This window comes from Phodopus roborovskii, unplaced genomic scaffold (genome assembly GCF_943737965.1).
Source record: "Phodopus roborovskii unplaced genomic scaffold, PHOROB, whole genome shotgun sequence".
In the NCBI taxonomy this organism is placed as follows: domain Eukaryota; kingdom Metazoa; phylum Chordata; class Mammalia; order Rodentia; family Cricetidae; genus Phodopus; species Phodopus roborovskii.
This window is the reverse complement of record NW_026126407.1, coordinates 46,583,987-46,656,075: the sequence shown is the minus strand read 5'-3', so window position 1 is coordinate 46,656,075 and position 72,089 is coordinate 46,583,987. Positions and strand designations below refer to the sequence as shown.

Genomic DNA, 72,089 nt, shown 5'->3' with positions numbered 1-72,089 from the left:
AGATAGAATCTAATAGCATAGCAATTTCATATCCACCATCAGCTATTTTTTTAAATAGATACATAACAAACTTCTTCATGAGTCAGAAAAAAATGGCATTGTTACTAAAAACACTCACTAAAAACAAATTAATTCATTCTAATATAGCTTCATGTTAAGAAACTTCTTATATTCACAACTCTTTATACAATTCCTAAGATTTGTTTTATCACTTTAAATTGTATGTACAGGAATGGGGGGAGCTTGTGTATGTGATTGCAGGCAACCACTTGATCCAGAAAATGGTGTCGGATTCCCTGGAACTAGCGCTAGGGTGGGCATGAGCTGCCCAGCTGGGTGCTGGGACCCAAACTTGCATTCTCTGCTATAGTTGAATATGGCTCTAACTAGTGGGCTACCTCTCCAGCTTGATACACAATTCTATGTTTAAAAAAACTAAGTTTCTGATCTGCTTTTTACTTCCTGAACCATTGGGTTCTGAGTATTGAATTATTTCCTCAGCATTGAAACATCATCCAACGATTATCTGTATGCACTTGATCAGGTCAGCAAACACATGCCACAAATCTCAATTAGTTGTTTTTAAGACAAGGGCATGGTAGGAAGCCTCGAATGTCCTCAAATTTGTGATCCTCCTGCCTCAGTCTCCCAAGTGGTGGGATGTACCACAATGCCCGGCTTACACAATTTATTGAGAGTATTTAGACCTGAAGGTTTCAAGGAAACCAGGACATGGCAGAGAAGGGTGACTGAGACTTCCTTTGTTGAGAAACATCTGGAAAGAACATCAGGAGAAAGAAGAGCAGCCTCCATAGAAGGTACATTCCAGACAGATGTATGTTAGCAAAGACATAAGAACAAAGCTGGGGTGTAGCCAGGCAGAGGTGCTTGTCTGACACATGGGTCCCAGTCCAGCCGTCTGTATAGCAAGCTTGGCTATAAACACTTCACTGAAGTTCAGAACAATGGAAGTTCTAAAGAATGGTTCAGTCCCCAAGGATGTGTGTCTTTCACCTTCAGGGCCTGTGGACAAGCACCCTCGGGTGTGGGTGGAGTTAAAGCTGCTAAGCAGCAAACGGGGGAGAATAGTACCTCACCTCAATGGCCCAGTAGAATCCGCAAGGCCTTAGTTGTGTGACCAAGACAAGCTGCTGGCCTGAGAAAGTAGGTGTGAGACTGTCGTGCTGTACCCACATCCGCCTTCTTGGCTCTGCAGTCCCAGCAATGCTGAATAAGACAGAGGCCTCCCCTATAATCTACCAAATTCTCACAACAGCAAGATATACCATTATGGTCCATTGCAACCCCAACTTGGTTTTCTTATAGTTGGTGGTGCGGGTGGTGGTGGTGGTGATGCTGTTTGGTTTGGATGAGACAAAGTCTCACTATGTAGCCTAGGCTAACTGTGGCAATCCTACTGCCTCAGTCTGTCAGGTGCTAGGGTTACAGACTTGTGCCACCATATCCCCATCATACAGCTAAGGAAACTAAGGCTCTGAGAGATGGGAGAAGTGGTCGCTGGCAGTGGCTGATCTATTTGCTGCCCTGGGAACTTTTGAAAATTCTAGATTTCTAGCATCCTGTCATTTGCGGCAATACGGCTGGAACCAGAGGACATTATGCTAAGTGAAGAAAGTCAGGCCCAGAAAGGCTGATACTGCATGATCTCACTCATGTGTGGAAGCTAAAACAAAGCTGATGTCATAGTAGAAGAATAGAATTGTGGTTAGCAGAGCCTGGGAAGAGGGGTGGAGAGGGTGGTTAAGGCATACAGGGTGCAGGAAGAGGAATCCTACTGTACTGTCTCACAGCGGGGTAACCAGACTTGACGACGACTAATTGAATCTTTCAAAATGCCTACTAGGTTGTCAGTGTCCTCAACACTTTTGTGTTACTATTGTAAATGTTTAAAGTGCTCAATGTGCAGCTACCAGGATCTGAGTAGCCCTACACATCATATGTGTATAACATGCTGTGCTCATAAATATGTACAGTTAAATGCCCATTATTTTTTTTTTTCAAAACTTTAAAAGCAGAGGCTAGGAATATAGTGAGGTACCAGAAAGCTTGGTTAGCACATACCAGTCCCAGCTCTGGAAAAACAGGACAGAAAAAAAAAGGTGAAAAATACAAAACCTGGATTTCTAGAGGTCCATAGCAGACCCCCCTGAATAAAGTCTCTAGGTATCGGGGCTGGAGAGATGGCTCAGAGGTTAAGAGCACTGGCTGCTCTTGCAGAGGACCCAGTTCAATTCCCAGCAACCACATGGTGGCTCACAACCATCTCTAAGTCCATCTTCAGGGGATCTGGCACCCTCTTCTGACCTCCACAGGTACCAGGCATGTACATGGTGCACAGACATGCAAGCAAAAATACATGCACGATGTTTTTTTAATCTCCAGGTATGGAATAGCAGTGTCTGTCGTTTGACTGAGCTCCTGAGAGAACTCTGGCACTCAGGGAGGCTCTGAGACAACACAGGACACTGCACTGAGGAGTGGGCAAAGTCCATCTTCTCCACAGCAGCACCAGGTGATTGGGCCACTGCTCACTAGAGGAGTGAAGTTTTGCTGCCAGTCAAAGGCTGGGCTGGAGGGATAGGTTCCTCTATGGCTCTCAACCTTGGTGGGCTTTAGCGTCTCCCCAGGAAGCTATTGAAAGAAGCTGAAAAGACTTTCTGTGGGGGCCCCTGAGGCAGCTGTCCCGATGCTCTATACTGGTGCTAAGTAAGGCACCAGTGACATTTGACACTGTCCTCCCTAGGACCTACTGTGACACTGTACTTCACAGAGACAGTTCTACTTACCTTGAATATAAACACTAATTTAATCCACGTAAACATATTATTAGAGACACAGTTACAACCTCCACTTCGTAATGAAGGAAACTGAGGCACGGAGAAATAGCAATTCAATTGGGCATCCTCACTGTCTTTGGTGTTGTGACAGCAGAGCTCTTGAGATGCTAATTTACGAGGAAAAAGTAATGGCCCATGTTCCTGGAGGCTACAAAGAGCAGTATTCAGAGTGTGGGCATGTGGCAAACGCTCCATGCTGCCTCCTGGCACGGCGAGACAGAGGATGTGTGCTCCCTCCTTTTCTCATAAAACCACTAATGCTGTCACGGAGGTGACGCCCTCTGACTTCACCTAACCTAATTTCTTTCTGACAATCCCTAGTTTAGGTAGTACTTCGGGGTGGAAATATTACAGGTGCCACCTATGTGGAGGAGGTGTTTTGTGATCTTTGAATGCACATGGGACTACCACACCATGAAGGTCTTCTTGGGAGCTGAGTCTCCCCTCTCCTACTTCCTGCCCACAAGGTAAGCCCCATCACATGCTCCCCACAGCATGCTCAGATGGTGCCAGTCAGCTATGGAAACTTTGAAACCTATGGATGAAATAAAACTTCTCTCTGGAAACAAACAAAAATATTTCTCTCTGTAAATTGACATTTTGTTACAGGAAGAGAAAGCTGACTGACACAAAAACACATACTCAGAGTTCAGCAGCAACAAAGTTGCAAGCATGAGTGGTGAGACCCAAACCTAGGTCTCTGTGTGTATGAGTTCAGCCCTACCCTAGCTCCTTGGAGAAGACCTGAGTCTTCCTGCCCCATGGCCAAACCTCCAGGGCTTCATGTTCTCTTGAGTATGCAAGTGTCCAGAAAGGCGAGTGGCAGCAAACTGTCCACCCATCCCCTTGCCTTTGCATGGGACCTGAAGCCACCACTACTTGAGAGAGGAAACACAGCCTGGAGAGCAGGTTTTTCACATTCTGGCAGCATCTCTCACCATACACTCAAGCTCAGGGCTCACCCTGTTAGCAGGGGCACGGGTGAGCCTGCCCTGAGGGCCTGAGAGCAGGCCCTGCTCTTTGTTGCCTGTTGCATTGGGTAAGCTAGCCAGAGCAGTCAGTGCTGGAGAACTCACCAGTGTGGTGACGACAAGGGAGAGCTGGCAGGCTGCCCACCCCAACGGCCGGCCACCTCATCTATGAACTGTTGGAGCACGTGAAGGAGTTAGACCTGCCGATCCAAAGCTGCAGAATCTCCATTCACAAAGCAACTGCACGATGACCAAGAGAAGCCCCAGTGAGGGTCCAGTATCAATAGTGTAACAGAAGCCAGAGGCCTCGAACCAGACCAGTGACTCATTGCAATGAACACTTACAAGTAAAGATGGATGGACTGAGCCTCAGTACAGCTTCTATGCCTGAGATTTTGTTTTGTTTTATGTGGAGGTTGGGGGTATTTTGTTTTGCTTGTTTGGGAGTTTTTGTTTGTTTGTTTTGTTTTATTTTCTTTTTGGTTTTTCTTTTAAATTTTATTTTATTGGGGGTGGGCGACAGGGAGATTGCAGGGCAGAGGGCAGATGCAAAGGGATGGGGAGATGAGTGGGATCAGGAGTATGTGATCTGAAACCCACAAAGAGTCAATAGAAAAGTCTTTAAAGAAAACATTTCCAAGATTGTGGAGCTTAACAGGCGTCTCTCAGAAGCCGAGGAACCCGGTCTGCGGCTCTAGCACCCACATGAAAAAGCCAGGTGTACTCCTGGCGGAAAGAGCCCAGGAGCTGGCTGGCCAGTAGTTTTGCTTGGTGAGCTCCATGTTCAGAGATGCTCTCAAAAGAAATAAGACAGCGGTTGGTTAAGAGACACCTGGCATACCTCTTGCCTATATGTGCACACACACAAATCATTTTAAAACTTCCTGGATAAATGGGCTTTGGGAATTGAGGGGCGGGGAAGGGGCATACCCAAAAAGGATGTGTAGGGCAGTGCCCATTCTGTGTTAACATGTGTGGATTCATTCTTAAAACTGGAAACACACACACACTCAAGCCTGCCAGGCTGGCTTTCCTCCTCCCCAAGGACCCTCAGTACATTTGCATTGTATTTGAAATAAGCACAGGAAATAAGAGTAATTTTTTAAAGAGCACTGGTCTATAAGAAATTAAGATGTCTGTAATTCCAAAGGTATTTCTGTGCCTAAGCCTATGTTTATGGAGGTTGCTAAGGAACTGTGTGCTGCAAATTCAGAATATTCCCAACTCCAGCTTACAAGGTAGAAAGCACCAGAGAGTGGGCAACATGGCTGCCAAACACACTGACGCCTGCAGCTGTGGTGAGAGTTCCATGGGCAATGCCTAGTGGGGCACACACAGTGAAGACTTGTCCTTGGGCACAAAGTGCACAGGGACAAACAAGTGCAAAAGGATGAAGGCCCAAGGCAACCAAGAGTCTCTAGAGAATGGCAAACTCAGAAGGAAATTAATAGTCACCAATGTTTACATGATGCTAGGTCCCAAATCCCACTCTATTGTTAGTTAATTCTCATGGCATGCCAATCTGCCATCGCCTACTTTTTAACAGTCAAAGGAATTGAGCCTCAAAGAGTTAAGTGACTCAGGGCTGAAGAGATGGCCCAGTACTCTTCCATGGGACCCACTTTCTATTTCCAGGACCCACATGATATCTTGCAACCATTCCTAACTTTTTTCTGACATCCCTGGGCACAGGCACTCACGTAGTTCCCAGACATACATGAAAGCAAAACATCCACACACATAAACTAATTTTAAAAAGAAGTGACTTGCTGTGGATCCCACTGCTGTCTGAGTTGGCCTGTGAGCCCAGACAGCTCATCTCCAGTGACTTCAAGAAGAAGCTGGCACTGCCCAAGAGAGCCATTCAAGAGCTTCAGGCCAGTGGTGAAATACGAGGAAAAGCTATTTTTGTTGTCAAAGCAAAAGGAAGACAGAAGAGAGCTCTCTTCTCAAAGCCAAATGCCAAGCAGAGATGGGAGAGGTCTGTAGTGAGGCAGGTCTGTAGTGGGAGAGGGAAGGAGCAGGGTGGATCACTAACTGGATGTTAATGTGTATATGTGTCTGCTAGAAGAAAGAACATGCAGTATGTGTGTCCGCGTGTGTGTGCATGTGAGTATATGCATGATTGCTTGTTTGTGAGTATTCACGTGGGGGGGGGCAGGAGTGAGCACGGGTGTTCGAGCATGGTAGGCAGCCCTGCCCATAAGAAACATGACTATCCCAACCATGCCCAAACACTCCTGTGTTTTCTCATCAGCAGCCCAGCTTTGTTGCCAACAGAATTCCTCATTGGAAATAAACAGCCCCCGGGGGCAAATGTCCCCTCCTCTGTCTCCCTCTCCTCTGTCTCCCTATGCACCCACAGGGCCCCACAGACAGAAGGGCTCAGTCCAACTTGTTGACCAACTGACAGCAAGCTGGGCTGTGGCTCCTGCAATCGCCAGAGGCACAGTTAGTGGCCACTCTCAACTAAGCAGACAACTCGCCTTTCACACATTGCTAGGAGACTTAAAAGGAGAAGAGAGCTTGTTTATTCCCACTCTGCAAATGCTCAGGGTGTGCATGGTCCCTCGTGGGTCTGCCAGTAGCAAAGGCAGACCAGCATGGCCTGCCGTGATGGCACCAAGCAGAGCCACAACTCCAGTTCTCCTGTCAATTTAACCCAATACATGCTCCTTTCTTCACACAACTAACACGCAGGGCTGGGATGCACTTGCCTAGAATGTGTGGCGCTCAGAATTCTTTTTTATTAGTTTATCTATCTATCTATCTATCTATCTATCTATCATCTATCTATCTATCTATCATCTATTTATTTTGTTTGTTTGTTTGTTTTTAAGACAGGGTTTCTATGTGTAGCTCTGACTGTTCTGGAACTCGGTCTCTAGACCAGGCCTGCCTCCTGGGATTAAAGGTGTTTGCCACCACCACCCCACAAAGCCCTAGATTCTCTTACCAACACTGAGGGAGGGAGGGAAGAAGAAAGGGAGGAAAAGGGAGGGAGAGAGGGAAGAAGGGAGGGAGGGATGTTGACATATTGCACATATTTATGAAGTATCACGTGATATTTTGATTCCTGTAAAGTGTGACATCCAATTGGAGTTATTGCCACTCTGTCTCCCCAAACGTGTTGTGTTTTTGTAATGGAAATATTCAAAATTCTTTCTTTTTAAGGATATGTAAGTTATTGTTAACTCCAGTTGCCCTACCATGCTATGGAACACTGCAACATAATTCCTCCAAACTGTAATTTTGTTCCCATTAAACAGGCTCTCTCTCTCTTCCTTCCCCTCAACCCTTCCCAGCCTCTGAAAACCACAGTTCCACACCTTGCTTCTGAAATGAACATTCAGCTCCTACCTATGAGTAGGAAGATGTCTTCATGTTCACTGCAACACTGTTGAAAGGAGCCAAGACATGGACTCAACTTAAGCATCTATCAACACATGGTTGCATGAAGAAAACACAGAGATGTTGAAATATTGCCCAGCCATTAAAATTAATGGGATCATCTTGTCATTTCTGGCAATACAGATGAGCCTGAAGGATGCATGTTAAATGAAACAAGCCAGGCACAAGAAGACAACCGACGCATTCTTGGGCTGGCCTGATGCTGCTGCTGCTGCAGCAGCTATGATGATAGCCAAATCTCAAGTCTGTCCTTCAAATGGTTCCATTTATAACCCTCTTTTAGAGATTTACTTGAAACAAAGTACCCAAAAGTGAACCCCATCAGAACTTCTTAGCAAGCAGGGATCATCCTGTCTAGTCCTACCAACCTCGGAGACATTGCAAACCGAAAGAACTCGGAACAAAAATCCCGTGCTTCCTAGGGTAGCTCTGGGAGAGACCGTCTCAGTGGGAGAGATGAGTTAGCCTGGAAACCAGTTCAAAGGATGGGCCCAAAGCTCCCTCTCCCCAGCAAGCATGGCTGCATAGCTGCTGCACCCCGTCCTGGGGGATCCTTGTCATTTTGTGAAAGCCAGAAAGCCCTAAGGTCATTTCTAAGGCAATGGGACAAGGTACAAGAAACAGCAAGTCATGGGAGTGTTTGTGTTGTGGTAGACCAGGAATAGCCCTACATCAGTGGTAGACCAGGAACAGCCAGGCCCAAGGAAAGACTGTCCCACTCAACTGTCACTGAGGACTGACATCATCTCTTCACAGACACATCACCGGTATCTGCTCTGGACCAGGCACGGGGCCATTATTTCCTCAAGTAAGCAGAGACAACAGCAGCTACAGCAGTGAATACTGACTCCCTCTGACCATCTAACACCACCCTTTTAAGGAAAGTTGTGTCCTCAGCCTCCTACCTCACCTGTCCTACCACAACCCATGTGTCCCCACTTTTCCATTCCAGAGACGAAGAACAGAATCCCAGGGGAGTTGGTCCAAGAGATAGAAGGACTAGCCAGGCTTTCCAGGAGCAGCCCTCACCACGGGTGGAACCGTCTCTCACACAAGGTCCACCCTAAGCAAGTGTTTGAGACAGGGAACATTTTCTGGAGTCTGGTGCTCCTCAAACTGTGTACAGTAGAAGCATCCATCCAAGTGGGATGGCACAACAGAATGGAGTAGAAGCTCTTCCCACTGGTGAAATAGGCATGATTTACTGACCTCCACCCTCAACCATGCACATCCGTAGCCCCAAACTCTTCCTGAGGCCTAGTTGCCAAACAACAAAGTTTTTGAGAACCAGGAGTACTGAGCTAGTGAGGCGAGGTTTTGGCTTGGAGGGGGTCCTGTGTGGGATGGAGCTAGCCCAAATCACACTGGAATTCCAAAAGGATACTCAGGGGGACAGTCCAGAGATATGATTTGAACAATACCGGACCCAAAAAGCCCAGGCACCCACTCATAAGAGTTGATTTCAGAGATACATCCCTATTCAGATGGAGTTTTGTGATGCAGACAGGGGGTTCTGGCGATGTAAACTGACTTCCATCTAGCTGCACACCTTGAAGCTATTTAAAGTAGTAAATCTTATGTTTTACATATGCCAGTGTAAGAAAGAAAAAAAAATTTCCTCACCAACCAGCGCTCTTGTTTAACTGGGAAAACTCTCCCTTGGTTCCAAATGCCATGGAGAACCAAGAGTGATATTTACTGTGTCAAATCCTTGTACTCATGAGATCCTCATGGTACATGATTGGTCCTGTTATAACAGCCACTATTACAGCCAGCATGTGAAGAGTCGGACATTGAAGCAGGCAGTCTGGCTTTGGAGCCACACACACTCTGCATGGCAGTGAGCGTCTCCGCCTAGTTAGATGCTGAACATATAAACACAGCAGAAGAGGTCCTCCACTGACCAGTTCACCCCACTGTTGGATTGTTTCTCTCTGCAGAGAGAGAAATCCAGACAGCTGACTGGATCCATCCTCTATCTGCATCCAGATGTTTGACATCACATAAACAAGATATTGCGCCCATTGAGCAGGAGCCGCTCAGGAATTAAAACTCTGTCACAGTAGACATGCTGTCTCTGCCCATAGCTGTCATTTTGTGAATTACATCCTGCTTGCTTAACTTACCAGATAACTTGGCTTTTCAGGGCCTCCCAGCGATTGTCATGGGTAGCCTGTGTATGTTGGAGTGATGGTGAACCATTCTTACCAGCTCTCACTCTCTCAAATCCCATGGATGTTTTTTATCACAAATAACAAAAACCACGAATATTTTAACTTCAACTCTAGGATTAAAGTAAATACATAATTTTGGCAAATTACTCAGAATTATGGGCTAGCAGCATCTGGTTCAGATATTCTCAAGTAAGTTATTGGCACGGTCACTGCCACATTTTTAATTTTAACCAAAATGTTCTCAGAAACATGTGTTTTCTGTCCCGTTTGCATGTAATCGGTTGGAGACGGGGTCGGAGTTTAAACAGGGGGTTCAGCGGTCAGCTACGATCCCTGGGTAGTGCCCACTGCCTGCAGGAGCTGTGCCTTGCCAGGGCCAGCAGCCTTGGCCTTCATTCCTGTCCAGTGTGAGAGGCATGCAGGTATTGCATGCCAATCTTCATGCTTTCTCTCTCAATGCCAGAATCCCATCCTTGCCGGTGGTGCCCTTCCTTCTGCTCCAAACCCTTCCATCACTCCTCTGAAGGCTCGAGGTGCCGCCTTACCAGGTCCCAATTACTTTTATAAATACTTGTTTTAAAAATATCATGGTGGCTTCCTGCTGCTTCGAATTCTGCCAGTTATGCAGGATTTTAGACTCATAAATCTTTCGAACGGCTCATATTTTATCAACAAAGTGTGCTTTTGTGTGTGTGTGGACCCTAATTATGACTGCTCACTGAGGACATTTTTGTCAATTATTTGACCTTTCCATTTTTAAAAAAGACAAAATAAAAAGAATTTTCTTGCCATTTCAAAGTCCTTTGCAAAGCCATGTCTGTGTTCATTTTCCACCTTGTGTTCATTAATTGTCAGCAGGACGGCAAGGGTGGTGTTCCACCACGGAAAGGAAAAAGCACCAACATTGTCAATCCCAGAACGCCCAGCAGAGGTTAGGTGCCCAGCCTTCAGAAGAAAATTCCAGGAAGGCCTTGGCTTTTCTTACAAATAAGCACAAAGCAGAAACTTCTGAAGTGAATTTTCACTGTGGTCAACAGACTGTTCGGGAACACTGGGACTTAGCGTCACGGACCTCCGGTTGGCACTGCCACACACTGTCTACTGAGCTGGGTGGGTTTTCACAGGCTCATCTGAAATAATTGGAGACAGTCATATGCTAGCCCCTCTAGAAGCCCCAGAACAATGATGGGCAAAAGAGCGAGATGCAGTTCACAGCATGGCAGCCCTCAAGCAGCTGCCCATCAAACGAACCTCAGAAAGTTCAGGAGCATTCGTCAGCCCTGGTCCATTCCCACAGATGCCTGAGACTGAATAAACAGTAGAAATATCTTCTTAAGTTCTAGAGGTTAGCAGCAGGTCTGAGACCTATTGCCAAGACGGCACCTGAGGATGTGTCCTCATGTATCACAGACAGTGAGAAGCAAAAGGAAGAGTCACTGTTTTCCCATGGCTGAAAAGACAAAGAAAGGGAGTGAACTCTTTCCCTTCATGCTTTTGTTAGTTTGATACATTTAATTGTGTGTACATGTGTAACCATGTGTGCCACACAGCGTGTGTGGCAAGCAAGCACCTGAGAAGTGTGTGTTTGATTTTCCAGAGCAGAGATAGAGACAGAGACATAGAGAGAGACACACAGAGAGTCTTATCAGGAACTTCCAGCAAAGGTGGATGCTGCCATCTTGAAACAGGGTGTGCCCCTCCCCAGAGACCTCAGCTTTACTCTTAAGGCTTGTGGTTGGCCCAACAGGGCCTCCCCCATCGCTGAGGGTCACAGACTTTGCTGATAGTCAATTGATCCCAGATGTTAACCACAGCTGTAAAATACCTTCACAGAAACATCTAGATCCATGTGTGACAAAAGAGCTGAGCAAACAACCTAGGCCACTTAATCCATAAAATTGACTAACATAGGAGGTATCCAACAGGCGGCAAGAAAGAACAGAACAGGGAGACAGGCTGCCCAGGAGAACCGTGTGTCACGGGGACTGCTGAAGGTGAAGTAGAAACAAGGCCATGAGGAGGAAGGGTTGTGTGAAAGCAGGCATGGGGGAGCAAGCTTGCAAGAGGACTCTGGCTCCCTCCCAAGGGTTTGTGGCCTAGTCACCCCTCTGAAAGTTGTTAATTATTTCCCATCAGATAGGCAGTACCACAGTCTGGCACTCAAGATGGCTTGGAAAGAACAGCCGTGGGAGGAAGCAGCTGCAGGAAAGCCGGGAGCCCAGAGGGCAAGGAAAGGATGAGAGGAGAGAGGCACAGCTGGGGAGGGCCTGGGTCAGCTCAGTGCAGACAGCAGAACGTGTAGAAGCAAGGGACAGCTTGAGAGCAGGACAAAGAGACTGCTAAAACCATGGGAGACCCACCCAAAGGCTCTGGACAGACAAGGAAGAACTTGGGAGCAGCAATGGCAAGCCACTGAGGCCTGTTAACTGACAGTTTCCACAGATGACTGACCAGATCAAAGGCAAAAAGTAACCAGGGGGCTGGGAATGACCCCCAGGATAAAAGGAGCCTCCTCCTGGAGGCTGCGCCTCATTCAAGGGAACCTGAGAGGATTCAGCCAAGGGCCTGGGGAGTGCCAGAGGCAGAGGTATACGGAGAGGAGGGGTGATCCTGAAGCCAATGTATGTGGAAGTCCTGAACACCAGTAAGATGGGGACATCACACATGTAGCTGAGGAGTTATTGTTGGAGATGAAGATGGCAGTGAGTTAGGAGGGAAGATAAGATCTATGGTTGTAGAGTTTAAGGTCAATGGGCAGAACCTTGCTACTTCAGGGGTAGAGGGGGCGGTTCATGAGGGCTTTGGGGTATCCATCCAAGGCAGTAAAGTTATCATACAAATGAGTTAGTTCACTTCCATGCCCTGTATCACACTGTTGACATCAGGATCCACTGACCACCAGTGGACCGTTAGAGAAAACAGGGCACAGATACACAAAGAGCAGACAGACACATTGGGCCATAAACACTGGAACCCCATCTCTGGAGACAACATGGATGGGATAAATGGCACCAAATGGCAAGTACCAGGTGCCCTCACTTCACACCCCCTCCAGGTCCTTCATCAGCTACAACTCTCTGCGGAGATGTCCCTGATCAGAGCAACTTCTCTGTGGACTCGGGCACTGAGAGGTCAGTTCAGGCAGCATTGGGCTGAGCTGACTGAGGCCTCTGAGAAACAATGTGGTAGCCAGACAAGATGATATTCCAGAAGTTCACCTTGGTTCACTGGTTGGAACCCGAGAGGTTCCATCATGAGGAAAGGCAATGAATGCAGTTCTCATGGGCCCAGGCAGAGGAGAGGGTGGGGATGGAGGGTAACACAGCATTTCTCAGGCCTCTGGGCCTACCATGCGATAAGAGTTCTTCTGCTCTCTCCTCTCTCTCTCTCTCTCTCTCTCTCTCTCTCTCTCTCTCTCTCTCTTCTTCCTTCCCTCCCTCTCCAAGCCCCTTCATGTCTCCCTTCCTCCATAATGCCATCCTCCACACTTCGATATGGCCAGGCTGGCCCCTACTAGAGCCAAACAGATGCCAGCACTACTTTAAGCCAAATATACTTTTTCCTTTAAAAAATACCCTGCCTTTCGTATTTTAATGCAGTAAATAAAATAAACTAAAGCAGTGTTTCATGTCAAGATGGCTGGCTGCTTTCTATAAAATGTTCTGTGCTATGATACAGTAGACTGGGAATTTTAAGGTGTATTAATGATCCGCTGTTAAAAGAGTTTCTGTTCAGCCTAGTCCCGCCAATCTTCAGTCCCAAATAAATACACAGAGGCTTATATTAATTATAAACTGTGTGGCCTGTGGCTCAGGCTTCTTATTGGCTAGCTCTCTCTTAATTATTAATCCATTTCTATTAATTTGTGATTTTGGCTTATCGAAGAATACCCAGCATCCTATCTTCCAGATCACTATATGGCGTCTGCCTGTCTGCTTTTCTCTGTGTCCTCTCCCAGAATTCTCCTTGTCTGATAGCCCCTCACATACTTCCTTCCTAGTTACTGGCCAATCAGTGTTTTATTCATCAACCAATAAGAGAGACATATATACAAAAGAACATCCCCATCAATCCACTGTGTCATTTTCTTTCCTTTAAAAAAAATTTATTATATTATTATTAAATTAATATGTTTAAAATATATTTATAGTAATAGTAATATAATGTTGGTGTTAATATAATATTGATTTTAGTATAATATTGATTATTTGAGAATTTCATATGATGTATTTTGGTCATATTTACCTCTTACTTCTCCCTCTAAGTCCCCTCCCCTCAGATCCACCCCCTCCTCCCTAATCCCCAAATCTACCTACCCAACTTTGTGACTTTTTTTTAAATAATGCATCGACTCAAATTTGTGCAGCCCATGGATTCATGGGTATGAGGCACTAGAATGTAGCCAGCCTACCAGTGACCACACCCTAAAAGATAACTGGCTCTCCTCCTGGAAGCCACTTAGGAGTGGGGGCTCCATGCTAGACTGTCAGCCAACTGATCTCATGGAGGATACTCTGAGGCCATGAGTACAGTCTCCTGCCTTGTCCAGAAGTCTGTCACTCCAGTCCCCCGGCCCCTGGATCTTACAGTCTTCACCACCTCGGTGAAAGAGGATGAAGGTGCCCCACCTGGGACTGAACCACTCCACACACTTACTCTCTGCACTTTGGCAGGTTGTGGGTTTCTGCACCACCATTCACCACACAAAGAAACTCCTGGGTCTGAGGGCTGTACTAACCTATGGGTACAGAGATCCAAATTTAAGGGGCAGTTTGGTACTCTGTCCTTTTAGCAAAATTATAGTAACAGGGTTCATGGCTGGGGCCTGTGAACTTCCCAGCCAAGGGCCCTTGGCCATATTTACACTATCTATGGGAATGGGTCTTAAATCCAATCAGAAAGTATTTTTGTGCTACCATTGGACCATGGGCATTCATCTTGCCACATCAAATCAATCATTTACTGTATTGCATGATTCACAGATGGATAAGATCATTGAGAAACACCCATCCCTGACCCCCAGCAGCCTACAAAGCACCCTCCAGTGAAGGAAGCAGAAGAGGCCCTGAGCATATGTGTATTTTGACATGGGCATGTGGAGAAACCAAGGCCAATCCACCCACAGGACAGTGGCAAAGCTGTAACTGATATGGTCCAGGTGAGAGAGAATGGCAGAGCTGTACTTTAGAAGTCCACATGAGTGTGTTTGTGAGTGACTGATCAGTGTGTGCAAAGTAGTACCTCCTCCTCCTGGGTTATAGCCTGCAACTGCTCATCTGCAGAGACCTCCTAACAGGACTACCCAACCCCTCTCCCAGTGCTGGATCTAATAAGCACGCTGAGGTTCCAGGTTGTGGCTTTAGCAGAACCCCACCTGAGCCAGGATTTGGAGACCCAAAATACACAGATCTTGGCCTATGGCACCCAAACAGGAAAAGCAGCCAGCAATGGGGACCTTCCTGGTTAGCACAACTTGGATACCCAAACTATGCGGTGTCTTCAGCAATAGGTTCTTGCCATTTAAGTTCTGATGGGCAACCAAGAGCACTGGCAACATTCTGCAGTGTTTGGGAGCGGGGACAAGTCCTAGGACACCTCTGGCCAACAATTAGAGGGTGGTACCTCACACCCAGCACTGATATTTTTATTTGGCAAACCTATGGCTTTCAGAGAGAGTGTTATTACCTGTGTTGGGGAATGCCAATTAAACCCTTTAAATTTGTGTGTGTGTGTGTGTGTGTGTGTGTGTGTGTGTGTGTGTGTGTGTGTGAAGATATAAAAGAACAGGTTTCCATATGGCTTTTACAAACACCCTAGTATCAGTTATCTCTCCGCCATCCTCACTTCTGCTCTACTCTCCCATCCCTGTCTCCATTAAGCCCCCTCCCCTTGTTCCCCCTTTCCCTTTCATTTCACCAGGAAACATTTGAGGGAAGGGAAATGAAAGATCATTTGATCTCTTAATCTTTTGAAACCCTGCCTGATAATTAAGCTAAACCCAAAGAACTAAGAGGAATGGCGGGAAGGATGCTGTGGTGGTCTGGGTGAGAATGGCACCCATAGGTTCATATGTTTGAATACATGGTCCCTAGTTGGTGAAAATGTTTGGGGAGGATTAAGAGGTGTGACCTTGTTAGAGGAGGTGTGTCGCTGGGGGCACTGAGTGAGATTTCAAAAGACTCACGGCATCCCAGTACTCTCTCTGCCTCCTGCTTGCAGATCCAGATGTCCAGATGTGAGCTCTCAGCTGTCCCTGCCGCCATGGCTTTACTCCACCATTGAGGACTCTAACCCTCTGAAACTGTAAGACAAATCAAACACTACCATTAGTAAGGTTCCTTGGTCTTGGTGTCTTGTCGCAGCAACAGAGAAGTAACTAAGACAGGTGGATTTTACATTAGTAATTCTCAGAGACCCTGTATACTTGCACTTTGCTTTCTAACCCTAAAATCTTTCATCACATGTTAGAGTCATCCACAGCTATCTAAGCTGTGCTTGGATAGCACAAAGACTCTCTGCTCCCTCCATCTCTGCTGAGCCCATGGGATTCGCTGTGACCAGGTCTGCTCAACTCTCAGCGACTCAAAGCTACTTCCACAATTCGCTCCTCATCCCATCAGCCTCTCTTACCCACCTCTGGCCCTCAGGCCTGGCCCCTCCCAGGTCCTTCTGTCTGCCTCCCCTCTGCAGATGCTCAAAAGAGGACCAACTTGTGAAAAGACCTCAAGGAGGGACCAGTAGAGCTCAAGGACCAAACTTTAGACTCTCTTACGCCCTCTGGTAGGTACCCTACACTGTCTCCTCACCCCAATCTAAGGTGAGTGGCAGTAAGGAAAGTTGCCCAAGATGCAGCAGTGTGTCAGAGATGGCTAGTCTCCTAAACACATCCTCACAGGGTAGGAATCCAATTCCCCTAATGTGGGATGCATTTTATTGGAGCCCCAAGGATGATTCAGGGGGCAATGACACATGCTTTCTATTTAAGAGTTCAGGGTTTAATTTCACGATCACCTTCTATTTATGGAAAAAGATGCTAGATTCCATGTGCGGTCACAGTGTAAAGTTTCCTGCTAGAATATACTTTCTAAGTGAAAAATTGGAGCCAATTTAAGGGAAAGTAAGAAGTAAGTAGCTGTCTTGGCGGGATGTGAGCATGCAAAAACCACAAAGGTGGTAATTCTTGACTAAAAGCTGGCCTCCCGTGATAGAGCCATCCTGTAGACCCACCTTTGTGTTTAATCTGTGAGATCAGATTAAACTCATAAACCTATTAGACTCAACAGACGCCTGTTAGCCAATAGCCTGCAGAGCCTAGCCATCCCAAAGTGAGCCTGGGAGACTTCCACTCTAGGGGCACTAGCAGAGATGGAGCAAACAATGTGTAAGGACGAAGCTATGGGAGCCGGTAGGGGTGGGGGTGCCTCGGGAAGGGAAACTGGGGTTTTGGATGAGTGGGGAAGCACCCTGAAACAGGCCTTCAGCTCTGACCTAGTTTCCTGCATCAAGAGAGGTGGCTTCAATGTCCTGGGGGCCTTCTTATGTCAGGGAAAGCCATCAGGGGACTGAACTTATCCAGGTGTGAGGGCCTTGTGAGTGAAGGCCAGTAAGCCATTGCCTGCAGCTCAAGATGACACCCTCTGGAGCACACTGCTGGGGGCTAGGAATCACTACGGTCCTTGATGATCGGCCCACTGGCCAAGGATCACTCTCTAGGCAGCTCCATCTGCTCCCTGCCTCCATGTGATCACTGAACTAGCCCTTTCCTCATGGGCAGAGGGTGCCTTCTCCCCAGAGACTGACCATCAACCTCAACTTGGGGTGGGGGCGGGGGGCGAAATCAAGCCCAACACACAGAACTGCCTTGTTTTGCTCCAGATCTCGAGAGTGGACACTTCACAAAGGCTTTTGGTGTCCTACTCACCATGAGACTTGTCTTCAGGAATTGCTGTCCCCACAGTACCTACAAGGTCCCAGGTAGACAACACAGCACATAGCCCTGCCCTTTGCTACAGGCTATAAAGAGATCTGAGCTGATCAGATCAGATCTGAGCTGGGGGGGAGGAACTGTCAGGAACCTGAGCTGAAGCTGAGAGTCCAGTTCAGGAGTCCAGTCTCCTTACTGTGAGCGGCTCGTAGCTCATGTCCATGCTGCATGCCGTGGAGTGGTTCATCTCCAGTCTCCACACAGTGGAGGGGTTACTTCTAGAGTTGCCGGGGAGGGGGGAGGCGATCATCTGCTGTTGTAGTTTTCTCTCACTGCTACTGAACACCTGACTAAACACTGTTAATGGGGAAAGGCTTATTTAGACCTGTGGCCTCAGAAACTTTAGTTGATTGATGGGGTAGGGAAGGTGTCCACAGTGGGATCTTGAAGCTGAAGCCAGTTCACTTAGTGCAGACAGGAAGGAGGTGCAGGTGTAGCCTTTGAGGGTGCTGCTGCTGTGTGACTGGCTGCTCTAGGCCATTAGGGCTTCTGTAGAAATGACTGGTCCAGAGAGTCCTCCTCTGACTACTCAGCCTAAGCCTAGGCCTTAGTCACTTGATTGCTGTTAGAGACCAGCTACCCACCCATCTGATTGCCCCATTGTGGCTGCCAACAGCCAGTACACCTGGCACATCAAAGAGCCCAACAGATATTTGTTGGGTTAGTGATGGCGACAGAGGACCCAGGCGTGTAAAGAGCCAAGCTGCTGCAGAGGGAAGGGGAGAAGGGAGGAGATACCAGCAGGGGTGCTGCCCTTATGGCCTGGGTTTAGCCCTTTCCCAGTCAGGAAGTCACTACCCCAGGAAACATAAGGCAAAGAAGAGCTTGGCAAGTGACTCCCAGTCTGCTGAAGACAATCACACTCGAAAATATACATGGGCAGATTTTGCGCACCGTACTTATGGAAACATTATTCAAGAACATTATGAACACACAAAAATAAATCTTTAAAAATACCTTTTGGACAACATACACATACAAATGAAGGATTTCTCCTTCTACTATGGCAGCCCACGGAGGCATTTTTAAAGAAATGAATGTGACAAGCTTACAGCACGTAATGAACCTGCAGGTAGGAACACACGCATCCTTGTGGTCCATACAGCTCCTGACCCAGGGAAACACACCCAACCTTCCCATGTAGGTAGAGCCACCAGACCCACAGTGAGGGGAGTCAGCAATCCACCTTTCAAGGGTACAGGACAGTGCCCAAGACAGCTTAGTCGCCCATCAGAGGATGGCCACAACCACCACTCCTGCCTTCATCAAGGGAGAAACAATAGCAATTCATGGCCAGCCAGTTCCGAAACATAAAACAAGAGGCTCTGACAATTGTCTCACACAACCCACAACATCCCTGTGAGCAAACTAAGGCCTAGAGAGGCTAAGCAGCCTGGCCATTGTCACCCAGGTGACAGTTTCAGACTTGGACAAGGAGAGAGCAACCAAAACTGGGCATCTAGGTCATCACAGAGCAGTTCCAGGCAGCACTGAGGTTCGGGCAGTAGGAACCGTGAGATGAGAATGGACTGGGCAGGCATTCTGGAATTGGAAATGAGACGGCAATGAGCTTGAGAATAGCAAAGATGAGTGATCCTTGCCTCTGCTGGGGCAAGCACAGTGAGAGCACTCTGAGACGGGGAGACAGGGCAGCCACATAAGAGGAGGAGGGCAGGGAGCACCTGGTGAAAGAGAAGCCTCCTTCCGTCTGGACCACTCCTGCCCTCCTGCGCAGAAGCTGCTTCTGCATCTCCCACCTGCCACCTGCCTACACAAGGAACTTTGTTTTGGCATCTCCATCACCTCCACCTGCTGTCTTCACGGTACTACATTCTCTAGGTGTCCTGAAAGGGAACCATGCTCGGCCCTCGCTGCTTAAGACTTTTAGTTGGAACATTGAGTGCTGGTAAAAGCCAAAGGCAGAAAAGGATCCACTGGCGAGGGGGGAGGCCTTCGGGGAGGGAGTGGAGCACATGGGACATGAAAGTGGAAGGGGACAATCCTGGGAGCGGGCAGGTAGGATAGGGAAAGGGAGAAGGAGGTATAACCAAAACTAAGGGTATGTGAAAAAGCCATATAGAAACCTACTATTATATGCATTCATTAAAAGCTGTATAATCAGAGAGAGAGAGACACACACACAGAGAGAGAGAGAGCAGGAAATTGAATGGAGGTACCCTCCCTGGATAGATAATGCTTCTCTCAGAAGCCATGGGTCATTAAATGAAAATTCCAGTACAAAGTGGGGGATACCTCCCTATAAGCTATTAGCCAGAGAGCTCTGAGAAGCTCCCAAAGCAATTCGGCCTATTGCTGTTGCTCTAGGTTACCACTAGAACTTGATCCTATTGCTGAAAATACCACATATTTTGCTCATAGGACACAGAGAAATCAGGCTGGAAATGAACTGGAAGCTTCCTCCCTACCAGCTAGCCTTTAGGTGCCATTGGGGAGGAATGTCATTAACAGTCTTACCCAGGTGTGAGTCTTGCAAATTACAATAATGTGCCCTTTTGTACAATAGTGGCATGACTGTTATGGGGGTAACCAACACTTTTATGCTTACACTTGAGGCCAAGTACTCTCCACAGCAGAAAACTTATGTCTGGTTCTGTAACCTGGTCAAGAACCCCTGATTAAAGGCCTCTGCTAACATTTTTTTACCAAATGGACATGTTGTCAAATTATCTTCTGGATAATCATGCATCTATCCATAGATCACTGTTGTGCCCAGCCTCCATAAGAAACGCTTCTTACTAATGTAGGCAACAATCCATGCAGAAACCCATAACTGACCAAGGTGCTGAGAGTAAACGTCAGTGGAGTGTTCCAGCCTATGTCAGCCTCTCCAAAGCTCACAAAACATCATGAAAGAGGAAGCAAATATAATGGAAAAGCCAAAGTCTAAGGAGATATACAGAAAAAAGACGTCTCCTAAAGATGGCACAGCTGTTGTACTCATGAACTCACTGCAGCTGTGTTTATCTGCACAAGATCTATTCAAGCTTAGGCACCTCAACAGTTCACCATGGAGGGAGGGCCTATGAGACCTCCTCTCTGCCTCTGTCTCTCTCTCTCTCTCTCTCTCTCTCTCTCTCTCTCTCTCTCTCTCTCATTTTCTTTGGATATTGTGCCCTTGTACTTGTAGATAAACCCACCGGTGCTCAGGCAATGAACTCTAGTTAAACTAAGTGGGCCACACACAAAAAGACAGAAAAATAGGAGGGGGTGCTGTAAAACAACAGGGGTCCATCAGGAGAGGGATGAGAGAGGTGAATGGAGAGTGAAAATGAACTCATTTTATAAATGTCTGAAGCTGGAAAACAACTAAGAAGTTTAACATAGAAAAGAAGAGGCCTCCAATTGGACTGCCTTTGCTCTTTTGAAATGATAACCTTCCAAGTTTTTTTTTTTTATGATCTACTCAGAATTAGACAACTCACTAATTTTCTACCTGTCACCTTCCCTTAGTAACTGAACTTTCTATCCAGTCGTGAACTACTAATAATGTGGGTGAACCATGTGGGTGACATCAGCAGGCCCAGATAGGGCCTGTGACATCTAGTGACAATGTAAACGCTCTCAGTGATGTCTGCAGGTCTATGAAAAGGTACATTTCTCAGGACATGTCCCTGTCCCAAATGGATGTGTGGCTATGCCTGCAGATGAATGCAGACCCAACTGGAGTCCTTGCCTTCTCAAATACCAGCCTTCCCAGCCATACAAAACCACCCAGTTTTCCAACTTACCTGTTCTCTTGCTCCTCTGGGCCCCATCATCTAGATTTTTCTCTCTCATTTCCAGATTATAACTGCCTCCCAAACATCTTTCAAGATTCACTTCCTGTTTTTTGTGAATATAAAAACTGAAAATTTTCACCTTTGACATCTCTTAAGAGTCCCTCTACCATCCTCTTCACTCCTCTCCATCAAATGTCCTACCATGTGTGCTATAAAATGACTGCCCACACAATAAACTATGAGGGCAACAACTGTGTCCCTGCCTTCCTGTTGTGCAGGACGCACCACCAGGTTGAACACACAGATATGTGTGAGTTTGTTACATGAATTAATAAATGCCAGAGTCAATAAGGTTCTAACATCTTCAAAATGAAGATTTTTGAGTACTCCAAAATTACTTGCAAAAATTCTATATGGACTGGCTCGACGGTAGAGCCCTTGCCTAGCATTAGCATTAGCAAGCACAGAGCCTTGGGTTCCATCCCAGGTCCACAAATAAATAAATAAATAAATAAATAAATGTAATTCTTAAGCCAATAAACACCTTTAACATAAAGCTCCTCTGTCACCTGTGCATGGTCCTGAGCTGTTGGTCCCCACTGGAATCTGAACAACTCTGAGGAGAATAAGCAGAAGACCATGTGAAACGTCTCCTGCTGGAGTGGCCACTGCCCTGGTGACTGTCAGAGAAAGCTGGACATAGACAAAAGAGGCAGTCAATGGCATGTGTGGATCAGGAAATTCTATATTCAAAGCTGTATCCATGGAAAGCAAAGGAAGGATACCCCATAAACACTACCATTTGGACTGCAGTTAAATAAATAAATGCATGTCCAAGAGAAAATAAGCAGTGCTCACTAGAACACTGCAAAGATGGTAACTGCTGTGTTATACCTTCCTGAGAGCAGAAGAAGTGTTCAGCATGGCACAGCCGTAGAGCTTGCTTTCTTCCTTCTTTGCATCATCCTTCTAGATGATTCTATCATCCTCCCATGGCTTCCCACTTCAGAGATTTACCATAATTAACAATAATTAATGAAAATAATTAAATACCTCCTAGAATAATAAAATGTCAAAGACATAAAAAAATTAAGTTCAAGATCTCATGATTTATGCATAGAGCCATAGATTTGTCAAGGGTCCTACTGAGTAACTTTAAGACAGAATGGATTGTACTCTGTCTTTTTTTAATGTTGTCTTTGGAAGACTTCTAAAAATCATGAAATAGCATTCCTTGCAAATAGAACTGCTGTGAGATAGATAGACAGACAGACAGACAGACAAACAGACAGACAGACAGACAGACAGACAGACAGACAGACAGAGGAGAAAACCCTCCAAGGTTCCTGGGGTACATTAAGGGATTTCATCATTTACCAAAGACTTCCAAGGGCAGGTTCATTTGGAAAACAAGCCCCACAAAACTCTTCTGAAACCCAGCATTTCTCAGCCAAAGTCCCAAAGCCAGACAGAAGGAGTGCCACCTCATTCCAGCACCATGGTGTCCCTTCTGGCCTCAGCTGTGGAAGCCAGGTAGCCCCTTGCTTCGGATATTTTTTCACAGAGTTTGTCTCAGCACACAGAAGGGAAAAAAAGCAATGTCCCAAAGAAAACAGTGAGAGCTTCTGGGTACCGTTCATGCTTTGGGATGAAGCCCTAACACAGCCCAGTCCACAGACAGACACTTGATGTTCACTGTCTTCTCATGTTATTCCAGTAAATGGATCCACTGAGGGATACAGTGTTTTATTCTCTGAGACTTTAAAAAATTCCTTTGTATCATTTATATTTCTGGCCAATCCATGAATGATTTGATTACTGATTGATGAGAAACGTCCAGCTCACAACCGTGCCGTGTTCCAGCGCTCTGGAAGCTGGTTAGGGAATTCAGCATCTATTTCCCCACAGTGTTGCCCAGACTAGCCATGAACTCTTGGGCTCAAGCCATCCTCCTGTCTCAGTCGCCCAAGAAGCTGAGGATAAAGGCATGCAGTACCATGCCCAGCTAAAACAATATTGTAAGTGGTCGGTTTCCAGGCCAGACCCAAAAGCATTCTTCACTGGGATGCTGAAGACCTGGGCTTTTACAGGAAAAGGGAGCAGAAAACATTTTGAAGATGTATTCATAAACTAAACCAAATGTGAAAGATTTAGTCCCCTTTAATTCAGAAGCCTGGTTGACAAAGCAACCAATAAAAGAGGATCAAGACTTTTAAGGGGAGACTTCTGTTTATGAGAATTTGAGGAACCTGACACAGCAGTTTGTCACTTTGTTCAGTTTTACCGCTAGCCATTTTCTTTCCATTTTTCTTCCTACAAGTATGAAACAAGCAGGGTACACAAAAGAAGGCAGTAAAGGATAGGGGAAAGGTGGAAAATAAAAATGTTTGAAAGAGATGTCCTTCCTTGAGGGTATGGAGTTAAATCATAGCCCTGTAGAATTGGCTAAGCCAGGGTGAGCTGGTGAGGAAAATGTGAAGAATGGAGGAGACAATGGGACACCCAGTGTTAAGAGGCCCTTGGCCAGGTGGAAGAACTGAGTCCACTATTTGGTCAGACAGTGCCCTTTCTGACCATAAGGTGGTGCCATAAGCCCAGCCAGTCTGCCCCAATAGGCTGGGGCATGTAGAGGGCGGAGCTCCCCAGTGTAAGTCATATTCCCCACTCAGCCTTTGGACCCTTCAGGAAGTCTGTACTAGAGACCTGTGTCACCTTGTAATCACTGCCTCAGTGAGCTAGGATGACCCCATCCTCCAGGGCCCCACCTGCTCACATGGGAGAAAAGTTGCCTTTTGTCTGCTGGACACCACAACCCACATGGAGAGTTCAGCCCATCCCTTTGCACTCCCTTCATCTTGTTCCAAATGCCAGTACCCATCCCAGAGCTTTCTCTGAGTCCTAAAAAGAAACCAAAGAGTGCCCTGCATAGCATCTATAGATACCTGCAGGATGACAGCACATTTTGGCAGCATGGCCCAGCCTTAGCGCATGACTAGCTATCTAGTCAACCTGGTCTCCCTCTTTAGCATCAGACTGGACAACTTCATTCCCGACACAAAACTCAGGATGTCCCCTCTTCTTGTGTTTTGCCTCCACAGAAACATCCTTCCCCTTGCCTCTGTTTGGCAATACTCTCCTCTAGCTTAAACCCAAACACTTCTCTCTCCAAAACCTTTACCCTTGCACCAGATTGAGGATGACTGGTCTCATGTCACAAGTCTGGATGTCACAGACAGAACAGATCTGTCTCAGCAGCTGCATGCCCCCAAACTATCCACAGACACTGTTAACACAGGTCAGCACTGGCTGGCCCTCCTTGTTCCTCCAAGTCCTTGTTCCTATTTAGGGTGGACATTAGGTTTAGAGAAACATCATAGTTCCAACCTTGGTGTGCAGTGCAGTGCCTGTGCTCAATCCATGCTAGCTTTAGAAGTGTTATCCACTGTCCCCAGCCCATGCCATTCATCTGCCAAACCCAACCTGAGGGACTGATGAGTTAAAGGGATCTGCAGGGAAAGAGGGATGGAAACAAAGGCACCAGGGTGTGCCACACCCTTCTCCAACCTCATTCTGCCCTGGTCCTACAGCCCAGAGGATTGCCCAGGAAACCGCCCAGTGAGTCTGCAGCCCTGATATGAGATAGAGTGGAAGAGCACCCTTATCTGGGTGCTTCTTTCTGCCTCTGTCACGTGGTTAAGACCAACCTTCACAAAGGGCTGCTATGTGTGTTTACAGCACCACACACCTAGCCACTGTGTAAGCAAAATTGGCTCAGATGGGAACTGTGAAATTCCTTTGAAAGTTGGAGTAAAAGCCTCAAGATGATTTTTTTAAACCATGCAGCTTCTCTGAGGGCAGGTGCAGGGCCTCACGAAACAGGACATGGTGGGTTTCTGTCCCTTGAGTCTCCAGATCCTGATTCTCTGGTAGGTGCCACTTCTGTTCTCAGAAGAGGCCACAGAGGTCTGCTCACCTCTAAAGTTACATAAGGCTGAGGGCCGCTTGACTCTCACAGGAAATTTTCGACATGAAAAGGGGGGGGGGACCAAAATGTTGTTTGATTTGTTTTTAAGAATGTATGGGGGAGAGGGGGTTGTAAACTAATAAAGGAAGATAAATTAACTATTTAAACAAGCAAGGTAGTCAATGAGGATAGTCCATCATTATACCCACTGTTCACCACCTTCCTCAAAAGATGAATAAGGAAATCACTGCTGTTAGAGTCATGGACACGAATGGCCAATTTCCTCCGGCCATCAAAGACTAAGACATTCAAAGCCACCATTTCCTCGGGGGCTCAAATGATGGAAAGGTTCTATGGACAGAACCTCCAAGCGGTCCTGCCCCTGGAAAGCCCATCCCAAAGACACCTTCCCACATCCTCCTTTGCTTCCTCCAGTCTGAAGCATCGGTCACCCTGACCCCCAGCCTCGGTCAGCCACCTCCTCGCTGGAAGGCAGCTGGCTGGCTCCCAGGAAAGCTGAGCGACAGCAGAAAAGGCAACCTGCACGCCCATCTCTGCAACCCCTCCCTCAGGCGTGTCACACACGTAGGCACAGAAGAGGCAAAGAGTGCGCCTCGCTGCGGAGGCCCAGGGTTGCAGTCGCCGCGGGCGGTGGGTGATGAAACTTTCCAGGCACATTACTGCAGAGTGCGCGGGCGAGCGGGCAGTCGGGCAAGGACGTGGGTTGAGAGCTGGTACCCAGGCTCACCTGTTCTCCAAGACTAGGGTGGGGAATGCGGGGGAGGGGCAAGTAGCGCCAATACCGTACCAGGGCCAGGTGGCGCTAGGTGGCAGCGCTTGTCTCTCCACCCTCCCCCAACCAAGCAAGCCCCCCGAACTAAGTCGTCGGGTTAACGAGGCCAAGAGCAGCAGTTCCTGTCCAGGGCCAGCGCGAGGAAGACGTGAGCGTGCACACGTACACACTCAGCAGGGGGAGAGGCGCTCCCAGCGGCGCCCAACTTTCTCCCTGCCTCCTCCAGCAGGGGAGATAGCTGAGGGCGATCTGATTTCCAGGGTGCTTAAGGAGGGGGTCCAAAAGAAGGAGAAGAGATGGAGAAAACATCCCGGAACTTTGGGGGTTTTGCCTTTATTTTTGCATCAGATGACTGAGGAGTAAAGGAAATCCTTAGTTGGGCGAGTGGCACTTAGGAAAAATGGAAGCGGGTGTTTGGAGATGCCTAAAGTTGCCTGTTAAGCTCCGGCCTCCGGAGCACGCGATGCTCCGCAGCCGTCTGACCCAAGGCTGCCTGGGCCTCCTAGCGACCCGCCAGGAAATGATGCAAGTCTGGATTGTCACCTGGATCTCTGAAGCCCAGACAGGAATCCGTCTGGGTTGGGGGAGGGGCGAAACAAGACGCCCCAGGTGTTGCAGGACCCACCAAATCCGGGCAGAAAAAAGTGAGAGGTGGACTGTCGGGCCAAGTGCTTCAGGGTTTTGGCGCCCGTCTTCAAGTGCCTGTTTTGTAAATGCCAAGAGTCACGACGCTTAGGAATTCCCATCAGAGCTCAATTTGCTCGCACTATCTCTGCCCAGGTAGCTGTTCCAAACTATCCAGGCCTCGGGGCTGACAATGTCACTGAGTTCCTAAGAGGAAACTTTCCCAGCCGGAAGAGAGCCCTAAGAGGACGCTATCTCAGTAAAGACCGACCCTCCCCGCCCTACCCCACCCCCTTTTTTTCGTTTTTAGTTGCAACTGGAGCTGGCATCGCTTTGATTTTTTTTTCCCCTCAGTCGGATCGGCCATTGCCCCGGAGCACCCGCACACGCGCACGCGTCTCGGGCCGCGCTCACACACACGCACGTAAAAGCGTGGCCGCGGCCAGGTCGGCAACTTTGTGGGGCGCTCTCCGCGGCTCTCCGCTTCCTCCCGTACTAGTTGGCGCAGGCCCCGCCTCCCGGCTGTGTTGTCAAACGGGCCGGGGTCTCGGATTGGTCCAGCCTCCGGGACAACACCTGCTCGACTCCTTCATTCAAGTGACACCAGAGCTTCCAGGGATATTTGAGGCACCATCCCTGCCATCGCCGGGCACTCGCGGCACTGCTAACGGCCTGGTCACATGCTCTCCGGAGAGCTACGGCAGGGCGCTGGGTAACCTCTATCCGAGCCGCGGCGAGGAGGAGGGAAGGGGCGAGCAAGGAGGAAGAGTGGGAGGAGGGGGAAGCGGCGGAGGAGGAAGAAGAGGAGGAGGGGCGCACAAAGAATCCAGGTCTCTCGGAGGGAGGGTGATACCCAGAACCATGTGTGCGGAGCGGCTGGGCCAGTTCGTGACCCTGGCTTTGGTGTTTGCCACCTTGGACCCGGCGCGGGGGACCGACGCCACGAACCCTCCGGAAGGTCCCCAAGACAGGGGCTCCCAGCAAAAAGGCCGCCTGTCCTTGCAGAACACAGGTAAACGCGTGCGTCCTGCAGCCGGGAGCTGCCGGGGAAACGTCGGTGCACGCCCGCAGCGCTCCCGGTGTGTTTAGCCCCCATCCGGCGACCCGAGCTCACCCCGGGCCGCGCAAACTCTTGGTGGCTTGGGACGTGCAGAGGGAAAAACGAGGAGAAGCGAGGTCTGGGCTGGGCTCCGAGCGCCCGGAATCCGCACGTGCTAGCAGGGTGATGAAATAGCTGAGGCAGGACTTGTTGCTACTCTCCCCCGGGGCTGAGGGGAAACGAGGCAGCGCTTGCCGCTGCCAGCTCCAGCCAGAGTCCCGGGCCCTGCGCAAGGCGCACTTCGTCCAGGCTAGCCCATGCGAGGCACCGAGGGTCCTTAGAACTGGACTCGCCCTGCGCCCAGAGAAATTCTCTATCAAGCTGGCCAGCCTGGCATGGACTGTCTCCCCTTCCTTTAAAGATTGCTGGACATCCCAGAACTTTTCTGGCCAGTTAAATGGCATCAAGAAGTTTTCCTTTGGGGGAGGAGGTAACCAAAACATACCTCTGTGGTGCTGCAGCGGTCCCTTGCTCCTAGCCAGGTCAGCAAGGGAAGAAATGTTAAAACTACCCAAATCGTGCGCCGGCCCTGCTCACCGGCAAGCTGCAGCGCAGAGCCTGGCTTGCGGCACACGGGGCTGGCCTTCTTCCCAGCTCCCGGGAGAGAAAGAAACGTGTCTGCCGCTCGGCTCCATGCTCACGCCCCCACCCCCGCTATTCCTCGGGGCCGTGAGAACGATGCGGCCGTCGCTTGCGTGCGCTCCTAGCCTGAGCCGAAATGCACAAATGCGGGTCAGGGCCGCCCAAGTGAATGATCGCTGTCCTGCGGGAGGCCTCACGTGAAGTCAATTCAGTCTCTCACCCGCCCTGCCCCCTCTTAGGTTTAGGTGCCCCACCATAAATACACACCCCTCACTCTCCCTTGATTTCATCTAATACAGATTTTTCGACTCGAGCCCCGTCCTTCATCCAAAATACACTTTCCTGGTGTAATTTTGCGGTTGGTTTAAATCGTAGAACTAACTGAGTGAGCTGAAGAGGGCATGAGACTGCACTTCTGCAGCCTGACAGCTCCCAGTCTGTCCTTTCAGGCTGATGAATTAGGACATCTTGGAAGAAGTAGCAGGCTCTGAGGCCTCAGAGATTCTAGGGGTTAAGTGGTATCTCACACCAGATCCCTAATTAAAAGGAACCTCCAAAGGGGATGGTGGCTGGTGGCAAGGCCAGTCCCCCACCTGCTTTCATTCTGAGGCTGTTGCCAGCTACAGCCTCCCTGGCCTTGGCATTTTTTAATGCAGGTGGTTTGGAGGCACGGCTTTAATAGGAATTTTGTTTTGATTTTTAGGTGTTGAATCATAAAGCTGAACTGAAGTTGCCTTTTGGATGCTTTCGTCTGGGGTCAGGAAAGAAATGGCCAGATCTTAAAGGCAGTGGCTTGTGCAGCCCCAAGTAGAGAAAGCCATTTAATTAATGAAATTTGGTCTTTTTAAAAATCTTACTGTGGGTTTCAAAAGCTGAAATATTTTCTGTTCTTAAACTGAGTACTCCCACATATACTGTCATAAAGTGGAAAAGAAAGGGGGAGAGAAAATCCTCAGACTAACTTCTGACTGATATTTGTTATTTTGGGGCTAATTTTACAAAAATTTATAAATACCAGCTCTTTTCGTAAATAGTAGTAAATAATGACATTTTATTTCCCTGACTCCTTAGATTCTGAAATTAGCACAACTTTTTCCTCTTTAACTTTTCTCTAACCCTTAACTAATTGTCTGCTAATTTTTTTTTTTTTTCATTTTAGCAGAGATCCAGCACTGTTTGGTCAACGCTGGGGACGTGGGGTGTGGTGTGTTTGAATGTTTTGAGAACAACTCTTGTGAAATCCGGGGCTTACATGGGATTTGCATGACTTTTCTGCACAACGCTGGAAAATTTGATGCCCAGGTAAAACATATAGCATGGAGAATATTCTGGGTTGGTGTAGCATGGTTGAAATCTTGACTGGAGGACTTGCTCACACATTTCCTGAAGTGTTCTTTGAGGCCGTTTGATGCTTACAGGTATAGAAAAGGGCACCAATGTCTGCTTTGTGCCAGTGCTTGGCTTTCTGAACTTGCCATTAGGTCAAATCCTATGCAGGTTAAACACCATGTCCAAACAACTAGAACCCGGTCCCCAAAACTGTATTAGGAAGAGAAGGCTGAAGTAGCAGGGTTCCTAGCTGTAGGTAGCAAAAGCTCTTCTAGTATATATGTGGGCAGGCAGCCTAGATAATTCACAGCCTCCAGACAGCATGGAAGAGGCTCATCTCCCTGCCTGACTGAATCTCACTTGTCTTATTCAAAACTGAATCCACCTCAGATTTCCCAAGGTAAAGTTGATTTGCTGCTTAGGACAAAAAAAACTGTAAGCAAGCTGATGGTTCTGGCACAGAGGGACCAAGTATGTGTTTAGATGGCATGAGGCATTAGGCTCCTCTTGGTTTCCTGCCCCGGCTCTCAGCCCTGTTGAAACACCCTGTTGTTAATATCTCATAAACTTCCTCTACCATTCCATTGGGGCATGGTGACTAAGTTTGGAGGAGGCCAACAGTTGAGGTGTGATTTAGACATGTCATCAGTCACCATCCTGACATCCTGTGGATAGCCTCACAAAGCAAAGCCTGGGAACTAGAAAGGGATGTGACGGGGCGGCAGCCTAAATTGCAGAGGATATGAGGTAGCAGAAGGGGAAACAGAAATGGGAGGAAAGAGGGAGAACTTTGAACTCCTTGCTGCTCCTTAGAAAAGCACCCCTCCACCTCAGAACCAACTAGAGCTAGGACACACAATAGGAAATCCGGAAGAGGGGAGTGTATTGAGGGCCTTCCCACAGGATGTCAGAGAAGACTTAAAAAAAAAAAAAAAAAAAAAAGATTGCCACAGCCCTCACATAAATCCATCTTGCTTGTTTTCTCAACCAATAGGAGTATGTTCTCAAGTTAGAGGCATCCCTTTCAAGTCACTTCTTGGTGTATGACTATTTAATAAAGTGCCAAGCCCTGCTCACCACCCCATCTGGCTCCAGCTAGAAAATCAAAGAAAAGGGCACCACAGGGTAGGCATGTGTGCCACATGGGTTTGCAATCATCAGACACTATTTGGAGGCATTTCTAAAGAGAAAACCAAAACAAACAAATATACTGGCTAGCTTCCCACTTCCTACCTAAATTGGTTCACTTTCTCAACTCAGTGATTTCCAGACCTGCCACAGAACAAAAACAGGTTATCTTCAGACAGCTTATTTCCACAGCAATTGAAGGGAGATTCCTGAGTAGATAGATACCTGGGTATCTACCCAACACTGCCTCCAGGCCAGGGAAGTTGATAAGAGTAAAATCAGGAGCTTGCCCCCACATCCTGACAGCTGTCTCCTTTCTGGCCTTGGCACAATTGCCTGAGGTTGCCAGGAAGGAGAGCTGGGGCCACATGTATGCCTGCCTGGCTGTGTCACCCCTCTTAAGACAGAAGGGAAGATGCTATTGGATGCTCCTGTCCCACTCACATGTTACCAAGCTGGATGCCGGGTGGGCCTTTTAGAGACCATAATCCTAACAGTCTAAAAGCAAAGAATGTTCCTCCTGGAGGCATGAGCTGGAGCACTGGAACTAAATGGGAGGCTCCAAGAGCACCACTTGCCAGGGATGGAGAGCAAACAAGAAGTGTGCCCTTGTTGGTACTGGCAAAGGAGTCATAGCCCAATCCCCTGGTGTTCCAGGGAATTTGCTACCAGGCAGTCACCACCTAGCTACCTGGAGGATGCCCCAGTTCCAGGGAAACTAGAAGAACAACTGGGGAAGAGAGAGGCAGATCTGTTGGTGTACAGAGCTCACATCCCACTTGGGCTTGATGACAGGGATGCCGTGTTACTCTGGGATGTAGCCTCCTGCCTGGAACCACATCAATCCAAGTGGAACCTTGGTCCTCTGAGATCAAACACTCCTGCGCAAGCCTAAGGCTGCATGCCATCCTGGCTAGTGACAAAATCTTGTCTCTTCTGCACCCTCCCTTTTGTGTCCTCCATCCTCAGGGGAAGTCATTCATCAAGGATGCCCTGAGATGCAAGGCCCATGCCCTGCGGCACAGATTTGGCTGCATAAGCAGGAAGTGTCCAGCAATAAAGGAGATGGTTTTCCAGTTGCAGAGGGAATGCTACCTGAAGCACGATCTGTGCTCAGCAGCACAGGAGAACATCGCCGTGATCGTGGAGATGATAAATTTCAAGGACCTCCTGTTGCACGAGTGAGTAGCACCCCTATCCCCAGGAGAATGGGAGGGTCACCTGGCAAGGGTGGGGCCCTGGGGGCCAGGAATGTGTTTGAGGATACTACCTCTGGAGGTGAACTCCCTTCAAGTGGATACATTTGCAGTGTACCTCAGCAAACTAGAAAGCCCCTGAAATCCATCAGATTCCCACAAACAGAAACAAACCGTTATTTTTACTAAGTTCAAAATAGCTACCATCAGAAGCACTCCATCCTCCCCATGGCCAAGACCTATCGGGTTGCTGCATGATTGGAGTAGCTCATGGGTGTTGGTACAGCAGCTGGCACATACTAACATTTACCTGCCTATAGGTACTAGGTACTATACCCAGTATGTTACATGAAATGTTCACCCAGTCCTCACATCAACCTTTGTATCTCCAAATCCTCATCACAGAAGAGAAAATGGAGCCCTGCTGAGGTGAAGGACTCACAGTTAGGGAGAAGCAGAGGTAGGGGCTGGGGTCCAGGCAATGTGGCTACGGTGCCTTTGCTCTCGAAGGCTCCAATATAATCAGCAGCTTTTTCAGCTTTCAGAGCTCCCTGTTTCCTTCTCTATCCACAGAAAACATAAAACGAACATCAGAAACTTTAGTAGGCTAAATATGCTTGCTAAAATGAACTCAAAGAGTCATGATCCAATGATAGAACCAAACCATCCATTCCTTGCCACTTACCCCAGTTGTAACATCCTGGACTTGCAGAGCGGTAAACCACATGGATGCACTGTTGTTTCTAACATGCATTGTGGTCCACAGGCCCCAAAGACAGAGATCTAGAATGAAAAGGAAGCCACCAGTTCGGCAGACCAGTGCTAACCACTGCCCCCTTTATAGCCATCTCCATCTTCCATGGTGACCCCCTTGGGCCAAATCAGCACAACTTTAGGGACTTTCATCCCTCAGTTCATTGCACAACCTTCTCCCAGTTGTATCACCAAGCATGCCACCTTCGCCGCACTAATAATGCCTAGATTCTGAAACAGCCATCTCCTCTCTCTGCCCATTCAGTTTAAGGTCTTTGGCAGCTTGCAGCACCTTGATACAATGTAAAATTATTCCTGGTGAAATTCTGAAACCAGCTCTTTCCAAAAGCAAAATAATGTTGCTTGGGTTTTGGACCATACTAATACTTCACAACATATTTTTATTCTTCCAAATATTTACAAAGGAATAATAGCATTGACAATAGTAATTGTCTTTTATTTCTCTCTGGTGTGCCAAGACGTTGGCCATGGGCTATCCATGGACTACTACATTTTTCTTTCCCAACCAACTAACTACAAGATTAAAATTAGCATCTCCATTTCATAGAGAAGGCTGGTGAAGCTGAGAGAACTTAAATTTCTTCTTTGTGAGATTTGATTCCTGCTTTGCAGCCTACACATCCATGAATGAGGGAGTCTCAGTTAAATTGTGGAGTATTTGCACACGACTTAGCATCCTCTCATCTACTCTGGATGACTTAGAATACCTAGAAACAATGCAACAGCAGTGTAAGTGGTTGTAAGTCTACAGTGCTTAGGAAATAACATGAAAAACATCTGCTTCAGCACAGAGGCAGGTTGCTTCCAAAACACTTGTCTTGAATCCACAGGCACAGAGCTGTATATAACTGAAACTTCATGTGAGGAATAGGCCAGTGGTCAGAATGCCAACTACCCTGCTCCTTCCTGGCCTGTTCTTGCTAGACCTGCTAAGGCTTTTCCACTGTGAGAATCGTTTCCTTCAAGGTGCTCTTGAAAGAGGCCCATGTTCACTGCCAAAGCTCCTCTGTCTCAGTGGTATATGTAAGATGACTTCTTGGTCTTGAGGATGGGGGCCTGCTAGAGGCCTATGGCATATTCATGGAGTATGTAGACTGTGAGTATCTTCTGAAGAAAGGTCTTTGGTAAAACTGAAGCCTTTCAAGTTTGGGGAACACATACCCCTATCCTAGAATTTAGGAAGGGTTAGAGCACTGTGGTATCTAGTGTCTCTTCCACAGAGATATGGCCTCCAGGCCAGGGACTCTTCTTTTGCAGGTCCCCCACACCATTTAGAGTAAGCAACAGCAGCCAACACTGACCTGCTCTGCAAAAGCAGGTGGCCCACCCTGTGCAGAGGTGTGGGTGTCTTAACAGTGCCAGGAGACCACATGCAGGGCCTCCTCCTGCTGCTAAGCCGTGACTTCTGGGCAGTGAGTTTGTGCCAAACTCCAGCTCCTTGAAAAACCTCCATTTCTCGTCTCCACACAGCGATGCAATGCCCCAGTTTCGACTTCAAGCTGAATTGCCTGAACTTTTCCAAATTTTCAAGCAGCTTAACTGATTAAAGGGTCCTTTCAGTCCTGAAATGCCAAGAAAGCCATCTCAGAGTATGTGGCAACAGTCACAAACAGGAGAGTGTGAGCCAGATTTGCCTTTCGCTTTAAGGAGGAGGAAGTCACTGCAGAATCCAAACCACCCCATTCCTCTACAATGCTTGTGCCAGGAGCAGGGATGGCAGCAATGTCCAATCTGCTGCAAGCTGCCCCTCTCGCTGCTGCCTGTCTACCCCACTCTCCTTATCATCTGCCTCCCCCTAGCTGTGGCAGCCTCCCTTGGCCTCTGCACACCCTGTCACTAGGGTGCTGGCAGCCACCAAGGATTTGGAGCCTCAAGCACATCCCCCTCCCTCAGCCTTGCTGACACTCAGTTGAGTGCTGGGTTTTGTCATCAAACAGGCTCAGCCTGCAGCCTAAGAAGGCACCATGCCAACCCAAAGCACGGCTTAGATTAATTTACTTGGCCACACACGCCCTCCCCACAGGACTCTCAGGCTTCGGGCCTGAGAGAGAAGACAGAGCCAGCTGAGAAGAGGGGGACTAGACCTGCCTCAGGAGGTCTGTGTGCACCTTACAGGTCCAGGGTTCAATGGCAGACACACCATGATGGCAAAGACCTCAATGACAGCTGGGTATTCCTGGGAGACTCTTTCAAAGACAGAGACTTAAAGGAAGGAGTCAATTCAGAATACCGGATAGTGACCAAACAGCTTGCTCCCTCTTTGCAGATGGGCTCAGTGGACTTGAGCTTCCTAAGACAGTGTTTGTTTTCAGGAGGTGGGGTGGGGCATGGACCACTCTCCGCATCCCTTTCTGTGTCACGTCCTCCTCCAAGTGCTTGAGAGACAGTGCCACCCTGTCCTTGCCATTGATGCCAAGGAAATCGAGTAGGCCTCAAAACACAGCTCTAGAACATTCCTTCTGGTCAGCTGTTCTCAGCCCAAGCCTTCCTTGCCTAGGATTTCTCAAAGGGGACTTTCCTTCTCCCTGGTTCTTACATCTCGAAGCAGGACAGTTGCAATTTGAGGAGTAACTAGCAAAGATAGCACTGACTGTGACACACATCTTAAAACATATGCTGCTTTTTCTACAGAGCAATAGTTGCCGACTTGTAGAAAAATATTACACGGGCCCTAGGGTAGTCATCCCAAGTCTTGGGTCAAGCCTTGGGGATAAGAGATCCCTTGCTCCTTATAAATGGCTGCACATCCCACAATGATTTCCTGGGGTGGGGTGCTGTATGTCATGGGCAGATTTGTTCAGGACATAGTTCTAGTTAGCTACACAAAATCACATGAAGCATCCCACGTCCTCCTCAGTGACTAGGCCCTGAGACCTCAATGATGGGTACATGCTTTACAAGGTAGGCCCATAAATATAAAGGGTGGGCACATTTCCTCTGTTCCCTTGAGCAAAGTCCTCCAGAAATTTGGCTAAAGAGCAATTCAAGGTAGCAGTGCAATATACAGTTCTGAGTCCAGAACAGACTGTTGGTTTCACAGAGAGCTGCTCTCATTCCTGATATGGGGACCCTGACAGCCCACCCTCACTCCAAGGCAAGGGAGGTCCTGGCTGAAAAGGCAATGAACAACACTCCCAACTCCCTGTTAACCTGCAAAGGGAAAACTACTGGGAGATGACACCACAGGGGAAATGGTCCTCCCCGGCTCATCTCAGGCCATTCCAGATTCCCCCAGACGGAGAGAGACACACATGCCCAACAGCTTTCCAAAAAGCCCTTCACTGTAAGCCGAAGTGAGGGGCACACAGACGGGGAAAGTGACCTCAGCAGACTTCTTGATGACACCTGTGAAGGGCAAGCATGGGGACACCTGACAGCTGCTCAGGAACTCCTTAGCCCAACACTTTCTGGATTCTTCACTGAAAACACACACACCAGTTTAATATTGAAGGCCCTTCACCATTACCAAGGTCACCTCCACTCCAGCCAAAACTCAGCAGCTCCTGTAGTCTAGATGCACCCTGGCCACCCTTGCTTCCTCCCTATTCACACAGCTGCTCCTCCTGAAATGCCTCCCTTAATGTCCTAGCCATCAGCTTTCTTCCTGTATATCCACACACCATCATTGGCCCTTTTTTTCCTGGGCTCTATACCTATTTGAGGAGCAAGAACCTGCCTTAATACTCCGTGCCTGCCATGGTACCTAGTCCGCAAAGATCACCTACTGAACCCAAGTTAAGCACTCTCTCTCTCTCTCTCTCTCTCTCTCTCTCTCTCTCTCTGCCTAATCACAATGCCCCAGGGCTGTTAGGACATACTCCAATCTTAGTCTTTCTCCCTCTGCTCGAATCTCTAGGCCCTATGTGGACCTCGTGAATCTGCTGCTGACCTGCGGAGAAGAGGTAAAGGAGGCCGTCACCCGCAGCATCCAGGCTCAGTGTGAGCAGAACTGGGGAGGCCTGTGCTCCATCTTGAGTTTCTGCACCTCCAACATACAGAGACCTCCCACTGCAGTCCCTGAGCGTCAGCCCCTGGCAGATAGGGCCCAACTCTCCAGGTCTCACCACCGGGACACAGGCCACCACCTATCAGAAGCCATCAGAGGTGCCAAGGGTGATCGAGTGAGCAAAAGCCACCCAAGTGCCCATGCCCGAAGTGGAGCAGGTGGCCAGAGCGCCCAGGGACCTTCTGGAAGCAGCGAGTGGGAAGATGAACAGTCTGAGTATTCCGATATCCGGAGGTGAAATGAACACCTGGCCATGAAGTCTTTCCTCCCAGCCGTCCATTTTCTTATCTATGGACATTCCAAAACATTTAACATTAAAGAGGGGGATGTCACACGCAGGATGTGTGCGAATTGTGGACTTCATGCAGGTGTATGAACAGGTGAGATTGTGACTCCAGAGCAGCAAGGTCTCAGGTGCCTGGTGGGTTAGCGCCTACTTAAGCTTATTCAAGGCAGTGTTGCCCTGGGTCCGCCTTGTAGCCTTGTCCCTTTCAGTCTGTGTGAGCTAGTGGGTGACTAAGGTGTGTTCTGTTGTGGGGGGGAGGTCAGACAGGGAGGGAAAGGGCCACACATGGGTGCTAGGTCCTACCCTACAGTTTCCAGTGCTGTCTTCAGGGGACAGGGCAGCTGGGTTTCAGGGCAGGAGTGAAGAGTGTAGCTATTAAGGCGAAGGAAGAACAGAGAGCATGCAGGGCTTAGCTACATTCAGTGCCAAACCGGAGTTTAGTGTCGCGTGGGACCTTGTGTTTCAGAGCTGCTGGAAGAGACATGGGGTAGTGCATTTTCTGTGTGCCATTTCTGAGCCATTGTTCTGTCTGGGGGACACTGAAGGAGTGGTCCTGTCTGTTTTGACCACTGCTTCAAATCTCAATTTTACTTTTTTTTTTTTTTTAATCCATTGACATCTATATGCCTGTCATCTAAATAGATGGCTTTCAGACCAAACAACTGGGTCATCAAAACCAGCTCAAAGGAGGGAGAAACCCAACTGCAGCCCATCTCTGGAGGGTAAAATTTTGTAGGGTAGCACTAAACCCCACGTGGGCTTCTACCCTCTGGAACAGACGGATACCTAGAGGAGAAAACACACTCCAGGAGCCTTTCCCTAGACTTTTGCTATCTCAGCTTGACCTCGGGCAAGTCCTGGGAACCTGTACATTGAATACATGTGGCCAAGTTGGAAACCAGTCTCTGCATGCCAGGAGGGAGAAGAGGAAAAGGGCATCGAGACCGCTAAGGAAGTTGCCTTTGGGGAATGTCACCCTCTGCATACTTGGGCAGAGAGCTATCTCTGAGAGACAGGGCTTTCCACAGCCAAAGTGGAAATTTAGCAACAAGGAAAGAAGTAGGTGGACAAAAGGAAGGCCAAAGGGGAGAGAAGGGACTTGTGACGGCGCAGCACTAAGATGTTCTGTGGTTGTCATAGTTACTACTTTTCCAGCCAGTACACACAGGAGCCAGTGCTGCAGAGTATGGGGTATCCTGGACTTGGTCTCTAGAGCAAGGCTCAGCCAACTTTTTCTGTGACAGGCCAAATAGTAATTAGAGAGTTTCAGTTCGGCAAGCCACACGGTTTCTGTTGCCGCTAGCCAGCTCTGCCATGGCAGCACAAAAGCATCCTCTACTGCCCAAATGGGAGGGCTTGGCTCTGTTCCACTAAGATTTTCTTCAACGGGCACCCAGCAGGACTTGGCTCACAGGCCATACATAGCATGCTCCCTGTACTAGGGAACGAGATGCAAAGCATGTATTCTGCCTTACCCAGCTACTCTAGTTCTCCCTGGAAGGCCTCTGAGGCCAAAGACAGCCACATTTCTCTAAACACTTCTCCACACTCGACTGGTGTGTCCCTATGCCCAGGATCCAATCTCAGTCTCATAGGCTATGCTTGAAAAAAGAAATGATTTGGGGAGGGGTGGGTCCATTATATGCTGAAAAACCTCCAGAAAGATGTGGGGCACAGAGGGGCTGTGCTTTTAATCCAGTTCTGCGGGAAGGAAGGAGGCCCAGCATGCCAGGCTCTGCCAAGGGAAATGAGTGTGGATTGTGGCGCTCTCGTGCCCTGTGCCTGTGTGGCACCTTTGACTGTCCTCTGCTTATGTCACTCAGACTTTCTCCTTCATACCTGGCTTAGCTGCTCCTTTGTCACCAGTTTCTGGGCTGGGTTCATCAGTGTCTGTGTTCACCTACTGATGTCCCATTTGTTGTTCCTGCTGTAAATATTTGTCATTTGTATTTATTATCTCAGTGTCTAACCCCAAAAGGCATAAACTCAATTCATTCAAGCCCACCAACTGATCTCTGTTGTGTATTTCCATGACTTTGCCATCCCTTCCCCCTCCAAAAATTAAAAAAAAAAAAAAAAAAAAAAAAAAAAAAAAAAAGGCATTTCAGGGTCCCTTGTGATTGGAAACATGAAATAGATTTATCTCTCAAGTCCTTTTGCTCAAAATTGTCCAAATTCTTGTGTGCCTCATGAAGGCATTTACACAATGTAAATGTAAGCAAGGCAGCTGTTGAAAACAGTCCCTCCTCAGGCTTCATGCTTCATTCACATTTACTAGGGTGCCTTCCTGTGAGGAAGGATGTGGGTCTCCAAATAAAGTTGCAGTGTTTATTTTGAGCTTCGAATCTTAACGAGATGATCTGAACACCTCTCCTTTGTATCAATAAATAGCCTTGTTATTCTAAAATGAGAGGGCCAAAGACAGCAAAACGCTGATAGCCCAAAACTGAATGACCAGGAGACACCAGCCTAGAACTGCATGCTGTCGGTAGCCTTGCACACGAGCTAAAACTCTGAGCCTGGCAAATGGCATCTCGGAAACAACATGGAGACGATGCTCCTGGAAGGAAAGTGTCACCTGGGCCTCCTAAGTCAGTGTCTGCTTCTGTTACGGAGTTAGGCAATAGGGCCTGGACACTGTCACACTGTGTTGTTTTCCTTCGAGTGTTAATAAAGGCTTAAATAAATGGCTTGCACTTGAGCAGTGTTATTTCTGGGGCACTTGGATGTGAGCTATAAAGACAACTGTGGACAGGAGGGCTGTTGACATTGCTTATCCTTCATACTTGTGGGAGGGAAGCCAGCCTCACCCCACCTCTTCAGGACTTCCTCATCCCAGGAATTCTGGCCAAGGCCCCACCAGAGCCACCAAGACAGAGGAAAAGGAATTCTCTGCCACCAGCCTAGAAATACCACCACTCTGCTGTCACCTTTCAATCTCACCCTTTCTTTTCGACTGGGGCTGCAGCCCCTACCATTGGCTTAATCACTCCATGGCTTGGAAGGGACTGTGTTGCTCACCCCCTTCACAACACTTGGACACCACTGCAAAGCAATACTGGAGCTGCTCCTCAGTGCAGCATGCAGCTTTCAGGTATCCCGGGGGGGGGGGGGGGATGTCGAGCAAGCATTACCTCATCCTGAGTCCCACTGTCTCAAGTACGGTGCCCATTTTGCAGGCAAAGAAGCCCAGGTAGGCCAGCGAATCACCTCACTATTGAAAGTTCTCTGTTGTCCTTGTGTGCCCTGTGATGTAGAGTGGGGGGTACTTCCATAGGTATACACACAAATAGCAAACAAACAAATGTAAATGCTTTAACTTGAAGAAGAGGAAGAAGAATCCCAGGTATAGATAACCAAGTGGTTAGAGAGCAGGAGCCTGAACTCCAAACCAGATGGGACCTCCTAGGCCCCTGCCCTGCAGGAGGCCTGGGGAAAGAATAAATTAACCCTTGTATGTATAGCACCTACCTTGGCAGAATTTCACTGCAAAGCAGGGGGGAAAAAATGGATGCTCTCACCTTTGCTTCCTACAGAGAATGAAGGGCTGGTTGACACAGACAGACATGAGCAGGAGGGTGCAACTGTGTCATGTATCCTCATGTGGATGACTTCCTAAATGCCCCCACAACCCACAGCCCACTGAGAAAAGCACCCAAGGAGCAGCTGGCTGGTATGAACACACCATCAAACTCACTCCAAAGCCAGTCCTATGTGCTGACCCATGCTCCCCTCGACTGCTTGCCACAGTCACCCTCAGCATGGCAGTCGGCAAGTCTTGAGGGACAGTTTTGTGCCCTTGTTCCTGCTGGTGCTTAGCTGATGTCATTTCCAAATGCAATTTACACATAAAGAAACTGAGGCTCAACCACATTGTACTATGTCCCATCTCAGGACAAGGCCACCTAGGTCCTAGGTAACATGCAGACCATGTGACTCCATCTGACACTGTCTCTCATCCCAGGTATGAGCACATGGCTTTAATGCACACACATGAATTCCGACAGACAGCTGCCTCCCTAAACCCCATAGCTGGATTATTAAGCTTGGGGAGAAAGAAAGCAGCGATGCCTCAAATATGCCTGGGTCTAAACAAAGTTCCCCAAGGGATATGGAGACACACCCCAAAATCTGGAGAGAGAAATCTGAATTTGTGCTGAAGTCAACAAAAAAGAAAGTCCCCTGCTGAGGAGGGGACAAGCCTTGGCCAGAGAACAGCTTTTATGTGAATTATTTTTTTGTGAGTGAAGAAGAGAGAAGCAACTTTGGACTGGAGTCCCATGTTACTGCCTGCATAAGCAGTTTAGTTTTATCACTCCTCAAAAGGAAAAAAAAAATTCTCTCCCCAAAGAGAAGCCACAAAGCCAACTTGAATTAATGCCTGAAATGGATGCCAACACCATGTACCCTGTCACTTGACAGGACCCAGACTCCATGGCTCCTTCGGGTCTGCATATAGCCATCATTGAACGTCAGATGTGCCTGGGTGAGCTACAACTTGGGAGAAACAAGAAATGCTCTTTTGAGGAAGTATCAGAGGATGGCAGCTTCCCAAGGGTTGTTAGAAGAATTGTCAGTCAGTCCTGTTTCCCAACATGTAGGGTACAGAAAGTTTTATCGTTCTGAAATTAAGGAGGGGAAGGGGCATGCAAAGAAGAAGAGTGATGCTGACGGGCACTGGGACCACCCGCTTGCCCTCCTGGGTACCAGTGACTGCAGGAAGGGCTGAGGGGCAGACAGAAGAAGTCCCTAGAATTCTTGCTCATGCCTCAGCAGTAGATACCAGGCAGCTATTCTAATCAGTTTATCGTTCTGTGGGTCAGAAACATGAAAGGAGTTCATCTAGATGATTGGACTCATCCCTGGCATTGCCTGAGGTGATGAATGACTAGAGGCTCCACCCCCAAGATCCCAGTGACCTCTATAAGATGGTGCCTCAATGCTCCCATCCCATCCCTGCCTCTGCACCTCATCCTCCAGGGCCTCTCAGAACATGGCTGCCTCTGGGTAATTTTCCTCTTCCACAGTAACTGTCTACTCCCAAGACAGGTTAGTAGATTTTACAACATTTTCTTCAAATCCAAACCACGGTACTATAATAACCACAGGACCTAAATGCCATCAAGGCAGAATCTTTTTCATATCATTAATTTTTCAGTTATTTGTATGAAAGAATGAATTATAGAGCTTTTCTAGAACTGCCAAAATTTCCAATCAAGAAAGTTCCAGCTCCTAACACAATGCTGTGATACTTTCTGGAGGTCTTACTTTGCTGAGGTAGCTTTTTACAGATATGGTAGAAGGGATAGAGAGAGACATGGTTCCTTGGGGAAAGGTACCTGTGTTTAATCCCCAGAACTCTCACAGCAGAGGAAGAGACTTAACTCTTACAAGCTGTCCTTTGGGACAGTGGTAGCACATGCCTTTAATCCCAACACTCAGGAAGCATGTGAATCTCTGTGAGTTCTAGGCCAGCATGATCTATAGGACAGGCTCCAAAGCCACAGAGAAACCCTGTCTCAAAAAACAAAACAACAAACAAGTTGTCCTTTAACTTCCACACCCATTCATATGTGCACACCCATGAAATAAATAAGCATGTAACTAAACAAATTAAATTACTAGGAGTAATTACTTCAGAGTCAGGAGACATAAACAAGGGTACCAGTCCAGTCACACACTCAATCAGAACCTCTGAACAAACCATAGAAAAATAAATAAGAGCTTGAGCTGGGAGGTGCGGGCACATGCCTTTAGTCCCAGCACTCAGGAGGCAGAGGCAGACAGATCTCTGAGTTCGAGACCAGCTTGCTCTACAAGAGCTAGTTCCAGGACAGGCTCCAAAGCCACAGAGAAACCCTGTCAAATAAATAAATAAATAAATAAATAAATAAATAAATAAATAAGAGCTTGAACAAATGAGGACTGACTAGGAGGCTGGCCCTGACAAATCAGTTGAACTTTCTGGATCTGTTTCCTCAATTACTCCCATCTGCCTATTTCCCAAACAAGGCAATGTGAATAAAACATCCACCGCTATGAAAAGTCACAGTACACAGGAAATGCTTTGAACACAGTGGAAATCCACAGAAGGGTACATCTCATTTCTCTGGGCCATCTTGGAAGGCTGAGGCCCAAAGCTCAGAACACCCACCCTGCCTTTTAGTCTGTTCTACTGTCCCTTCTCAAAGGTGGACTACAAAGTCATTGAGAGACAGAGGAAAGGGGCGGTGGTCCATAGTGGAAAGTTACTGAAAGTGGGCATGAAGGGTTGAAGACTTACTAAGTGTGGGCCCTGAGTGTATCTCAGTCCCACACTATGGCAGCATGCAGGCTCTGAGTAGTGGGCATTCATAGGCCAACTAAAGAGATTTTGTGGCAGCTCAATAGGGCAGCATGAGACCTTGCTGGGAGTGAAGTCTTCTCTCCAGGCCCTCCTGGGAAACATCAGGGCAGGGTCCTCCCAGCATAGCGAGCTCACAACCCTTCTCTATGAGATGAGAAAGCTGAGACCAGAGAAGACTAGAGGAAAGGGATTAGGGTCAGAACCCACTCTGCCCTCTGCCAGGGTTCCAAAGAGTTTGACATTTGGAAAAGATCTGGCCCAGAGGAGCCAAGGATTTGGGGCAGGGCTCCTTCCTGCTCCGGGAGTGTGGGGAGGAGGAGGAGGAAGAAGAAAGTGACTCAGCTGAAGAGAAATGTATTTTTAAAAAGCGAGCCGATGAAGGCACAATGGCACAAAATGTAACCCAGGACGTGGTCCAAATACTTCCTCAGAGAAAGCAGATGAATTTCCAAAGAGCCAGAGAACTTGCTCCGGTTTCTAAACCAAGAATAACACCAGGAAATGGAGACAGCCTTCTGGACTGGGCAGGCCCCCAGCCCCCGGAAGCCTCCTCAGCCACGGCCCCCAAAGGGCTGGTGTCCACTTCAGATGGAAAGGACACAGGACACACTGCCCAATATGAAAACAGCTGAGCCCCCAACAACTGTGGCAATAAGCAGGACATGGCCAAATCTCTCCTCCTCACAGGACAAAGACAGCAATTGACCCCCTGAAGATAATGTAACTGTCAGGGGAGCTGGGAAGAAAAGGATAGCTCTGTCCCCTTCCAAGAGCCAAGGTCAGGTGACCTGGAGTATCAATGAAGAGTAAGAGAAAGCCCGGATTAAACACCTCAGCATCCCCTTTAGCCGGTCAGTGCTAGATTCATGCTCCATTCCTGTCTCATCCTGAGTGGAACCCCATGGAAACTCACACATCCAGAGCACAGTGCAGAGAAGGGCACAGGATAGTTCGCTAAAGTCTAGCTTCCTTGAAGGATGAGGTGTCTTCATCTGCCTATGGCAAAGCATCCTATTGTGACAGAAGATGAGGATGTGCAGGAACCTCCTGGTCCCTAGACTCTGAGTCATCAAAGTGTCTCAAAAAAAGAGAGAGAGAGAGAGAGAGAGAGAGAGAGAGAGAGACCATTTTGATGACCACTTTGGGTTTTTTTTTTGTTTGTTTGTTTGTTTGTTTTTCTAATTAGACTACAAAGTAGAGGTAATCCTGTGGTATTGCCGTGTCTGTGACTCCTTCATAGTTGTCAGATTCAGGCAGGGCTTTACCTCATGGTGGCAGCAGCTTTGAAGCAGTGGAGCTGGCCACCCTCGAGGCCCCTTCCTGCCAATCTTGAATGTCCTCAGCTTCCATTACCAGCCACTGCTCTTCACACAGCCACCCTTAGGGAGAGGCAAAAACTACCTCCACACTTCCACTCCCAGGCCCAGGGCCCCCAAAGCTGTAAGATTAGAAGCCCCTGAGTGTATTACTCACTGTTCTCATGCCTGCAACAAAAACATAACAAAACAGCTTAGAGATGAAGGGGTAGCTTAGGCTCACAGTTTGAGGGGGTTCAGTCCATCATGTTAGGAAAGTCATGGCCGGAAGAGCATGGGATGGCTGGTCACATTGCATCCTAATGAAGGAAAGAGAGAATGGCAGTGACTGGTGCTTTCTTCTTTACAGTGTTATTCAGCCCAGGACCCAAGCCAAAGGAAACACAAGATGAGTCTTCCTCTTCTGTTAAGCCACTTTAGAAATGTCCTCGTAGACACACCCAGAAGTGGTTCTGTGTCTCCTGGGTGATTCCAATGAACCTAGGAAACAAAGACTTGACCATGTATAGGATTTCTTGGGAGACAGCTGAGAAGGGTCTCCTGAAGAAGAGATGCAGGCAGGTGAGCCTCAAGCACAGGGTCACCTTTCACTTGTAAAGAGAAAGTGAGAAAGAGGGAGGGCCAGCCACAACCATGGCCCAGCTCTCAAGCCCCAGCCATGAGGATGGGAAACCCTAGAGCGGAAGGTGCCCACCAGAGGAGCCTGCCTACTCAGCCATTTCTAGGGGTAGCCCTGGAGGCATGAGGTGCAGTCTAGACATCCCAACTCTCCATTCTCCATTGTCAAAATGTTCATTTAGCTCAAGTTGGAGTCTGAAAGCCTCAACAGATGGCACAGGCTTGTCTGCCTCACCTCATAGCCAGTGGCATTCCTTGGGAGCCCATAGGAGGAAAGGGGTGAGAAGGAATGCTAAAGAGACTGGCAATAACATCCTCCCACTAAGCCCCACCTCTTAAAGGTACCACTACATCTTAATAGTGCCATTCTAGGAACCAAACTGCCCAACTCCTCAGGGGAAAGACACATACATATAAAACATAGCAGACCCCAAAGATGGGGCAGCTGAGGGTTTGTCAGCTGACTTCCTTCCTCCCAGTATGAGCATCTGAGGGCACACACCCATAGCTACCCAACAGCTAACACTTGCTTGGTAAAAATATCTCAACAGAGCACTGCACTTAGTCTTTTCTGATTTTCTTTTAATTGTTGCAACAGTGTTTCCCTATACATCCCTGGATCTTAGTTTTCATTCTATTGCTGTGAAGAGATCCAATGACCAAGGCAAGGTATAAAAGGGAGCATTTAAGTGAGGGCTTCCCTATGTTTCAGAGTTAGTCCATGATCGTCAGGACAGGGAGCATGGCAGGCAGGCAGCCAAGGTACTGCAACAGTAGCTGGGCTCTTACATCTTATCCTCAAGTTAGAGGCAGAGAAAGCAAGACACTGGGCCTGATGTGGGCTTCTGAAACCTCAAAGCCCACCCCACAGTGACACACCTCTTCCAATTTGGCCACACCTCCTAATCCTTCCCACACAGTTCCACTAACTGGGCCGTTCTCATTCACACCACTGTATCCCAGCTGGTGAAACTGCAAACTTGTACTGTCACATCAGAATATGTTCAGTTTTGTAATGGGTTCTACCCATGAGCTGCTTTTTACAAGAGCCTTCTTCATAGGGCTGGTGTAAAAAATAATAAGAGAATAAATGTGGTAATTTGCAAACTGTGATGCTGGTCATAGAGGCCTACAGAAAGGCAGCTCACAGGCTAACTGCCAAAAGGTGTGTTATGTTTGACTAGCATGCTGGGTTTGTTGCTGTTTGAAGTCTTTTGGGAAGCAGTGGTTTCTTTTAAGATATGATCCCACTCTATAACCTAAGAAAGCCTGAACACTATGTAACCCAGGATAGCTTCAAACTCATGATAACACTCCTGCTTCATGTTCTTGGGGGCTAAGATTACAGGCATGAGATACCATGCCCAGTTTACTAGTTGATTTGCTGTTGTTGTGGTTGTTGTTGAGACAGGGTTTCTCTGTGTAGCCCGCTGTCCAGGAACTCACTCTGTCATCCAGGCTGGCTTCAAAATCAAATATTTCCCTGCCTCTGTCTCCCAAGTGCTAGTATTAAAGGTGTACACCATCACCTGGCTACAAGTTGATTTTTATTTTTAATGCCACGTTGGTTACTGAATGTATAAGCTGTTAAAATCTGGATTTCCCACTTCTCTTCAAAAATAAAAACAGTCACCTGTGCTCTCTATTGCCACACTCTGTGTGTTTTTTTTGGGGGGGGGGGCATCCCTCCAGCCCAGCTCTTATAGGTCTCCTGTCTGCATCAATGGATACACCCAAGTCATTCACAACCATGCCATTTCTTCACTGATGCAGTGAGATATCTTAGAAAACCTAACAAAGGCTCCAAGTGATTCAGCTATGAGGGATAAAAATGTGAAACCTCCACAGAAGTTGAAAGACACAGAGCTGGGGAGAGGGCTCAGTGGGTAAAGTGCTGGTGGGTAAGTTTGAGGACCAGCACCCATGTAAACACTGGGAAGGCATGGCCCACCTATGGTCACAGCCCTCAGGAGGTGGAGACGGGAGAGCCCCCAAGCAAATTGGCTAGCTAGACTAGCTGAACCAGCAAGCTCTGTGTTAAGTGAGAGACCCTGCCTCAATCTGTATGATGAAGAACAATTGAGGAAGACACTCAATATGAACAATGCCCTCCACATACACAGACAGACAGATAGACAGACACACATAAATACATGAACACACAGGTGAGCATACCCCACCACACACATGCGCATACTGGCATATACTACACACATTTAAAGAAGAAGGAGGAGGAGGAGGAGAAGAAAATAGCTGATAATCAACTCATAGATAGGAAAGGTATATAGTTTGACCCACAGTTTTAGAAGCTTCAAGGCCTTTTCTGGGAACTTTATGGCCATGGCAGATGGCATATGGAAGAACAGTGGTGGGTAGCATGTAGCCAATAAGCAAAAGAGAAAAAGACTAGGGCCCCACAATTCCTCCTACCATCTCTACCATCTCCCAGGAGTACCACCCTAGAGAGCAAGGGAAGACATGACCTCTCAGGGTCATGTGACATCCAGACTCTGTGAAATAGCACTGAGCTTTGGGATAGGCCTTCAGGGGGCCCAAGCCAGGCAATGGAAAATCCCCACACTTGGGGAATTCTGAAACTCCTACAGATTAAGTGAAAATGGAAATGCTTCCAAAAAGGAAAGAACATCACATAGGTGGGATGAAGGCCAGTGTGGTATCTGATTTTCAGTAGAAATTTTGGGAGCCAGAAGACATTGTAAGTGAAAGTCAATTTAAACACAGTCAGTTCCCAGATCCCCATCAGACAGGGTGGGTCTCAGGCATGTAGATTTTCACGGGGACTTCGGAGCAAGCTCCTGGCATCTGCCAGGCTCCATCAAAATGAGGAGTAAGCCAAAGAGAGGTGTCATCAGATCCTAGAGGATGTCATCAGATCCTGGAAGGAGAACTTTAGCTAGGAGACAGGGAGGGATCCAGGCAGCTCCACTGGGAACCAGAGATGGGGAAAATGACAGGTGATCAGTTCTGCCACAGTGTCTGGGTATAGGACAGTAGGAGCAAATTAGTTCTAGAAAACTAAGAATGGGGCTGGAAAGATGCATCAGTCAGTAAAAATCACTTGCTATTCTTGCACAGGACCTGGGTTCAGTTCAGTTCCTAGCTCCCAATGGTGGCTCACAGCTATCAGGAACTCCAGTTTTAGGAGATTTGATGCCCTCTTCTGGCCTTCTGTAGGCCACATGATACACACACACACACACACACACACACACATATTTGTATGTATATGCATACATACATACAAAACACTCATACACATAAGATAATAATAATTTTTAAAAATTTTTTTAAAAGAGAAAACTTAAACCAAAAATGAGCAAAGGACTTGAACAGGCATTTCAGGAAAGACATCCCAAGGCCAATGGGCACCTGAAGAGACCTCAAATCCCCAGGCACTAGGAAAAGACCAAGACCACAATGATAGCTACTGCTACAGATCAGAGAAATCCAGGAATGACATTCCAAATGCTGACAAGTCAATGACACTGCTAGAAATCTACACTGTGACATCTGAGTACAGCTACACTGAAAAATTTCAAACTGTTTCCTATACAATTAAACACGCTCCTCTGAAGGCCCTCTAACCCCAGCCCCATGTTCCCATCAGAGTGGCACATATGCACCAAAATGCTGACACCACCACAGTGTTCACAGAAGCTTTATGAAAAGCCAGGACCAGCTGAAATATCTATAAATAAGGAACAGAGAAGCTGGATGTGGTATGCCTATCCAAGGAGTACTACTCAGCCGTGAAAAAGGGAGGAACACTGATAGACACAGCAGCACAGATGACTCAGTGAGTGTGAGTGTGAGTGTGAGAAGCCAGTGGGAAGGGGTGAGAGGCAGGAAAGTTCAATCACATCAGGGTCAGAAGCAGGAAACAGAAGTCAAAAGAGTGGTTATCTCTCCCGGGACAAGGACACAAGGGAACTTTCTGCAATGACATAGATGTCTTATATCCTAGTCTTAAAACTTTCATGTTTGGATATAGGTAGTTATCCTGTAAAGCTTGGAAGAAAAGAAAATTAGACAAGTCCTAGATAATACATTATAACTTCATAAAAATGTAAAGAGTCTCGGGTCCTCTGCATGTGGGTGACAGTTGTGGAGCTTGGTCTGTTTGTGGGGTTCCTAGCAGTGGGATCAGGACCTGTCCCTGGCGCTTGAGCTGGTTTTTGGCTGCAGGGAGAGGAGCTTGGTCCTGCCTCAACTTGATGTGTCATGCTTTGTTGCCGCCCATGGAAGGTCTGCCCCTTTCTGAATGGAGGAGGAGTGAATGGGGGGAGGGGAAGTTAAGAGGAGAGGTTGAGGGAGGGAAAGGGAGGAGAGGAGGGAGGGAAAACTGTGGACTGTGGTCTGTATACAAATAAATGAGAACATTTAATTTTAAAAGATAAAAGCGTAAAGAGTCATCAGGCATGGTGGTGCACGCCTTTAATCCCAGTGCTCAGGAGGTGGAAGCAGGTAGGCTTCTGTAGTTTTCAGGTATTCTGGTCTATATAGTGGGTTCTGGAACAACCGGGAATACATAATGAGAACAAACAGAGGTCAAGGATTATATTCCAAAAGAGAGTGTAGGGGTGAGAGAGATGGCCTAATCATCTAAGGGCTTACTGTGCAAGCATGAAAACTGAGTTAGATCCCCAGCACCCATGTTAAAGCCAATTGCATCAACGCAGCACCCCTAATCCTGGCATTGGGAGGTGAAGACAGTCTGCTGATCAACATGCTACAGGTTCCATGAAAGATCTTGTCCCCCAAAATAACATGGAAGCAATAGAGAACAACACTCTGACCTCTGAATGACCTCTGAATGTGCATGCCGGCTTTGCCCCAGTGCATAAACATGAACATACATGTGCATGCACATATACAACATGAGCCCAGCTTGGATGTGGACAGTGATATGGTGATAGCATTAGACCTGTGTCTATTACTTTGCATAAAACCTAACTCCAAATGCATCAAAGATCTAAACATGAAACACTGAAACTTCTAGAAGGAAACATAGCAGTACCCTACAGGATGCATACCTTAGTTAGTGGTGACAGTTTCTGTGATGAAACACCATGACCGAAACACCTTAGGGGAGGAAAGGGTGTGGCTTATGATTCCCCAGCCCTGTTCATCATCACAAGCAGTTAGGAGAGGAACTCAAACAGGGCAGGAACCTGGAGGCAGGAGCTGATGCAGAGACCATGGAGGATTCTGCTTACTGACTTGTTCACCATGGCTTGCTCAGCCTGCTTTCTTATAGAACCCAGAACCACCAGCTCAGGTAGCCCCATCCACAATGGCCTGGGCCCTCCCTCATTGACCACTAATTAAGAAAATGCTCCACAGGCTTGCCTACAGCCCTATCTTACAGAGGAATTACCTCAATTGAGGCTCCCTTCTCTATAATGACTCTAGCTATGTCAAGTCGGCATGAACTAGCCAGTACAATGTAGGTATAGGAAGAGACTTTCTGAAAAGGACTTCACTCACCCAAGAATTAAGGCCAATAATTAACAACTGGGACTTCATAAAGCCAAAAAGTTTCTACACAGCTAATAAATAAATAAATATTTAAAAAATAATAAAAAAGCTATCAGTCCAGTGAAGAGGAAGCCTGCAGACTGGGGAAGAATCTTTGCCAGCTACATCTGTCAGAGGACTAATATTCAGACTATATAAAGAACTCAAAAAACAATAAAAAAAATTTTTAATGACCCATTCAATGACCCATTTGGCCAGGGAGAGCTGCAACTGAGGGCCATGTCTGGGTTTGTGGCCCTATGGCAGCTAGGGTCTCTGTTGATATCCAAGACTCCTGCTACCATCGAAGGCCTTGCAGACACCTGAGGTCTGGGATCATGTTGGTGTCTGAGGGCCACATTACTGCTGGGGCCTTTGCTGATCTGAGAGGAGGCCTGCACTGCCACCTGGGGCAATAGTGACATCTAGACTCAGCTGCTGCCAAGGACCATGTCTGGATCCATGGACCTACTGCAGCTGGAGTCTGTGCTGAAGTTCATATTGTCACCAAAGGCCACACAGAAGCCCAGGACTGAGGCTGCCTCTTGAGGCCTTGGTGGTGCCTACAGGCCTTGCTGCCACCAGAAACATCCAGATCAGAGTGGCCTGTGCTTCCATCCAGAGCCAGGGTGTCATCCAGGCCCAAGCTGCTGCTAAGGACTATGTCTGGGTCCACGGTCCCGCTGCAGCTGAGATCTGTGTTGATGTCTGTTTACTTGGTTGCTTTGTTTTGGTTTGGTTTGATTTTTTAAATTTTCTTTTGTAGGGGGGTGATGCAGCGGTAAGGGGAAGATATGGGGAGACTGGAAAGTGAGCAGAATGTGGGTGTATGATATGAAACTCCCAAAGAATCAATAAAGAAGTTAAATTTTCAAAAAAACATTGGCCAGGGGTCTGAACAGAGAGTTCTCAAAAGAAAAAATAAATATGGCCAAGAAATATCTCACAAATGCTAATTGTCCCTAGAAATTAGGAAAATACAAATCAAACAACTTTGAGAATTCATCTTACACAAGTCAGCATGACAAAGATCAACAAAACAACCTACAACAAATGCTGGAGGGGATTCGGGGGCCGGGGGGGGGGGGGAAGGGAACCCTCACTCATTGGTCGAACACTCTAGAATCAGTGTAGAGAATTCTCAAATAGCTAAAGATAAATATATCATGTAGCCCAGCTATCCAAATTCTCTGAAATCCCAAGGGACTCATCATCCTACTCCACAGACACTTGCACAGCCATGTTCATTGCTGCTCTGTCCACAGTAACCAGGAAACTGAAACATCATAAATGCCCTTCAACCGAGGAATGGATAGTGAAGGTGTGCACACATGTACACTATGGAATACCATTCAGCTGTAAAGAGAAATGAAAGTGTGCTGTTTGTAGGTAAATGGATGGAATTAGGAAGGATCATATTGAGTGAGTTAATCCAGACCCAGAAAGACGATGTTCTCTCTCATCTGAGAAACCAGGAAAGTAAAAGGGAGGAAGAGGAATCAATAGAGAGCAGAATAGCAAGGGACAGGTGATCTGAAAGGGAAATGGGAAAAACAGGGGGAGGAGATAAATAATAATAATTATTATTATTATTATTATTATTAGGGAGGGGAGGAGATAAATACAGCAGGAGGGGAGCAAAGGGTAAAATAACAGTGAATGTGTCTTAAAAAGTCATGAGGACTCACACTACGAACTACCTAAAAAGGAAAGAAACCCTGTAATATGTATATAAATATGCATATATAGTATAATGGAAAACAGCCCATCTGGGTTGACAATGCACCCTGCAAGAACCATGGACCACTTAATAAAAACCCCAACACCAGACATGAGAAGACCTTTCTTGAGTTATTTGTCAGCATTGTCTATGAGACTCCCAAACACTATAGCCTATTGATTGCAATTGCCCTTGGTTACTCTAGAGAGGTTGCTGAAGACACCACACACTTCAGATACAGGACCCAGAGGCCCCGAGCTGGAACTGATCTGAATGCCCCTCCTGAGGACAAGTTCACAGTATCTGAGGAGGGAGACAACCGACAGCCCTACCCAGCTGTGACACCTAGGAACCGCATCAACAACCAGCACAGCATGATAACCCTAAAGGTGCAGTAGTGGCAAACATGTCTTGGTGGAAAACAACAGTTCTCTAACTGGGCTTAAGACCAGCTCAACAAGAGAGAGATCGTGCCTGGTACTGAAAACCCAGCCAATTGCCCACAGATAGTGATGCCAAGGGTCTTGGAGGATAACCTACAATGAATCACCACTTCACTAAATCATCATAATCCCTAACTATGTTCTAAATATTTATCCTTATAATAACATATCAGTGTAGCATTTAGCCCTCATCAAGGAACTTCTTTTTGTAACAAAAGAAGATCATTGCAAGGGAACCATAATCCATCATAAGGCAGTTATGAAACCCAGTCCCAGTTGATCCATCTATGAATCAATGAAATTCTTGCACCTAAGGCTCAGGGATCATTACAGAAGGATGTTGGTGGTGGGGACCAGAAAGGTTATAAGAGCTGGGACTGGAGAAATGGCTCAGCAATTAAGAGTTCAATTCCTAGCAACCACATTTGTAGTGGGATTTGATGCCTTCTTCTGGCATAAGGGTATACATGAAGATAGAGTACTTATAAATAAAATAAATCCTTTATAATAAGATTATGTGGGATTGTGTCTCCTAGATGTGTCAGGAGCTACACCCATGAAGTCTCACCAACGAGGCTGCCTAAACATGACCTGAACAAGAACACCAACAGGCACGCTAATGTGGAAGGGGAAAAGTGCATGAGACCTCAACCCTAGACAAAGAGCTACAGGCAACTAAGGAATGCTGGGTGTGGAAGAATAGTCTTTCCCAGGGAAGATCCCCCCCTGTAGGTTATTCAATACCGAACAGCCAGCCCTAAAAATATATACATACAAGTAACATTATATGAACTGAGAAGATTGTGTATGTGTGTGTAAATATATACCTATGCACATTCATATTATACGTGGATATGTGTATAACGTATATATATATATATATATATATATATATATATATATATATATATACACACACACATACATAAAGCAATTAAAGGGGAAAAAGGCCATGAACTTGAAAGTCAGGGGTGGGATACATGGGAAAGTCTGAAGAGAGGAAAAGGAAGGGGCAAATAATGTAGTTATAATCTCAGAAAATATAAAACAATTATTAAAAACTTAAATTATTCATGATGAAATTGGGAAACCCCATGGAGAAGCACACTATAGAAGGGGAGAGTGAGTGTGCGTGCGCGGTGGGGATGGTAGATAAAAAGGGAACTCAGCCCCAAGGCTCTACAGGAGGAAAACAAAAGAGTGTTTCAAATCAAGTAAGCCAGTAAGGGAGAGAGAGACAGCAGCTGTGCCTCGCAGCACCTGGAGGTCAGTGACCTGACCCAGCTGGGGAAGCACGTCTGTCTCCGAGAGCCGGACTGATGAGCGCAGGTGCAGGGTATGATGTCGCTCCTCATAATTTATGTGTCTAGAGTTAGGCTTGGCAAAAAGAAACTAAAGCCCGAACCAAAATCCCTTCCTTAAAACAGAAACGTATTTCTTTCTTGAGTAAGCATCTGGCATCACCACGCTGCCTCAAGAGTTCTCCAAGGCAGGCTGGCAGGCTCCTGGCTCCTCCCATACCACGGCTTTATACATCAATAGTGCTGCTCAGGCTCCAGCCATCAAACCCACACACCAGCCAAAGACAAAGGAAGAGGCAAGGAAGAGGAGAGAGGATGCTCATGAGTTGTCACGTATGGAGTTTCTCCAGAGCTACTTCAACCCTACTTCAGTCTCACAGGACAGAGCCCAGGTCACTGCCAGGCAGCATCTCAGACAGCCACAGGCAAGCCATGGAGGATGTGGGGCTCTGTGATGCTAAGATTCATGTTTAATGTTGTTAATTACGCATTGATTTGCTAAAAACTTAAAATACGGACTAAAAGTAAGCAGCTTGAGTGGCCATAAAGTTAAGGGCAATTCTTCAGGTGATGTTAATCAGAAGCACAAATCTGGGCAGGAGGGAGAAACAGAGGCCGTCTGGACACCTCGGCCTCTGGCCCCACGATGCAGGACAGGGCCCAGAGTGCTGAGGCAAGATTGAGCAGCTGACAGGAAAGCAGATGTCTTCGGCCATCTCTCACCTCAAGATAACAGTCCTGCAGACAGCTGAGCCCCAGACCAGAAGTCTGTGTGAGATGGTCACCTTGAGATCAGTGTTTGAAAACTTTGACAGCAAGACCTCCCAAATGCCTATTAGTCTAGCCTGGAACACATGCTCTCTGCTGCCCCCTGGAGGAAATGATATTCCGACTGGGCTGGTCCAGCCACAACCTACACGCCACACCCACATGATTCTGAGAGTGGGAGATCTCCCCAGATGAAGATCCAGACATAGCTGCCCTGGAAGAAAAGAGAGAGGACCACTAGGACCACTTGGCCACAGACATCTGGAGGACCGAGGGCAGGAAACAGCTTCATACCAGAATCTGGACCTAGGCTCCAGGGCAGGCACAAGTCCCCTCCCTCTTTACTGTGAAGGTCACCTGGCCTTTGGAAGATGAGGGGATGTGTCTGTCCAAGGGAGACTCAAAGGTGCTTCATCCACACTGCAGCCTCTGACGGCCAGAGAGGAGCACACAAACACATGCACATTCAATGTTCCAGCAAAGCCCCACCCCATTACCCATTACTCACCTTCTGAACTAAAGACTTTGGTCAGCCTCACTGGCTCCCCCACACCCACTGATCCAGGCCTGGGGACACAGATCCACTGTGTTGCCCCTTACTGGAAGGAAGAGAGGCAGGAGGGATTAGGTGTCAAGGACTGCATAGTGCACAGTGACGAGATCAGCCTTCAGTTCCCTGAGGCTCACATTGCTGCAGAGCAAATGGCGATGAAAGTACAAGTGGTCACATCCCTGACAGCAAGTGCTGCATCCCATGATATGCTGGCCGAAGTCCAGGCAGCCCTTTTGTAGAGAACGTCCTAGACTCTCAAAAATACCTTAAGGAAGAGAAGGGAAGTCTTCAGTTATCAAGCCTGGACCTAGAACAGAGCAGAGGGCTAGAGAACTGGAGCCAAACATGTCTGCAGTCCCAGAACTCCAGAAGCTGATGCAAGGACTTAGCAGGCCAGAAGTCAATCTGGGCTATATAGCAACACCTGGTGTCAGAAGCCAAAAGGAAGAGAGAGAGGGAAGGAGGCAGGAGAGTAAGAGAGATGAAGGCTGAGCCTTTGGCTGTTAGCCTGGCAACCACAGAGCATCTCCCAGAGGTGAGCAGAAACCAGACATGACACAGTGTCCCAAACACTGGCATCTGGCATCCTATATTATACCAGGGACCCCAAAGTAAAGGAGGAATCCCAAAACTCAACATCTACCAGTCCAAGTTTTGCATCAAGATCCAAACACAAGGACAGAAGAAAACCTACAAAGTTTGGGGGGGACAGTCATATATATGATGTAGTCAGAAGAGGCATGAGAAGGTTCTAGCCATTATCTAGAACTCAAAAGCTGTGTATAGGTGTGTATATAAATGTATATACATAGATTCGAAAATTAAAAGAAAAAAGGCCAAAAATTAAATTTATCCATCAGCCTTGAGATAATACAACAAAATTAAGGGCCAATGCCCATTTGGGAGGCCTGTGTGTACATGGTACTTTGAAAGAAATGAGCTAATAAAAATCATTTCAATGGAACTACAGCAAGTTCTAGCAATTATATGAAATGACATTGGTTGCCAGTGGCACCCATCCAGTCTAAACTGGTTTGTGCCAAGAAGGGGAAACTCCTGGCTCGTTCCACTGAGAAGGTTGCAGATGCCAGCTTCAGATATAGTTGGACTGGGTCTCAGACAGTACCATGAAGACTCAGTTGCCTCCTTTCTGTGGTGGGGCAGCGTGTTCCTCTATGCCAGCCTATTCCAGGATGCCACGTGGTGTCCCAGAGACTGACTGCAGGCGCACGGCCTCCTTTCTGCTGGCATTCACAGGGGAAAGAGATTTTCCTCCCAAGGCTCTCATTGACCTCATTTGTGTCACAGTCACTGTGGCCAGGACTAGGCAGACCCATGAGGGGTGTCTGATAGAAGGGTCTGGAACTCAGAAGACCTCAACTGGAAACAGCACCAGAGCCCTTGTAGGAGATGGAGTTGGGGTGATCCAGTTCCTCCTGACTGGCTGTGGGCTTGGGGCAAGCCATCACCCTCAGGGAACCTCAGTTTACCATTTGTAATTGGAAATACCACTGGCTCCGGAGGCTCCTGTGGCAAAGCAAGGTTCTGGCACAGGGCACCTGTGCAAGCATGGGCCATTCCTTCTCCATTCAGTCAGGCCTCTTGGTTTCCTTTCCTGCTTGCACCTATGGGGGGCAGCGGCCCCTCCCTTATCTTTTGCTTTGTTCCCCATTTTCAGTTCTTGGCAGTCAACCACCACCTGAAATAGTAAATGGAAGATTCCAGAAATAAGCAATTCCTAAGTCTTAAATTGTACACATTCCAGGTGGCATGATCAAAGCTCACACCACGCCCCAGGCCTGAAGCCTGCCATCTCCCAGCGTGCCATAACTACATACCCACCCACTCAAGAGTCTCTCTGCTATTGACGGCCCTGGTGCCATGGTGTGCAAAGTCAAGTAAAGCCTATTTCAGTTCAGAACGGCCCAAAGAGCTGGAGCTGCTGGCAATAGAATGTGGCAAAGGGAAGCCACTGAGTACTTCCCTTAAGCTAAGAAGGGTAATCTGTATCTTAGGATCTACCTGTGAGGGAAATGTGCTTGCTGGGGGTTGGGAATATAGTCCCCAAACATAAGGGGGAGCAATACACACAAAATCTGAGGAGGCAAAGGTACAAGGTCAAAGCTACACGATCAGGAAGGTTTGTGCTATGCCTCCCACCATTCCCTCCTGCTGCAGCTACTGACAGACAAAAGGAAGCGTCTGTCCCAGCTGGTGCCACTCCACACCAAATGTAGAGCCTCCAAGGACGTTTCCTAGCTTGGAACCAGCAAGGCAGGAATGGAGCTGGGACTGTCAGGTCAGAGGTCAGAGGTCAGAGGGCAAAGGGAAGCAAAGCTGAGAGAAAGGGCAGGAAAATGGATGAGGCCAAAGCTCATGAAAGTCCCAGGAAGCGATCTCAGAAGCAATTGGCAGGCTTGTCCCCAGTGCCCCACCTTCTCCCCAGAGAGTGGCAAAATACTTCAAAGTCAGAAACACATCAGGACGACCCCGCCCACTGTTCTCAGAAGGGGCATAAGATGACACCAGCGGTTCTGGCCCTTAGGCTGCTAGCAAGGTTGGGACTTTGGGAAGCCCTGGCCCTGCCCTCCTGGAAGCATCCTCCAGGGTTCCCCATGTGGCCCACACCTGAGCACTTGCAGGCTGTAGGGAGGGACAGTGACCCTGCTCCAGTCACCCTAGCTGAGACACTCAGGCATGGTTTTTCTTGCTTGCAAGTTACAGTAAGCTCCCTGTGGAGCTTCCCAAAGGAGCAAAGGCAATGCATAGGAAAATATTTGAAGTTCTAAAACACAACTTAAATGTTAGTTCAGGGGTCTGGAAAGATGGGTCAGTGGTAAAGAACACTGGCTGTTCTTCCAGAGGACCTGGTTCAATTCCCAGCACCCACATGGCAGCTTATAACTGTGTGTAACTCCAGTTCCAGGGGATCATACATACTCACACAAACAAAATAAAAATAAATAAAGTATTAAAAAATTTAAATAAATGTCAGTTCTGACACTGTTATCATTAGCTTATACCAGGATGGTAACCTGACCCTTCCTGTCGGGGCCTTCAGGGCCCTGCGTGGTGCAGAGGGGCAGGGGCTGACACACCTGGGTTTAAGGGGTCTTCTCTGAGCTCCTCCAGGACTCCCCAGCCTCAGTTGCCTCTCCCACAGCAAGCCACCCAGTTCTCACACCTGCTTGCACACCTCTAGTGCCAAGGGGAGCCTCTCCCACCTGGGTACTGTTTCCTCCTAACTGTCCATGCATCTGAAAAGCCGCTTTCCTGCCTTGTATCCAAACTGCCTTTAGGTTGTTCCTACCATTTGCTGTGGCTTCCTTCTAGGAATACACAGAAAGTATGAAACAGATTAATGCAAACTCACTGAGTGTGAATGACTCATTCCAGATCCTTTCTTGTAATAGTCAAAGTTGACAGGTCTTGGGCATTTGAAGTGTGGGTAGGGCAATATAGAAGGGAGAATCTAAAACAGGTTGTGGAGGCTGGGAATGCATCCAACTGATTACTTCCGCTTTACCTGCCTAGAGTAACAGAATCCATTGCCAGAAACTCTTCTCAGTCTGTGTGACCCAAACAGGAATGCTGTCCCTCACAGAAATCCCAGGGTATGTGGTAAGAATGGACCACTGCTCAAGAGGGGACCTGTGACTCAGACCACAGGACCTGAGAAGTTGCAGTTGAAACTGACCAAGGACACCTGCCTGTGACTGAGACTCTCCTTAACTGTGTGTTCTTTAGACACAACCTCTGAGACAAAACAGCAATTTGTAACGGAGAGATCCTGGGAGCTACCACTGATGGGCCAGAGCTATGTAGGAAAGAACAGAGAGGAGCTGATCCTACAAGATCTGAAAGTGGGGACTCCTCAGAGCTGCCTTGAGGGTGCAGGGGGTCTACAGTGACACCTGGGAGGTGACCATGATGTGGAGAAGGCTTTCCTGGAGTCCCAGTGCGGTAAGGACATGAGGCATTGTGCCAGCAGTGGAGACAAGGCCTGCACCCTGCAGAAAAATGGGACTATGCACACAGCCCACAGCACTCAACACAGAAGCCATCCCAGGAGAGCTCAGAGGAGTGGGAAAGCCGGACAGAGCCCGAAGGCAGGCACCGGGAACAGGGTAAGGAGGCTGACAGACCTCTGCTGGAACTGGTCCCTTCTCACTCATCTCACACTCCTCACAGGGCAGCCTCCAGCTGAGATTCCTCCTGGGAGGAAAACTTGGGCATCTCTGACCTACTGCCACTGTCACCGAATGCCTCAGTCTTACTCACTTACAGAGATGAGAAAGCCAAGGTGGTGCTGGCCTCTGGCCCTCCCCCTTATATCATAACCTAGTGGATGGTATCCCGTGGCGAGAAAGTCCCAGTGTGAAAAAGGGGGACCCACTTCCACAACAGCACTAATAATCCGTTACCTTTCAAAGGCTCCATTTCTTCACTATACAGTGGCAACTGCATTTCAGCATGACTTTGTAAAGACTGTCCAAACCGTGCCACAGGGACAGGTCAGAATCCAGAAGCCAGGAACACCCACAATGTGTCCATCTTCACAGGAACACCATCCCCTCGCACACACCAGCAGGGGAGTGAGCTGGGCAGCACAGAAGTGAACCAGGCCACCACTGGACAGAGGCTCCACCCAGCCTCCTTGGGCAGGGCTGGAGGTAGATGTACTAGGAATCCTGAGAAAGCTAAAGGACTCTGCCTCACAGAGACACAGCAAAAACATCTGACTTAGGACCAAGGCCAGCTCCTTTATTAAAAAATCCTTTAAATGACTTGATTTATATGCTGTATGCACATACAGTGTGTGTGCGCATGTGCGCACGCACACATGTGTTTATTAGGAGCCAAGAGATCAATGTCAAGGTTCTTCCTTAGTCACTTTCTACCTCTTTATTTTTTGAAGCAGGGTCTCTCAATGAACCTGGAACTTGCCAATTTGGCTAGACTGGTTTTGCCAGGGGTCTCAGCCCCCTCCACCCCCACCCCATGTGATGACAGACTCACTGCCACTTCTAACTTTTTTTACATGTGTGCTGGGATGGACCTCTGCAAGGTAGGTGCTTTACCAAATGAGCCTTCATCCTCTATACACTGTGTTTAATGTCAGTGTGTTTTTACTATTAAATTAGTGTTTAATGAATCAATAACAATATGTACAAAGAAAGTCTAACTTCTCTCATAACATGGCAACTGCTTGAGATATACGCACAAGATGTACAACACGCACACATGCACTTGTGAAAGAGAGAGCACACACATGCACACACACACACAGAGACACACAGACAGTTCTCTGAGCTCTTCAAGAGCTTTAAGTGAGAAAAGTGATCCTGAACCCAAGATATGTCAGAACTGGAATGAGTGTGTTATGAGATTTGACCCATCACATTTCTCTTTGTTATAATTATTAATACATAAGAATTATGCAAACTAATGGATGCTCTGTTACCTCTTCATACAGGCATTGAGCATTAATCCAGTCTGTCCCATCTTTCTACATTCCACCCTGCATGTGCTTCCTGGCCCTGCCCCTGCCAGCCCCTAATAGTCTCTCTTCTATTTTCAGGCCATCTTTCTCTTCTTCAATCTCTAGTTTCCACATTTGTGGTAAGACATTCCATCTTGCCACCCTGTGTCTGGCTGTTTTGCTTAACACAGTGACCTCAAGTTCTACCAATTTTCCGCCAATGATGTAATTTCCTTCTTCATGGATGAATAAATTCTGCCATGCACAATATGTTCTTCATCTGCCCATAGCGTGACTATTATGGGTAGTGCCGGGGTCTGCTCTTGAACAAGCCTGAGGTCCAGCCTGGCAGCAGCTGGCAGCATAGCACTGGCCTTTCCTGAGTGTGACCCTTGTTCAGCATGGCATCAGGGCTCTCCAGGAGCAGAGGTGCTCAGTACATATGTTTGGGGGACACCCTGGGTGGATTCAAACATGGTTGTCTCTCAGTGTCCAAGTGATGGGTTCCAGGAGTCCTGGGGCTACCAAACTCATGGGATGCTCACATCCCTTCCATAAAATGGACATCTGCAAAGACATCTGCACAACTTCCTGAGCACTTTAAACTGCCTCTGGATGACTCACTTCACCTCAGATATCGAAATAGTGCAGATGGTTGCCAGGCTGCTGTTCGGGGAATGACTGGAGAGGAGAGGCAGCAAGCACTCCCCACTGATACAGTTTGTTTCCAGATACTCACTGTTGAAGTTGCTGGGCCCCGTGGATGGAGAATATAGTCACTACATACACATCACAGCAACAGAAAATCTGACAAGAAAATTCCAGGGAGAGAAGGTCGGTTTCGACTGACATCCCCGAAGACCTCAGTCCCTGCTTCCTCAACCCCGTGCACTCGGGGAGCAATAACATCATGGCTGAAAATCATGGCCATCACAGCATGTGACTGAAAGATTTTTTTGGTAATAACGGACAGGAAGCAGAGTGGAACAGCAACAAGAAGGAGCTAGGGCAAGGAGCCCTCCAGAAGCCTTTGCACCAGGTGTGTCTTCCCCTAGGCCTCACCTTCAGTGGCTCCACCACCCCTCAGGTTCTTCAAATTTTGTCCATCAATGGGATAAGCTATCGTCTCTGGAAACGCCCCTTAACACACCCAGGAGAGTGCTTTGCTGACTGGGTTCTTCTCTGCAGGGTCAGGTTGCTAAGCAACACAGGGAACTGTGGCTATAAACTCCTGCTCTACTGGCTCCTGCTCCTGTTTGCTCTGTGCCTTTCTAGGCCTCCGTCTGGATGCCTGTAAGATGGAGATAAACGATATCGATTCCATAGTGGGGTTGTTGGGAGGACTGGATGAATTCGGTGACTAACACAGGACAATCAGTCACCTGATGGTAGCAGCTGCTGTATTGTGATACAGGAGGAGGCAGAGGGGGAAGGGGAAAGAAGTTTCAAGGAAACCTCTCCCAGGGCATAGGGTTAGTTAGCAAGCAAGGTGACCCACTGCCTGATTCCGGTTGGTTTTTCCTCATGCTCTGATCTCTCCATCTCATCTCCTCTCAGGAACACGCTCTTTACAATACTATCCAAACAACTGTCCCTGTGGAGCAGCTGTACAGACGTGCATGGTAAAAATTCAGACAAGGAAAACGAGAAGGCTAGCAAATAGCCACTGGGAGAGCAGACCCACGGGTAGAGGTAGGCCTCGGATCTAATGAGCAAATGAATGCCCACTGAGCTCTAAGACTGGCTTGCCTTGGGATTCTGCCTTTGTGTTTATTGGCTGAGTGACAACCTCTCTGAGTCCCATTGCAGCCATAATGGTACTTAGTGCTCACAAAGAATGACAGGAACCAGCAAGTGCCGGTTCCCTTTGAGATCAGTGTCATATAGAAGACAGTGGGGTGTGCTGCCTTGGCCACTTGCATGATGCCATCCTGCACCTCATTCTAAGCACAGTTGACTCACATGGGAGCATTGGAGGACATTATTTAGTGGTAAAGGCATTCTAACAAGACCCTACCTTAGCATCACCCTAGCCAGTGCCCAGGAGGCTGCCTCTTAGGAAGTACACATGTCCTGGAGCCATGCTTGGTCCCAGAGATCAGGGGTTCATGCACACCCTGCACTCAGGAGTTCCCTTACCTGCTTCTTAGCTCCTCAGCCACTACATGCAGTTGAAGCAGATGTCACCACTTCCAGAGTTGGGGAGACAGAGCACATTGATGGCGATGGCACCTCTGAACACATGGTGATGCCCTGCTCCACCACCATCCTCTTCTGGCTCCCCATCCTGAAGGAGCCTCTAATAGCTAAGCAACTGTGACAGCAAGAGGCACCCAAGTGTCTAGATGCCAGGGCCCATGCTGGCATCCTCCTGACCTGAACAACTGGATCCACTGCCCATGCAGATGCACCCGTGTCCACTGCCTAACCTGACAACCTGTGACTACCAACATTGAGCTCCAAGACAGGCTTGATCTGGTGGCTGCCCCTGGGTCAGGCCTCTTGGACCTGACAACCCAAAACCCACATGACAAGACAAGTACACATACTCTGACAGAGCTCTCCAGATTTGGGGCATGGTGCCCCTCTCCCCTAGAATGCCCTTCTCTCTGCCTCTTCTTCCTGCACCAGGAGGCAAATGCCCCCTCCTTCCAGACTTTGCTCAGGCTATGTCAGAAGTCCCCAGTGCTCAGAGTCTAGCATTTCCTCTGATGACCACCTGTTTTCTGAAGACCAGCTCAAGATGCACCTGCTCCAAAAACGCCCTCAGGGCCTCTTGACCCCAGCCTGCCTCAATTCCTATCTCACGATGCTCTGTGTACATGGCCACCTCAATGCTGCCCAAAATGTACTGGACAGGGGGGAGAGCAGACAGACCTCAGACCTTTAGTGGGCTCACCAGAATCTATCACTCACCCTGATTGGCCCTGCTCATCACCCTATCTGTGTGCACATAGTAAGCCAACCAGGGCCCAGCTGACATCGGCTGGTGCCCTATAAATCTGGGCCTCCTCATACAAGGTGTGTTAGAATTCATCGGAGGAGGAACCACTGCCTTCAGGTCATGCTGGAGATGGGCTGTTGAGACAGAGAACCCCATGTGTGTGGCTTCTGCCTCAGACAGTGAGCTTCCCTGAGCTAGTCCCCCAAACCCATTCCTGCCTCAGCCTCTGAGACTCTGAGACATGCTTTAGCTGTGGACAGGAATTCAGTCGCTCTTCAGGTTCCAGCCTCTAGGTAGCTTTCTGCTGCAATCATACTACCCTGTGAGCCTGGGCCCGCCCTCCCCCCCCCCCACCTTCCCCCAGCAACTCCAGAACAATCTCTCTGCCTGACCCTCCTTTCCTATCAGATCCCCATGACCACCTCTTCATTGATTTGATACTTTCAGTCTTGCCCTTCTTATTCACCCTGAGTGAAACCCAACTCTAAGCAGCTGTGTGTTCACAATTGTCCTTGCTTGCTCTCCTGTAGTTTCCCTCTCACATCCAAACAGAAGGTCTGGTCCCTATTCCACAGCGCCACCTGGTGGTAGCAGGAATAAGAGGGGCCAGAGCTGTGACTAAGGGAAGACCAAGTGCCTGTCACCCAGGTGAAAAGCCCCTGGAGTGCAGCCCTCCCTAGCTATAGCTCTATGGAAGAAGTTTCTTCCCCCAGCAACAGAGTGTCCTGGAGTCTGCTGCCTTCCCCCTAAACTCAGGGAGATACTGAGACCAGCCCTCCCCTTCTGCCAGGGGCAACAGAAATGCAGAGTGTGAATGGACCATAAACTCTCTCACAGCATTAGGGATGGTGATCTGAGAGTGACAGGATTGTCAGTGTACTTTTCTACACATTCCAGCTTTTCCAGTTTTCCTGGGATACTCTGATCACAGGGGTAAGGACGTTTTTATGCTCTTTGAAAGACAAGGTCAACTACTCAACAATCCCTCCCTAATCCTCCATCCTGCCCTCCACAAATGACAAGTAATTATGACTACCTACCTCACTGCACTGAGTGTGTGGCAAGTCATCAGTGAGTTGTGTTTTGTAGGTTTCGGGAGGGGGGAGGGAGATACAATTTATCGTTTGCTTTAGTTGACAATGGACCATATGGTGGTTTGAATGAGATGGCCTCAGTAGGCTCATGTTTGAATGTGTGGTCTCCTTGTAGAAGGAGGTGTGTCACTGAGAACGGGTTTGGAGGTTTCAAAAGCCGTGCCAGTCCCAGCTAGCTTCCTTTGTCTCAAGATCTAAGTTCTCAGCTACCACTCCAGCACCATGCCTGCCTGTCTACCATCATGCTTCCCACCATAATAGTCATGCACTCACTCTCTGAAACTGTAAGCCCCAAATAAACTCCTTCTCTTGCCTTGGGCATGTTGTCTTACCACAGAAACAGAAAAGAAATTAAGACAGGCCATATATGTGATGGTGGTCCCATAGGAATCTAATGGAGAGGGGGGACCACCACCCTTTGTGGCCATGCCTGTTATGATGCAGCCAGCCTATGGTTGCACTTTGTAGCTATGCTTGTGTAAACAACCCTGCAGGTCTGCCAGTCTCACAAAAAATAGTGCCTGTGATTGTGGCCTGCACACAACACTTGGTACTGGTAAGTTCCTGTCACAGCTCCATCTCTACTGTGGGTGTGAAGTGTGTTACACCACACTATGCTCTCAGCAGCCTGGTCCATCAAGATTCACTGCACATTCCTGGCATCAAGAGGCCATGCTTAATGACTGACCTGCACAATCTAGTGTCTAGTCGTAAGAGTAAGTGCACAGGATGCCCCCAGCTTGATGAAACTGCCTGACTGCACGCCTCAGAACACATTCCCATTATAATGTGTCAAGTATTGAGTTATATAACTGAGAGATCCGGGGTTGAGAGTGTAGGTCAGTGGCGCCTGCCTGCTCAGTGTGTGTGAGGCCCTGGTTTCCATCTTCAGCAGAAAATGAAAACTATCAGGCTTTCGGGCATAGCCACATCAAAGTATTCAAGCGGAGTCACCAGAAATCCCTCCATCCCTACTTGGCAGCACAGGCTGGCTTTCCCACGAGTCCCTCAGGAGATCCCTGATCTAGACACTCATGATCTTCAGCCTATAAGAATACAGTTCATGCCCAGGAGGGGGCAGTCCCAACTCATCTAAACCATGCAACTATTTGGGAAACAGAAAGGTCCCCATAACACACATTAACAAAACACCAGAGTACAAGCTGTCATGAGCACAGGCCACACCTCCATTAAGACAGAAATCCTGTTAACTGTCCACACTTGCAGAAAAAGCCACTAGCAGTGGGGAGCAAGGATGTGGATTCTCTTTAGGTGGTGTCACCCTGTGAGCTTCATAAACAGAGTGATGTGGATGGCTTCATCAGTCTGCTCAGGGCGTCCAGCCACTCCCATCTCCAGAGCTGGGTAGCAGGGACTCACAGCACCTAGCTCATAATGTTACTCTCCCTTCTTGTGGTGTGAATTCTGAGTGTTCACTATTGACAAGGTATTTGATTCTGTCATGGTGATACAAAGTGTGACCACACACAAGGTTGAGAAAGAAGATAAGGCTGCCAGGAGACAGCTCAAAGCCTCTTGTAGTTTTTCAGGCTGTTAATAATAATAATAATAATAATAATAATAACTAATAATAATAAATGCTGACATATAGACAGCATGCATGAGCCTCATAAGTGAGGGATGTAATAGCCCAGTCAGACACTAAGGGCCGGTGTGGCTGTATCTATGACATATCCAAGGACCAGGACCAGAATGTAGTGGCCAGGGCCTTCCTTTTGGGGGTGGGAACAGGAAATCGGGGCTTAATGGATACAGAGGTTTCTTTTGAGGTGGTGGAAACACTTGGGAGGCAGCTGGCAGCTATGCTGTAAATATCACGAATAAGCCAGGCAGTTGTGAGCTGGGAGCTTTAAAATGGTTAATTCTGTGTGATGTGGATTTTACCACAAAGTTTGTCAAAGTTTAAAAAAGAAAACGCTGTTGGCCAAATAAAACATCTGCGGGCTAAATTGTGCCCAGTTTTCAATCCCAAACAAGCAGTCCCCAGAGTCCCTTTTAACACTCACATCCCAAATCTCTGGGGATCAAAATGCCACTCCAACCAGGCAGTGACCAGCCAGCAACAGAAAAGGGCTTCTGTCTCCTAAACTCCTAAACTGTTTTGGAGCCAGAAAAATAAAAGTCTGCTGGAACTGGAATTCAGCCAAGCCCTTCCCTTCCCTTCCCTTCCCTTCCCTTTTCTTTTCTTTCTTTCTTTCTTTTTTTTTTTTTTTTCTTTCTTTCTTTCTTTCCAACTGCCCTTCACTACAATGAAGGGCAAAGAGCTACCCCAGGGTGACAGGGAAGGGACTTTGTTGACACAGACCAAGTTCAATTTTTGTGAGGTTCATAATTAAGCTGTCATCCCTTGCTCCAGTGCAATTAGGGCCTGCAGAGGGGATGAATGGGCCTGTTATCATGGGAAATTATAAATAGAGGTTCTGCACAGTTTCAGGGCCAGGCCTCTCTGGGCAGAACCAGTGAGCCGGAGTGTGTCCACCCTCCCGGGATGACAGGCTGACAGCTCTAAGCACAGCTGACATCCAGGTCTCTCAATTCTGCCTCTGTCGTCATCTGAGCCCAGACTCTAGACACAGCAGGAGACTGGGGCTAGATACAGCCTTTGTATTCCCTCCCTCCTGGGGCTGAAGTGTCTGTACTGAGCAGAGGGGAACTGGGCTCCTCCTGACAGACTGAGGTGTTGATGACCAAATAGACAGGCTGCCCCAGGGAAGGGCAAGTCCCAGCCAAAGATGCAGCTGTGGGCAAAGGTAACAGACCCTTCCTCCCTGGCCTGCCTTCTGCCATACTCACCCTCCCACAGCCAAGAAACACAACGACAGTCATGTAACCTCCACAGGGACACTCTGAGAGGAGTGTCTCATTTCATCATTTAGTGACCTTCCCCTCTCACGTCCCTCCTTTTTACAGTACTGAGACTAGAACCCAGGCCTCACACATGCTAGGCAAGCACTCTGCCCCTGGGCCTTGTGAGAACAGCATGGAGTATGTTTCCAGACTCCTATGGTGGAGCACACTGTACACCTTGAATATGTGACGTAGCATATAGGGAGAAGACAGAGAGAGAGGAGTCCATGATCTGACCCAGGACTGCATTTGGGCTCCAAATGTAGATAGCATGTCACTGTCCAGAATATTGTGGGTGATTATAATACAATGATATGTGTGTACTAAAAACACCTAAGTGTGGAAAAGAAGATAAAACTAGAATTAAAAGATTTTCAGAGGCCTTGCAAGATGGCACATGCCTTTAATCTTAGCACTTGAGAGGCAGAAGCCACGGATCTCTGGGTTCAAGGCCAGCCTGGTCTACATAGTGAGCTCCAACACAGCCATAGAGAGACCTTGTCCCCCTCCCAAAAAAAAAAAAAACCCACAACCACAACAAAAAGTCAAATGTGGTTGTGTGTGCCTGTAACCCAAGTGTTGGTAGCAAAGAACAGTGGCTCTTCAGAGCTTGAAGGTGAGCAGACTAACAAAAACAACCAACTTCCGAGTCAGTAAGAGACCCTATCTAAAGGCAATGAGACAGAAAGCTACAGGGGAGACACAATTGTCCTACTGTGACCTGCAAGGGTACATGCATGTAACACACCACACACACACACACACCACACCACACACCACAGACACACCCACAGCACACATACCACACACATATATACCATACCACACACACACACACACACACACACACACACACACACACGGAGGAGGGGAGAGAGAGGGAAGAAGAGTGACAGACAGACAGACAGACAGACAGACAGACAGACAGACAGAGAAATGAGGCAAGTACCCGTATCACAACCACTTCCCCGCCTGCCACCTTGCTGTCTCCCCCCCAGAGCCTGCATAGACATCCCAGGTGTCTTCTACCTCTTCACTGCACCTCCAGCGTGAGGACAGCCATGCGGTCCAGCAGACACTGCAAGGCAGCCTTCTGTAGTTGTACAGGACTCCCAGGTTCAAATCCTGAGAGACCTCTGTCTATAGATTGGTGCAAATTCAGCTAAACCATTATTCCTATGCACAAAGGGGAATTTGTGGTGTGTTTTATGGGGCAGGAGCCTGATGCACCCATGCCTATCGCCTGTACTTCCTTCAGTGAGTATGGGGAGCTATGTTCTTGACATTAGCTCAGCCTGTGGCATAGACTAAGACAGGAGGATCTCAAGTTTAAGGTTAGCCTAGGCAACTTAGTAAGATTCTGCTTCAAAATGTGAAAAGTAGCCAGATAAATCAAGTGGGGGCATAGTTCAGTGGTAGGAAGTTTGCCTAGCATGCTTAGTACCCTGGGTTCAACCCTCACTATGCCAAAAATTATCAATAGATGAACACTAATCCCTTTTGCTTCTCCACACACACACCTTCCTTTTCGGCCACAAGCAGGATCCTCAAGAGCAGCCTAGGCCTAGAATTTGGGTGCTGGTTTCCATAGCTCATTTTTGGGGGAGAGGGGCTGAGTCTGAAGCCTTAGCAATTGGGTTTTTCTCTGAGTTTGTTTTTTGCCTAATACAGTTAGACTATGCTCAGGGGGCTGCTGGCTCCCACCTGGCACACATGGGGCAGGGCTGCTGTACTGGCCGGTTTTATGTCAACTTGATGCAAGCTAGAGTCATTAGAGAGCAAGGAGCCTGTTAAGGAAATGCCTCCATGAAATCCAGCTGTAAGACATTTTCTCAATTAGTGATCAATGGGGGAGAGCCCAGTTCATGGTGGGTGGTGCCAGTCCTGGGCTGGTGGTCCTGAGTTCTATAAGAAACCAAGCTGTTAAGCCAGTAGGCAGCCCCCTCCATGGCTTCTGCATCAGCTCCCGCCTCCAGGCTCCTGCCATGCTTGAGTTCTTGCCCTGACTTCCTTTGGTGATGAACAGTGATATGTAAACCAAATGAATCCTTTCCTCCCCAACGTGCTTTTTGGTCATGGAGTTTCATTCATGGTAGCAATAGAAACCCTAACACGACAGCTACTGATATGTGGAACCTCTGTGCAGGATGCCTGTGATGTCACACTGTTCGGAACTCTAAGAAAGCCATTCCCTCCAGGCTCCAGGTGGCTTCCCTGGTGCCTTAGAGCCCAGAAACTGTGCTTTGTCCTCTATGCTTCCCCTCGGCACTGTTCTCCTCCGCACAAAGGCACAAAGACTGCCCAGCCCTTCCTACCAATGCCCCCAGCCCTCTGCCTGCTCGAGGCTTTGTTCCTGCCTTCTCCCTCAGTTGCTGACCAGGAACTACCCTGCACCAAGTCCCCTCCCATGTCTCTGCTTCTGGAGGTAGAGGCCTAGCCCAACCAGACATGGGTGCTCTACTCCAAACTAACTGCCACCCTCCAGGAGGTGACTTGTCAGGATACAGAAGAGCTGCCATGGGGGCTTGAGCTCTTAATTTCTTGATAATTGTGCCAATTTTTAAGACTTTAAAGAGTTGTGTAAGGGGAGCTGGAGACATAACTCAACAGTTAGACACACTTGCTGCTCTTGCAGAGGAGCTTGGCTTATTTCCCCAGCATCCATGTGGCTCACAAACTGCCTCTAACTCCAGTTTCAAGAGCTCTGACAGGCTCTTCTGGCTTCCCAGGGCACCAGGACCCCATGTGGTACCCAGAATGCATGCAGCAAATGACTCATACACATAAAATTTTAAAAAGTACCTTTAAAGGGTAATTTACAAAGAAAAGCCAATAAGCCTATAGTAGGCATGGTAGCATAGGAAGTACACCTTTGTCCCCATCAATTCTCCGGGGTCTGTCTCACAGAGGTGCTGATTCCCTCAACAGACCTGAGGGCTGGGAGATCCTGGACTTAGGCTCAGGTTACAGTCTAAAGAGGGAATCCTGACAATCACTCCTGACAAGGAGGAGTCACTGAAGTCCTGCCTGGTGGAAAAGGAAGAATTCTCAGGTGCTCAGGTCAACATGGAAGACTACAGTACAGGGAAGTAGTTCTTGCCTGAAGTTAAACTCTCAAGAATATAAGAGAAGTCTATGGAGGTATCCTGGGAAAGTCATTTACCCTCAGACTAATCCTCAAAAATATGTGTTATACTCCCACCTTACAGGCACATAAAGAACACAGCATGACACTTAATGATCACTGGGACATAGCAGGTGCTTAATTGCTTCATTCAGAATCTTTGACCCCTCCTTTGCAATCATTCTAGAACAGTGGTTCTCAGCTTTCCTAATGCTGTGAGGTAACCCCCAACCATAAAATTATTTTCATTGCTACTTCATAACTGTGATTTTGCTACTGTTATGATTTGTAAAGTAAATACCTGTGTTTCCCGATGGTCTTAGGCAACCCCTGTGAAAGGGTCATTTGACTACCGAGAAGGGGTCATGACCCACAGGTTGAGAACTGCTGATCTAGTAGTTTCTGCCTGTGTTCACAGAGGCCTCCTGGCTAACATCATTAAACAATTTATGAGTCAGTGGCTAAAGTTGCCCTTGATGTTTTTAAACCTCAGACAAGAATGGGGTGTGTGTGTCATGGGATCCCATGGCTGATGGGCTGGGAATCATATTTCCTGAAGCATCTCTTCTCTGGGTACCCCTCTTCTGCCTTGCAATCCTATCTCTTGAGAATCAGGCCTGCAGCCTGCACACACTCGCCGTGCATGTGTGCCTTACAATGTCACACAACACTGTGTGCCTGCTGAAACCTTCCCACTGCTGTGCCAACCTGCATCCACCTCCCTCACAGAAGGACATACCTCCAACAGATGGTGTCCTAATAAATGTTGTTTACAGAACAGCCACCATTCACAAGGGATTTCATGGGCATTATTTTACTTTCTCTTCCCGCATCTCTACAAAACTTAGCTTTCATTATATTCAGTTTAAATATGTAGAAACTGATGTTCAAGCTTATTCAAAGTGCCAGAACTCAGAACTCAGGATGCTGATGGTCTGGGTAGCTAAATGGACATACAGGTAGTGAACAGAAAGATGGTTAGTTAGATGGGTGGGTAAATATAGGGTAGCACTCAGCTAATCATGCAGTGAAGCCAAATGCACCCCCCCTGGGGT

The 72,089-nt window shown here is 47.8% G+C and overlaps 1 protein-coding gene across 1 annotated transcript; it reads left to right on the top strand.

The window, feature by feature from the left end:
* Positions 1–26,882: 26,882 nt before the first annotated feature.
* Positions 26,883–36,971, top strand: Stc2 (stanniocalcin 2). Its single transcript, XM_051181008.1, has 4 exons — positions 26,883–27,531; positions 29,360–29,502; positions 31,627–31,838; positions 36,484–36,971. The coding sequence occupies exons 1-4, from the start codon at positions 27,381–27,383 to the stop codon at positions 36,869–36,871; spliced, it is 894 nt and encodes a 297-aa protein (XP_051036965.1). The 5' UTR covers positions 26,883–27,380; the 3' UTR covers positions 36,872–36,971.
* Positions 36,972–72,089: the final 35,118 nt, after the last annotated feature.

Bases quoted from the DNA above. Each gene is read 5' to 3' on its own strand.
- Stc2 (XM_051181008.1), top strand. From the start codon at position 27,381: ATGTGTGCGGAGCGGCTGGGCCAGTTCGTGACCCTGGCTTTGGTGTTT. The intron at 27,532-29,359 runs GTAAACGCGTGC...TTTTCATTTTAG, and splicing joins CCTGTCCTTGCAGAACACAG to CAGAGATCCAGCACTGTTTG. The intron at 31,839-36,483 runs GTGAGTAGCACC...TCGAATCTCTAG, and splicing joins AAGGACCTCCTGTTGCACGA to GCCCTATGTGGACCTCGTGA.